The sequence below is a fragment of the Acomys minous genome, assembly GCF_964271855.1.
Source record: "Acomys minous genome assembly, chromosome: 8".
NCBI lineage: Eukaryota > Metazoa > Chordata > Mammalia > Rodentia > Muridae > Acomys > Acomys minous.
Genome location: NC_140489.1, coordinates 14,309,354 through 14,381,261, shown reverse-complemented (window position 1 = coordinate 14,381,261; position 71,908 = coordinate 14,309,354). Strand labels below are relative to the sequence as shown.

General features: G+C 49.1%; 1 protein-coding gene across 1 annotated transcript; it reads left to right on the top strand.

Moving 5' to 3' along the window:
- The first annotated feature begins 14,242 nt into the window (after positions 1–14,242).
- On the top strand, positions 14,243–47,897 carry LOC311603653 (uncharacterized protein C14orf132). Its single transcript, XM_084792659.1, has 2 exons — positions 14,243–14,880; positions 42,368–47,897. The coding sequence occupies exons 1-2, from the start codon at positions 14,854–14,856 to the stop codon at positions 42,590–42,592; spliced, it is 252 nt and encodes an 83-aa protein (XP_084648785.1). The 5' UTR covers positions 14,243–14,853; the 3' UTR covers positions 42,593–47,897.
- Positions 47,898–71,908: the final 24,011 nt, after the last annotated feature.

The following is a 71,908-nucleotide window of genomic DNA, read 5'->3' as shown; positions in this document are numbered from 1 at the left end:
AAAAACCGAAGGGCTAGGAATATAGCTCCCAATGTCAGGGCTTAGCACAAATGAGGCACTAGGTTCAGTTTTAAGCACTGAATAAAATTAGAGACGTCATGGAGCCACTAGTGAAATTTGGGCAACTTCTATAGAAACTGTTACATTATATTATATTAGTGTAAAGTTCTCTAACTTTGATAATTATACTCTAAGAAGGATATTCTAGTTTTTAAAAATATGCAGTAAATTCAGTCCAATGGTGAAGATTTCCATAGTTTAGCAGCTAACTAGGTCTGCATTTCTGTATTGGCCGGAGTTCCCTAGAGGAACAGAACTTATAGAACAAATTCACTTACTATACTGGCTTACAGGCTGTGGTCTAGCTAATCCAACAGTGGCTGTCTACAATGAAACGTCCAAAATTTCAGTAGTTAGTGCCTCAGCTGGCCTTCAGTGTACACCAGAATACTGAAGAAGTAGGCTCCAATACGAGTGAGGAAATGGACTTGCTAGCAAGATCGAGAGCAGGCAGGCAAAGAGGAAGCAAGCACCTGTCTTCCATGTCTGTATACAGAAAGTGTGGCCCAGTCAGAGATTGGGTCCTCCCACCTCAAAAGATCTGGATTAAAGGGGTGTCTTTCCATTTCTAATTAAGCAAAAATCCCTCACAGGTGTGCCCTCCATTTGGGGGTTTTATTTATTTCCAGGTGTAGTCAAGTTGAGGATCAAGAATAGCCACCACAGTCGTGTTTGCACAGCTCTGGCAGCAGCAGTTGGTCATGGTGGTTGTCTGAACCATATTTCAGTCAACTATGGAAGTGCAGATGTAAATCCTAAGAGAAGTTGCCAGTCCCAGACTTCCAGCCACACTACTCTTCAAGATCGACTGGACTTTTTTTCATTTTCCATTTGTGTGTGCGTTAAGTGCATATGTGCCTATATGTGTATGAATACTTTTTTCATGTGTGTGGGCAGGTATGTGAGTGCAGAGGCCCAAGATTGATACCCAGAATCATCATTGATTTCTGTTGGTGGAGGGTCTGATATATCTTGATGCTAATTACTGCTGGCTGTTTGTGTGACCCAACCTTTTGCTTAATAAAAAGCCATCCCACTTGGGCAGGGCAGGAGATAGGTGTGGCTAGGAGAGAGAGGAATCCTGGGAAGGAGAAAGAAGAAAGACCACCACAAGGAGGAGAAACGAGAGAGACATGAAGGGAAGAGAGGAAGGCAGCCATGGGTTAGCTGGAGGAGAAGCACATGGCCGGCATGGATGGAGAATCCAACCCAGATGAAGAACATTAGCAAGTATTTGGGATTATGGATGGGAGGTAACTTGATAGAAGTTATTGGAAGCAGATGGCATGGGACTGAGACAGGGATCCCATGCCTGAGGCCCTACTGTGGGAGGTAGTTTAGAGAACTGATATCTGCCCTGCCCCAGGTTAACTAAGGCTATTTTAAGATATAACAAGTGTCTGTGTCTTCATTGATTGCTAGCCAGGCCTACAGGTAATACGGATAATTTTTAAAAACAATAGATTTCTCTTTTGTCTTGTTCAATGAGACAGGACCTCTCAGTCAAACCCAGGCTTGCAAGGGATCCTGTGTCTCTGCCATTTGAGGCAGAAATTAAAGGCAGGCAGCTCTAGTCTACCCAGCATTTACGTGGTGTCTTAGTTAGGGCTACTATTGCTGTGATGGAACACCAACACCAAAACAACTTGGAGAGGGAAGGGGAGGGTTTATTTGGATTACTCTTCCATGTCTCATTTCATCACAAAGGAAGTCAGGACAGGAACTCTGGCAGGAACCTGCAGGCAGGAGCTGATGCAGAGGCCATGGAAGGGTGCTGCCTACTGGATTGCTCCGCATGGCTTGCTTAGCCTGCTTTCTTACACAATCCAGGACCACCATTCACAATGTGCTGGGCCCTCCCCCATCAATCACTAATTAAGGAAATGTCCCATAGGCCTGAGTCCAGCCCCATTTTATTAAGGCATTTTCTTAATTGTGTTCCTGCCTCTAAGACTTCTTTAGCTTGTATCAAGTTGATATAAAACTACCCAGCAAATGTGAACCTAAACTCTAGTTCTCCCATTTGTATGATAGATGCTGTAAGTGCTAAGGCACCTCCCTCTTCCTCAATTTGACTTCTTATAAGTCAACACTCCTATAGCTACAAATGATGATTCAATGCAGCTTAGCAAAACAGACTTATTGGCTAACTTGGCTCCAAATCTCCAGCGTCCCAAGGGCTCATGTGGTTGTCTCAAACCCATCTTACTGCCCTTGATCTGAATCCCCTCTGTTTTCAGGCTCTTTCCTCCCATAGGAGCCAGACACCCCCCAACCATCCCAGACTTTATTCCTACCAGCTCTGAGGCCTTGGGAGAAAGAGAATCCCTTTTTCCACTCCTTGTCTCTGCAAAGACAGTGTCTGCTGACTCTCCTAGGAAAAGCATGCATGCCCCTGGGAAATCATAAGATAAAATTGCTAGTATCCCAGTTTGGGGCCATGCAGTAACCCCTCAGCTGAGAAGTCAGGAGGTAGAGGTGTGTGTCTGGCCTTCCATTGTGTGGCCATTGTGGGGTCTGCCCCTGAGAAAACAGAGTTCTTAGAGCAGAAAAGGTCAAGCAGCCGTAGACAGGCATGGCACCCATATGGAACTCCTGATACTCCAGCTTCCTCATTCCACGGCCTTCCTGGGTCCTCAGAAGTGCCTCCGGCCAACACAGTGCACCCAAGTCACATAGCCAGTGTCATCTCCTTTCCTCTGCAAGTCAGACTCAAATCCAGATCCTAAGCCAAGATCTCTTGGTGGGTTTCACTCATCTCTGTTGGACCTGGAAGTCCTCACTAGAGGTCTAGTAACATAATCTGAATGTATAACAGCAGAGGGGCAGGGGGAGTTGACAGGAGCACGCCCCATGGGACGAGGCAAACAGCGGGGCCTGTCTCTTCTCAGCGTCTAGCTGAGACCCCTGGCAGCGGGTGAATGGCCCGGTCAGCACAGGTGGCTGTCCTTCACTCTGTTCTATGTGATGCTCTCTCTGACTCTATTGATGACCAGCATCACTCCTAGGTCACAAAACCATCTTTGTGTTTGTTGGTTTCCTGTCACTATTGCAAATACCCAAAGGGCCCAATTTAGAGGCAGAGAGCTCTTCCAGGATTCATAATATTGGAGTTTTTAGTTCAAATCCAAGTAGTCTCGTTGCTTTGGCATATCTTGCTAGACAATGCAATAGAAGGAGAGGAAAGCAGACAGGAGATGAAAGAAGCAAAGGGGACTCTTAGAATGTCCTTTAAGGGCATATCTCCAAAGACCTAAAACTTCCCACAAGGCCCTACCTCTTGCTGTAGTGTAAAGCTGGAGACCAGGCCTTCAATATGCCGGCCCATGTGGATGTTCTAGAAAGCACTATAGCCATTCTTCGAAAGCATGTGTCTTGAGCAATCTGATGCCATGGCTGCCTTTGGCTCTGAGCTACTTGGCTATCAGTTTCCAGGACTGACATTTCTCTGGAGACTAATATCTTAGGCTAGGGAGACAGTTTAGATGGTTTTACCGTCTAAAGCCTGCCATGCCAACAGGAGGGCCTGAGTTTGGATGTCCAGCCCAAGTAAAATCTAGGCATGTTGAACATGGATCTGTCTCAGGCGGGGGAGGGGGGCAAAGGGGAGACAGGCAGATCCTCAGGGTTTGCTAGGCAGCCAGCCTAGGCAACCAGTGAGCTCTGGGTTAAGGGAGAGACCCTGCCTCAAAAAGAAAGATGGAGAGCAATAATAGAAGACACCCCCACGTGCATGCACTAATATCCAAGGTGAATGCAGAATCTGGTCCTGGCTACCACCTGGAAGGCCCCAGGGACCTTACATTGAGGAGTCACATGAAAGGTGGTGACCTCAAATTGCTAGGCCAGGTGCTGGGTTCAACCACTGACTTGACATCCACTCTACAGAAATGTCTGCTCCTCTCTGAATGGCAACTGCCCTGCAGGGAAATTCAGGGGACTGAGGTGGAGCCAATGAAGGGGCCCGAGATACAACATACAGGGAAACAGGGGCAGCCTAGAAACCATATCACTGTCACCACCAACATCAGGTCAGGGTTGCCCGGGGATGGAAGAGAAGCATCTCCCTGCATCACCGTCAGTGCCAGCCACCCACCCCTACTGGACTGTGAGTTCCATGCCATTTCCTCTGAGTGCAATCAGCACTTTAATTAAAATGACTTCATCAGTTCTTCAGAGGAGCAGCCAACAAAGAAAGGGAAAGAGGCTCAGCCTGGAGACTCAGGCGTCTCCTATGAAGATGTGCAGGCGTGGGTGGCATGGAGGCTCTAGCTGGGGAACTGGGGGGGGGCACTTTCTGTGGGTGGGAGACGATGATGGAAAGCGGCACAGGCTTTAGGGAGACCAGACATTTCTGAGGATAAGCACCTCCTGCCCCAGCAGCTGAGGTTCCCAGCCTGAGCCAAGACTCCATGGTGCAGCAAACACTACATTGCCCAGAGAGTGCAAAGCGAGTGTGGCTGAGTTGAAATGGTTGTTTTGCTGACTTGGAAAATGGGGCCTTATTAGGGCTAGAATGTCTCAAATGTGTCCCTTGCTGGAGCTTTTGACCTGCCAGTAGCCACACATCTGCAATCCTTTAAGACTATAGAGCCTGCCCAGACCCCTCCGGCCTTCCGGCATCTACGCCTACATCTGGGACTGTTGGCTGTGAGCTATTCAAGGCAAGAATCTTCATTAGAAATGCAATACCAAGGAGCTAGGGAGACAACTCAGTGGGCAAAGGGTCATTTTGCCAGCACAAAAGGGTGAGTTTGAGCGCCCAGAGCCCACGTGAAACAGCTAGGCATGGTGGCATGCTCTGTGACGCCAGCCCCAGGGAGTGGGCACTGGTGCACCCCTGCAGCTTGCTGGCTACCCAGTGTAGTCTACTTGGCAAGTTCCAACCCCGTCAGACACTTTCTCTCCTGCAGGCCAGTCTCTGAGGTTGAGGCCAGCCTGGTCTACAGAGTGAGTTCCAGGACATCCAGGGCTACATTGAGAAACCCTGTCTTGAGGTGGGGGGAAAGACTTCTGTTTAAAAGAAGGTTCGTGGGCCCTGAGGAACTGTACCTGTGGTTGTCCTCTGACTTCCAAATGAGCCTATCCCCACCACAAAGAATTGACATAGATGATTTAGAATGTTCTGGTAGAGATATTTAAAAAGCTAAAAGAAGCAGTCAATGAAATATTGATTGAGTAATTGATTAACTATTAGGCTTGGTTTTTCTGAAGTATTGCTGTGAGTGTGGTGTTTAAAAACAAGTAATAATAATAATTATTAATAATGATGATGATGATGATCATGATGATGATGGTAATGTTTTGGGTTGATTTTGCTTTTGGTTTTTCAAGGCAGTGTTTCTCTGTGTAGCCTTGGTTGTCCTGGATTTGCTTTGTAGACCAGGCTAGCCTTGAACTCACAGAGATCTGCCTGCCTCTGCTTCCTTAAGTGCTGGGATTAAAAGCGTGCACCACCAAGCCTGGCTCTAATAATATTAAGTATTTACACTTCATCTTCATATTCCTGCCTGGATTGCCACTTCCCATTTTGACTCCTTGAATTTCCAGGGCCGTAGACAGCTCCCATATTGGCCAGCACAGGTCTGCACTGTGAGTTCCCGGTGGGCAGTGGCCACGCCTCCATCCTTCACAGTACAGTCAGACTGTGGTCCAGGAGCCTCCATGACCAAGGAGCCTGGAACAGTGCTTGCCACATGTTGGAGGCTCATACTCATGTAGGGGTGAGTGAATGACGCCTGTGAGGCCCCTCTTCTCCCACAGTGAGGAGATCTGCGAGGTGTTTCTGATGCTCTGGGCATGGCGATGCACAGGACTTTCTCTCCACATTCTCTCTGCTTGGCTGTGTTGGCTTCTTTTCTGTGACTGTGATAAGACACCCTGACTGAAAGCAGCTATGGGAAGAAAGAAGAGAGAGTTAATTTTTTGTTTACAGTTTTGGAGGAATAGATCTGGCAATAGAAACTTGAGGCCAGCCTGGTATTCAGGGGGAGGGGCAGGAACCTCAAAGCCCGCCCCTGGTTGCATACCTCCTTCATGTCCTAAGGTTTCATAACCTCCCCCAAACCGCACCACTTGGGGACCAAATGTTCAAGCACAGGAGCCTATGGGGGACATTTTGCATTCAAACCACTGCATTTGTCGTGCTGTAGGGACCTTTTACCCATAGGGGATGGGATAACCCACAGGTGAGCCACACCTGAACCATCCAGTCCCCATTTGTAAAACTCTGTCCTGGTGTGTGTGTCTGGGCAAAGGACATAGGCAAGGCTGTGGAGAGGCGTAGAGGACAAGGTCTCCTAATTCTTGCATGCACCCCTGTATTCACTTGTGAAACACTCCCAGAGTCCTCTGTTTAAGCCAACTTCCTGCTAGGTGCTGGTGCATTTTGTTGTCTCAAGTTCCCAAGTAAGGAAAGAGCCATCCCTACATAGGCAGTCCTTCAAGAATAGTTGACTTCTGATGATGATGAGATTGAGACGTTGTGGGTCAGGTGCCCAATTATCATGGGTGACTTTTCGTCCCCATAATAGACAGGCACTGCCCACCTCTGTGTGTGACCTAATAGCTTTGACTATCAGGTAAATCCTTTTTGGGATGTACAAACCAACTTCTTGCTTTGGCAAAAATTAAGAATGTGGTCAGACAGCACCTGAAACCATAACCCAAACGTTCCTGCCTACCCAGCATCCCCCGTGTTGTTCAGTAGATGTATTGATTCATCCCTTGCTTTTGTTCTGTGACTATAAATCATTAATATGGCTGCTTCCACGTGGGAGCATGTCATTTAGGACGGCATAAAATGTGTGTTCTTGGGGACATAGTCATTTGTTTGGCAAGGCAGAAAGGACCCCTTATTCCTTTGAGGTGAGAGCTGTGTCCTGTGTCACCAGTTTTGTGACCAAATTAGAAGTGTGCTGCCCTCTGCCACACTCCATCTGGAAGAGCATCGGTGAAAACCAGAAGAAACATGGATGGGAGAGGTGATCCTGTGTAACACACTCACTCCCCTCCTGTGCACTAGAGCAGCATGGGGCCGGTTAATCCTTCGCTTACTCAGTCCTCCACACTCAGAGATAAAAATGCTGTGGCCTGGAAAGCTTCAGTTGCTTCGTGATGACCTCACTGGCAAGTGGCAGACCTTAGACACAGTCCAATTCAGTCCTCACCTTCCCTGAGTGATCTGAAGGAATATGGGCCCCGTAGACTGCAATATCTGAATGCTTGGCCTCCAGTTGGTGGGACTGTTTGGGAAGGATTCAGAGGTGTGGCCTTGCTGGAGGGGGTGTGGCCTTGCTGGAGGAGGTGTGGCCTTGCTGGAGGAGGTGTGGCCTTGCTGGAGGGGGTGTGGCCTTGCTGGAGGGGGTGTGGCCTTGCAGGGGATAGTGTGTCACTGGGGGTGGGTTCTGAGGTTTCAAAAGGCCAAGCCATTCCCAGTTAGGCAGTTAGTGTTCTCTCTCTCTCTCTCTCTCTCTCTCTCTCTCTCTCTCTCTCTCTCTCTCTCTCTCTCCCTCCCTCCCTCCGTGTGTGTGTGTGTGTGTGTGTGTGTGTGTGTGTGTGTGTGTGTGTGTGTGTACATACACCATGGAATGCAAGTAGAGGTCAGAGGGCAACTTTCAGGAGTCAGTTCTCTCCACCCACCAAGTGGATCCCCAGGGATCAAACTCATGTCATCAGGCTTGGTAGCAGGCGCCTTTACCCACTGAGCCATCTCACAGCCCTGGCACATGTTGAGCTAAAGAAAACCGTAGAAGAAGAGTGAGTCCTATCTTCCACGCTTGACCATTATTAGGCTCTTCACATTGGTTTGAATGAGATGTGTATGTTCTTCATAAGCAGGAGTTGCTGGGAGAAAGCAAGGACTTTGGAGTCATCTGCTCTGGGTTCATATGCCAGCACTGCTGATGTATGCTGAGGGAACTCGCAAGGCTGACTGCTCAGTCTGCTCCTGTGCTTTCTACACACTGATATACGATGCATGCTTGGTGGTTCCTGCTGAATGGAGCTAGACTGGGCTGCACTTGTCACCTGGGAGAAGTGGCCTTGAGAATCACCTAGATCTAGATGGCTGAGCCTGGTTCCAGAGCACTAGGCATTTGAACAAGGTTCCCTGATGCCTGATGCCCTGATGAGCAACCTCAGTCTCTCTTTTTTTTTTTAAAGCACTGAGAAAGACTCTGTAGTAAGTATTTTAAACAATGGTATCTCATGTCTCTCTGAGGGAGCTGACAGAGGAGGGAACAGGCCTCCAAGACTATAGTGTTTCTTTTTTGCTGCCGTGATTGTTTTATTTTTGTCTCTTCAACGATAGGTCCTGGGCCATGTCCCCCACCCTCACCCCACCCTATGTGCTTCTTGAGTAATTTATCAAGTCATGAATCCTTAAAGCCTTTCAAGGGCCTTTCCAAAAGGACAGGCCTCCACCTGAGGGCTCTGCAGCCCCTGCCTCCTCATCTGGACCCCAGATGAAAGTCAGCGGTCAGGCCAGGCCCCTGCTGTGGGCTCTGGCTGGAGCCTTTTCAGGGACACACTGTTCCTAGTCTCTGTGTCCAAGTTCTCAGCACACATGAATTATGCATACAGGGCTTGGCTTGGCATGAGCACATTCTCACTGTCCTTGGAACCAGAGGCATGTCCCTTGCCCAGCCTCAGGCCAAGTGGCCAGGACCCAGAGCTTGTGGTGGCCTTTAGCCTCTTGTTCTCATCAGCTCTGCGTAGCAAGGTAGCCACTGAACTGTTGCTGGCCTCAGACAGGAGTGATCAGCCCTCATCCCAGGAACAAGTTAAAGGAAAAATCCACCATCAGGTTGCCAGCAACCCCTTACAGCATTCAAGGGTTCCCAAGACACTGTTAGGATTCAGGCCTGGGACAAGTGGCTGGGGTGCCTATTTAATAAACCAAAGCGGACCTGGCCTCCAGCTTCTCCCAGCATCCCTCAGTCCCTACATCAACTTTCCAGCCCAAGGGCTGGGCTTCCTCTCCCTCAGAGCTCTTCACTATATAATCCAGACATTTTGGCTCTCTCCTCTCCTCCCCTCCCCCACCATAGCAACTTCCCTGACCCTGATCCTTGGGATCGGTGAACCTGCCCAAGAGCTGACCCTAATAAACGTGCCTTTATATTTTTTAAATTTGGCTTGAATTGGCACATTTCAACATCGGAGAATACCCATCACTCCTCAGCCCCCATGTCTCCAAGTCCCAGAGGCATGAATGACCCCAGGCCCATGACAAAGCAGGGTAGACACAGTGGACTGTGTGATGAAAGGACAATGTAGATCCCTGAGGATTTGCTCACTGTTCAGAAGTCAAAAAGACCATCTCACATCCAGAAGAAAAGATGGCCTCACACCGTCTAGATGATACACCGAATCACAACTTTGGGAAACAGCCCGGAAAGAATCCGCCGGGGCCTTGTGTTCTCACCAGCCCGTGGGAGCACTCAGCAGCACTCAGGAGCACTCATGTCATGCCACCTTGTCCGACAGGTAAGCCTGTCTCTAAGACAGAGAAATGCTATGGGAGAAATAAAATAAATTGCAATGACACACACAAGTCAGTATGGACCTGGAGGGCCTCCAATTAGAGGTGGGTTTTTAAAAAACATTTTATTTAAAAAATTTTAATTATCTATACATATTGGTTGATGTTGGTCATAGGTGCCGCAGTAGAGAGAGAAGCCCGGCAAACTGCTAAGCCTTCATTTTCTGAAGGAACACAGGGGTTCAAGGTTTTTTCAAAAAGACTGACCCTGACTAGCTCACTACAGTTATTTTTATTCAATCATTACACAAAATGAACTGGGGCTGGGAAAGGTCCCGACTACCAAAGTTATCTTCCCTTTGCTGCCCACACGAATCTCAGTCCCTCCTGATCATGGCTCGCCATGGCCATAAGTAAGAACTCCAGGCTTGCCAGGAGTATCTTAGGACCAAGGTCTGTGCAGCTGCGAGCTCTCACGTAGCACCAAGTACAGACTTCCCAGGGAGGCAACATTTCTTCAAGGTACAAACAATTTCACAGGCTCTAGTGAGTAACTCAGGCATAGCCAAGGCTTTGCCGAAACACTTCACTCAGAACCAGACACAAAGGCTTCACTAAACATTTCACTTACAGCCGGACATAAAGGCTTTGCTATACATATCACTACATATGTGTGCATGTCGGATGTGTGCATGCAGAGATTGCATATGAAGAGGATAGAGGAAGGCATTGGATTCCCTGGGGTCACAAGAGCTTGTGAACCGCCCGATCGTGGGTATCAGGAATGGAACACCGGGTCCTCTGCAGGAGCAGTATGCAGTCTTAGCTACTGGGCCTGATGAGGTGGCTTTTGAAATGAAACCTGAGCTTCTTGGGGAAAGGTTTGCAGCAGACGGAATCACAAAGTCTGTGTCCCTGAAGGAGGCACACCAGCTGGCATCCTCCTGGGAGAGAAGGAAGGTCCCTGTGTGGTCCGCAACAAGATGTGGGCTGAGAATCAGGGTGAGAGAGAGGGGAGGCTCTGGAGGTCGATGTCCGGTTCCTGCACTAATTCTCCCCCCAAAACTATTTCTGGAGACTCACCAAAGACAGAGGTCTCTGTGCTCAGCGATAAGCACTGGGGGGAAAGTGGAATGCTAAACACACAGGGTTGTCCCTTCAAAGGGGGGAATGCATGACCTGCTATCCACCCAGAAGGCTGGGAGTACACGTGGTTAATTGTTGTCTCTGCGGTGGGGGGAGACCACATCAGATTCCCCCCGCCCCCGCCCCCCCCCGCCTCCAGACCCTTATCATGGGTTTGTTTTTTCTCAATCAAGCTATAGACCCCATCTTTTTAGAAGATATCATGTGGACTTTACAATGACTTTTGATGCAGTCACATTCAATCTCTATTTAGCTTACTTTGTTCCTCAAGGAGATTTATGTGAGCCTAGTTGTGCACACGGGATTGAGTTCATTATCACCAGGATATTTTTCAGCAAATTGTGCTGTGCTTAAACATCCCTAAAATAAACTACTTTGGGCCAGACTCCTGAAGTTTAAACCAACACCAGCTACTGAGTTGTGTTGAACTGAGCTACCCTTTTTGTCTCCCAAGGCTTGTCGCTCTGGTGACTGTGATGGGCTCAGAGACCCCTCTTCCTCTGGGCAGACACAGCCCCTTATACAACCACAGAAGGGGAGTGTGGCTGGACCATAGCCCTCTGCCCTTGCACAGTGTACATACTCAGAGGACCTGGATAGCACCATCTTCTGATTCAGGCAGAATCAGATAGAAGGGGGAAGTCAGAGTCTAAGGGCTGGCCGGACTGGGGACCCAGGAGACACCACTGCGTGAACAGTCCACAGAGTTCGAGGTGGACCTCCAAGGTTCATGTGACAGGCCTAATGGGCATTCCTTGCAGACCATTTAAAGAGGAGAGTGACCCTAGAGAGGAGAGTGATCCTCTAATAAGCCACTCTATCCAGGAGAGGGTTAAGGTGGAAACAAGAAAACCCAGCTTAAGAAGAAATGTGGGCTGATCTTCAGAGTGGGTGCTTCCTTAAACATTGTATCTCTTTAGCACAGCCTCCTCTTCTAGGTAATTTATGGTGGCAGAACAGTCTTTGTAGCAAATGGCTCTGGGACATCTGGATATTGTTTTAGAAAAGAAAGTAAAACCAACCTTTATTTCATATTTCCTATAAAAATAAAAACAGTTGACAGTTTGAAGCATAAAGAGAAGGAAGGTGAAATATGCAGGCTTTTAGGTTGGATTTTAAAAGGCATTAGATTTTATTAAAGCTAAAAATGCCACAGAGAGTTGGAAAATGCTTGTGTGTGTCTGACATAAAACTTGTTTCCAGAATATATAAAGAGCCCCCTCAACTCAATAACAAAATGGCAAGTGATCTAAGCTTTCAAAAATGAGCTTAAAAAGATACACAGACCATTTGCAGAGGAAACAAGACCCATAGCCCCTGAACCCATGACCTCACAGCATCATCTGCTATCACAGAAATACACATCTGAGACCTAAGGAAATGCTACTTCCCACCCAGTAGGGTGGCTACCTGAAAAGCAAATGAAAGTGTCGTGTGTTAGCAAAAAGGTGAGTCAAATAAGACTCCTATGTTCTGCTGAGAATGCAGGATGCACAGCACAAACAGAATGTCTCTAAAGAGATTTAGACACCAGTGCTCCTAGGAATTATATTTATAAAAGCCAGGGGCTCGGCACAGCCCCAGTCCGTCAGAAGGTCACTCCACAGTAAAATGTGACTATTGACACACATGGCACAAAAAGGGAGAAAAATCCTATTGGTGTGTCAAGACTTAAAAGTTGAATTTTTAAAAAGGTCCATTTGAGTGACCAGAAACACCCCAAAAAATTACCCTCTGTGGACAGCGGAGGGGTTCTCAGGCATCACAGGAAAGCACCCGTTTCCTCCTTGGCTGTGTGATGAGCTAGTGTTTCCCACTGAGAGGCACTGAGCACTGGAAATGAACTCCTTGTCCACAGGCCACCACTGCCTCTTCTTTCGAAGGTGAAAGGCCCACAGCCCAGGGACGAGGAGGGCAGATGAGCCTTGCCCAAGGACACGGGGCTGGACTTAGGACTAGCCACAGGGTTATCGGGGAGCTATGGGTTTGCAAAACAGAAATAAAGCAACTGGTTTCCCTCCACCCTATCCCTCTCTTCCTCCAGATCCCAGCTGGGAGAGTCCGGGTTTCTAGTGGACAAGGCCAGACCTGCAGAGCCCTGGAGAAGCCACAGGAGGCCCTGATCTATGGGATGTACTGTAGAAGTGGCATTGCTCCAGGACCACTGCCATGAGAACGGGTGAGGGACGTGTTCATATAAAACCTCAGACATGAATAAGCACCAAAGAACAGAAACGTCACAGATGTCCTTTGACAGATGAGTGGTACATCAATCAAATAAAATACTATCCAGCCATGAAAAAAGAACCAACTGTTGTTACCACAATAGCCTGGGTGAAACGCCAGGTAACTAGGGTGACACTGACTCCAGGGCGTTATTAGTTACGGTTCCATTTGTAGAATTTTCTTGAGATGATAAAATTACAGAGATAGGGAGCAGATCAGTGGAGAGGTCTAAAGTACCCGTAGAAGAAACATTGTTCATGTTAGGAGAGAGCCTGGGAAACATAGAAATACCAGCAGATAATTCCTGGCATCGATTATCATCGACGCAGGCACAGTGTGGCTGAAATGGGGATGCCAGCAAGAGTGCATCTCAAAGGGTTCCATGTTCCCACAACGGGTTCAAGCAGGTATACAAGAAGAGGAGGACAAAGACAATGAACATTTAGGTGACAGGAGGCTGGGTGGTGGGGCAGGCAAGAGAGCTTTGGAGAGATGCCCTTGAGGTTTAAAGATCTTCACTTATTCTTTTTAAGTGTGAGCCTGGGCCTTTAGTGGCTAGACTATCTCTCCAGCTTCGTTTATTCTTTCTGTTAGACTGCAGGGGTTGGGAGGGGGGAGGTTTTATCATTCTTTAAATTGTACAACACACACACACACACACACACACACACACAGAGACACACAAACACACCTCCACAGGTGTAAAACTTCTTGGTGAACGCTCAGAGAAGCAGTGGGGGGAGAGGGGGTGGCGGTGTAACAGTTCTGGGTAGGCTGAGGAAACGCCAGGTCATAGTGCAGTGGTTCTGAACCTGTGGATCTCAGCCCCTTTGGGGTCAAATGACCCTTTTATAAGAATTATTGGGGCTTAGAGGGTGCAGAGGTGATGGGTCGCAGCCGTAGGGAAATGAGGAAGAGCTGAGCCCGCAAGAGTTAGAGACCCTTGAAGCAAAAGCAGAAAGAAGCCAGAAGAGAAAGGCGGGCGGTGGGAGAGGAGAAAAAGAAAGGGGGTGGGGCGGGGGGGGGGGAGAAAGAGGTGGAGGCATGGACACACACCCCAGAAAGCAGTAGACCCCTCTTGGTACCTCTGTGGCTCCCTTCACTACACCTATGACCATGGCTTGGGCATCTTAACAGAGTCACAGGCACTGTCTGCAGGTTGTGTATGCCATCCTGGAAAGCCGTTCGCTCCATGGTCTCCACTAAAGGACGTTGGTCATGCTACAGCTCACCCTGTGGTGACACATGTCACATCTTATTTTATTCCTAGGTTCTGTCACTCCCACTCTACAAATGAGGATACCCAGGCGCAAACAAACACTTATTTGCCCAAACCACACAATACAGATTTTCCGCTTTGTTCTGACCAGTTCAAGAGCAAGCACTCAGGAATCTCTGAGCAGAACTGACACTGAAAGCCAGGTTTATCTATTCAAACAACCCCCAGGAAAGCACTGTTCGAGGACTCTGGAGGGCTGGAGTCAGGTGCTCCTGGGAAGAGCACCCACCACTCTGGATTTGGGTTGGAGGTTGGCTCACCAATCCAGCTGGCCCACCCCAGGCCTCAGTTTCCCCAATTTAATCAAGGCAGAGAGAGGATTGCTAATCAGGGGTCCAGCTGGGCCCGCCCTCCGAGGGTGGGGCTGGGAGTGGTCACGTGGAGGGGCGCCGCGCCCGGGGTCTCCCGCCCTCTCGGCGCCGTCTGGAGCCTGAGCCTGGAGCCAGCTAGGGCGCAGTGAGGGCTAGGGAAGCACCGCTACTCCGGGGCTGCTGAGGTCACCGTCGCCCGGGGCCGAGGGCACCTGCTGTTCCTCCTGCTCCCCGATAGCTGTGAAGGAGACTGGACCCGCAGCGCCGATAGCGACGACGACAGCAGCAGCAGCGAGATCTGGAGCGCAGGCGGCAGCAGCAGCAGCAGCCACGCCAGCAGCGATACCATGGATCTGTCTTTCATGGCCGCGCAGGTAACCTGGAATCCTCCCCATATGCCCGGGGGTCGGCAAGTTTGCAGGACCCCAGCCTCGCTGTCCTCTCCGGGGCAGCTCTAGCATCCGTGGCGGCGAGGTCCTTTGTCCTAAGCCGGGCAGCTCCAACTGGTGCGCGTACCCGGGACCGGGAGCTTGGTTGTCCTGGGTAGAGTGGCCGATGCCCCGCTAACACCGAAGGGTTCAGGAGAGCAGTCTCCATTGAGTACCACACACTTGAGCAAGACAGCTCCGAGGAACCTGAGCAGCTGGTGTAGCCTCTCCCAGCCCAACCCCCACCCGCTGTTTGCTCTGGAGCCCCAGGACTGAATGCAGGGAAGCTGCTTTCCCCCACTCTGGTTTTGCTTGGCGCTGGCACTCTGTCACTTGTTGGTGCCCTCGGGGCACCCCACTTCTTCCTCTCCACCATGGGTGGGACTTTAAGTCCCTGCCGCGACAGGGCTTTGTGACAGAGATGGATGATTCAATCCGGTTTTTGCTTTGTCCTGGCTTTGAACAGGGGACCACACCCCCCCGCCCCTCCCTCGCCCCACCACACAAAACAGGGTCCTCCTGGCAGACAAGTGACCCCCCCTTGGTGCTCCGCCTGCTCTCTGCCACAGGAGGATAGCTGGAGTTGTGATCTGAGGTGTTCTCTTGAGCCAGAACAAAACCTTTTTCTTGGGGGGGGGGGGTCGGGGAGCGGGCGGGGTATGTGGCCCCTGGAAAGACCCGAGCTCACCATAGTGTGACCGTGAGGACGCTACATTTGACTGGACATAAATCCCGATCCACAAGTGAGACATTTCACCTTCTGTGGTTGTGTTGGGAGCAGAGTGACAGGAAAGCTACCCTATTGTCTCCTGGGTGTGTGTCAAGGGCCCCCCAATCACTGCTGCTTGTTTTCGGGAGTGATATCCAAAGGGACACTTTCCTTTCTCCAAACTTCACCGGTGTGGTGGAAGTCTGTTTAAAATGTAACTTCAAAAGCCAGACTGGATGTTGGGGGGCGGGGGTTGTTCCCAAAGGGAAACATCCAAAGTACATCAAGTCCCCAGGTTGGCTCTAAGGAATCGGGACCCAGCTTTGGGCTAGCTCTTAAGCAAGTGAGCCATAACGGCTCTTACTACGAGCTGCTCTGCTTTGCCGATGACCCGGCTCATTGCATTCTACTTGTGTGTGTCAAGTGGAAAACAGTCACTACCATTATAGATGGAGGCAGGTTTGGTGGAGCTGCGGGGCTCAGGATGTCTTTGGCCGCCTTCCTTTCTGTATCCCACAGAAGCTGGCGTTCCCATGGTTACAAAATAAATTGATCATTACTAACTAACCTTGGGGCTGGCTAGAGCTTCCACAGTTGCTATGGTGACTTGACAAAATCAACAGTGTTTTCCCAGCACCTGTGGGCAGAGAGCCTCCTGGAGTCTGGATTTAGTGGTGGCAGCAGAGGAGCCTGGGGTTGGTTTTGTTTTGGTTTTTGTTTTAGAATTCACATTTCACTTGGTCAGTTTGCCCTGTACAACACTCAGCACCATACGAGCTGAAAGGAAGAAAAATGTGAACGGGAACAGCAATGGAAGACACACTAAGGTTTGTTGAGGACCTATTCTGTGTGCGGTCTTGCAAGTCCTGTTAGCCTGGGGTTATACAGATGGGGATGCCACGTGTCAGGGACAGGGAATAATTTACCCAAGGGCGTGCAGTTCGTGAGGAAGGAATCTGGTTTTGAACCTAGACCCTAGGATCTGCAGAGATTCTGCATTTTCCCCTTCTGCCTTCACCCTAGGGACACATTCCAAGATGGCTCATGTCTTCCTGTCCTCTGGAGGTGCCTCCTGCACAGCACAGGCTTCGGTGTGCTCAGTATTGCTTCCTGCTCTATCCTGCTGTAGATCTGTCTCCCTGTCCCCAGGGGACGAGTGCTGCTGTTTTTTTAATCTGCAGGACCTAACAGTGTGTGGGAGTGAGCCTGTGTACACTTGGGAGTGTGTGAGAATATGTGTATGTGCCTGTGTGGGGTGTGTGTGTGTGTGTGTGTGTGTGTGTCCTTGTTTCCTCTGCCCTGTCTTGTCTGGCATTGAGCACCTGCAGAGCAATGTTGGCACACAATTACTTCTTTAGCACCTTGTATGAAGTACCCGGTCGCGCACTAGGACAGGAGTGCTGAGGGACAGAGTTGGATGGGACCTAGATCCTCTTTTTGGATGGGTATAAGGTATTGGTTAGACTAGGACCCAGCAAGAGAACCGGATGAGTGCTGGGCTCAGCACCAAACTGGCCCATAGTAGGTCTTCAGAAAGTATCTTTTAGATGATTGGACGAGGGTGGGATGAGATGCGCGCTCACGGAAGACACGCATGCGGTCAAAGAGTGCATGTGAGATGTCAGATGTGGACGCCACCACCAGGACTTCGAGAAGGATGAAGACAGGCAGATAGCCCTGAACAAGCCTGGGAATGAGCCTTCTCGGGGAAGCAGTGTGGAGGTAGAGAGGCTAACGACAGTTCAGGGCCCTTCAGAGAGGACAAGGAGACACAGCGCATGTGAAGGTGGAGGGGGCGTGGTCAGGATCAGGTCATGGAAGGCGCTGACTGACGGATGAGAAGTTTGTTCGGGTTGAATCAGACAGCTCTGGGAGCTTTTATGGCTTCTTCGGGACAAAAAATGACATACAATTAATGCAGTGCCTGGGAAACCCCTCTGTGTGTCCTGTCCCACTCCCCCCAGCCCTCCCTGCTCCCCATGGAGAATGGCCCCACCTTGCCCACCACAAAATCCCTCGCAGTCCCTGGATCCCGGAAGCTTTGGGGATTGTGGACATGCAGGACATCCATTTCCCTATAGCTGGAGGTGACCAGATGGGCTTAGCCACCAAGATCCAGGGGCTGGGGAAAGAGGGAGGGTCACAGATCTTTAGGACTGAGCCCAAATTGTTGCCCTCAAAGATGGCAACACCGTTCTTTCTCCTCAGGCGCTGGGATCTGCTTTCCTTCTCCTTCAACCTGGGCTGCCCATAGAGAATTTTCTAGACCCTGAGTGTGTTGTATCGGTGACACTTAGGAACTTCTCAGATTGGGTCCTGAGAAGCCCACCTTGTGTACTCTAGAGGAAGCAGGTGACATTTCCAGCACAGAAATGTGATGCGGCTGGGACCTTTGACAGTACTCGTTCCCATGGGCTGTGTGATGCACCCTCTCCTGCCCTTTGGGTCAAGCATGGACAAGAACTCAGCCATGCTCCTAACTTGGACTGTCTCTAAAGTGACTGGTCAGTAATAACCAATTTTTCCTGACCTTAGGATCCCCCGGGGGCTTAAAAAGTTCCCTCCCCTTTGCCCCTTCCTCCCCTGGCATCCACATCACAGTAGTGCTTCCAGTGTCCCATCAAGACAGAGCCCTGGAGTACACACCCAGCCAGCAGGGTCCCCTCCCTGCTCTTGGTTGAAGCAGGCCTTGAAGGCTCTCAAGCCAGTCTTAAGTCACAAAGAGACATGAGGCCCTGTAAAGTCCCAAACACAATACCGATACCACAGTTTAAAATATTTAAGCCAAGAACTTCCTCCAAATGTGAGAGTCTCCCGCCTGTAGACTGTACCCGGTCACCTGTAGTCCAGTGGGTGACTCTGTTCTTCTCGTTGTTCAGACAGGGAGGAAACCATAGCCTGGAATGCAGCCCCCACCCCATCCTCCACCAGCAGGAGAGTGGAGCGCCCTCTGCTGGTTCAAGACCATCTTACGGTGTCCCCCCTCCTCCAGAGCCCACCAAGAAGTGGGGGTGCAACTGACCCTTCTAGAATCAGCCTCAGGGAGTCCCCCATTTATCCAAAGCATTTTGTTTCTGCCCAAGTTTAATTTAAGCAAGTTCCTAAAGGAGCAAATGAGCAGATAACCTGTTAAAACACAAGACTTTGTCTTTGCCTTCGGCTTTGAGGCCAGAGGTCCACACACACAGGTATCCACCTGTCCTGGCCACCAGTGGCCTGGAAAGAGGTCTGTTCCCTGCCAACTGAGCATCATCAGAGTGTCCCCTGCCATCGCCGCTGTCCCTTCACCACTACACGCCTCACTTTGGTTTCTGCTTCCATGACTTCCTTGTTTGGGCTGTGTTCTCACATGGGTCCCCTAGTTTCATGGGCTGAAGGCCAGTCACCCTAGAAGCTTATCTTGACCCCATCTGCACATACACAGAGACTCTTTCAAAAATAAAGGTGCTGCGTGAGGACTTGAGTGCAGCATCTCCTGAGGGGACACAGTCCAACTGACAATGGGATCTGGAGACCCTCCCCTTAGAGTGAGGGAGCAGATTCCTTTCCGAGTCTCAAATTCTTCGCCTTTGAAGTGGGGGCCAAACACTGCTCATTTTGCCTGTGGAGCGGGGATTTTCCCACACGTCAAGCCCACGATGGGTTGTGGGACAAGACAAGGTATGGCCTAGGACCACCAGGGCTGCCTTTGATGGAGCTTTAGCTTGAAGGTTATGTAGCTATCACACACACGCAGGAGAGAGGGCAGTCAGGCAGAGGAGCCAGCCTGTGCATGGTCAGCATCCATTCAACATCCGTTCAACACAGTGTGACTTTTTCCAGCAGGAATTCTACAAGCCATTCATAGGGATGGAGCGGAGAGGAAGGTGATGAAGGACTGGGAGACCGGACTAGGGAGCCTGGGGCCAGCTGCATGGCTTATGGAGAGGAGCAGGGTGGTGAGGGGGCCTGATACGGAAGTGTGACAGATACAAGACCCTGTACTGCAGTTCTCACTTATGCCAGGCACACACATGTGTGCATCTGTGTTTTAGAGAAAGTAGAAATGGTGATATTCACAGGCATTGTGTGCGCATGTGCGCACCTGAAGGCCAGAGGTCATTCAGTGGGTGTTTTCCTCAATTGCTTTCTACCTTAGCCTCTAATACAAGTCTTTCGTTGAGCTTAGGGCTCACCAACTCACTAAGAGGACTCTGTGGCTTGTGATCCTCGGAGTCCTTCTATCTCTGCCTCCCCCTCACCAAGACTGCTAGCATGTGTCGCCATGCCTGGCTTTTTAATGTGGGTTCTGGGTCTCAAACTCGGGTCCTCATGCTTGCTATAGGAGCTCTTTACTTACTAAGCCATCTCTATGGCCTCCAGATTGGATTTTTTAAATGCTAACAGGGCTGGAGAGATGGCTCGGGGTTAAGAGCACTAACTGTGCTCTTCCAAAGGTTCTGAGTTCAATTCCCAGCAACCACATGGTGGCTCATGACCATCTATAATGTGATCTGATTCCCTCATCTGGCCTGTAGGTGTACATGCAGGCAGAGCAGTGTATACATAATAATAAATAAATAGATCTTTAAAAAATAAAATAAATGCTAACATTAATTCAAAATCCGTAGCAAACCGAACAGCCACAGCACAGACTGCTTGGTTAGTGGTGATTACTGGGGTTGCTAAGAGATCAAAAGGAGTCATCTGAGCTGCACTGTGAGGAAGTGGGAAGGCATGGACGGACCATGGCATCCTTGGAGATTGGTGCCTGCATTGAACCACATAGAACAAGAGTGTGGAGCTGGCTCCATTCTGAAGCTCCAGTGGATTCTCACTGCCCTGCACGGAGCCTGGAGAAGCTTTGCATCTCTCCACACCCAGAAAGGAAGATTCCATTAGGTGAGCCATGTGCAACTGCAAATACTTGACCATTTCAAACATAACAATTTATATGACTTAATCTCATGCTAGGGGAGTCTGAGAAGGCTTTCGGTGTCTGGGGAGCTGAGACTACCCCCTCGCCTTCCCTCAGCCCACCGTGGCAGATGGGACGGCACCTGTAACAGGTGCCCCTGAGCCTGTCTCTGGGCTCTAACAACTGCTGGGTATTTCCTATCTGCCCCTTTGCTGCCCCTGTCTGACCTGAGAGCCTTAGGAGTCTCGCAGTAACTTTTCTTTTTAATTCTTTTTTTTTTCACAGAGAGGGAGAAGCACAAAAGAGTTTTAGTCATATTGGACGTATGATTCTGTTGTCTCTTGAATGGGTCTTCTTTGTACTATACAAAGGAGCCTATGAGATCATTCCAACAGACCTGTAAGAAATTAGCAGGCATTTCTTATCCATAGAAATATCACTGCCCAGAAAAACAGAATTCTGGGGAGCCAGGCAATTCGCTAGTTAGCCCATTGAAGGGTAGGCGGGACTCTGCAGGTGTCAGGCAAAGAAACTGACTTCAAAGAGGTGAGAAGGAAAATTCAGTTCAGATTGACTTTGTCAACCGGGACCAAACCTTATGGAGTCTGATGCCAGGCGACGCTCTCAGCATATTTAAAATGCTGTACAATTTGGGGGAAAATTTTCCAGGCAACAGTCATTCCCATTCCAGGTGGTCAGGGTGTGACTCCATAGAAACTCCCAGGCAAAAGCCATGTGGCCTTGAGGGTGAGTCTATAGCTAACGGCCTAGAGTCTAGTGTGCTTCCCACTGAGATAGCATAGAGGTCAGCAGCACATAAAATATATGTGACATTCCCCATTAAGGATGGGCTCTGTTAACTGAGAGCTAAAGATGAAGGTCTAGGCATACATATTCTGGGGGATCTGAGTGAGGTCTGCCTCTGTAGCAAGAGGTCATCTGATTGTTAACAATATCCACTCCAGTCTTCTGGGCAGAGAACAGGTAGGTCTTCCTTTGAGGAGAAGCCTCTTGAGTGTTCAATGCCCCTGGCCCCCTAGTGCTCTGTGGGCACAAGGACCTTTGTGCCCCCAAAAGCTCATGTTTTCTTAAAGCAAGAATTATCATTAAAGTACAAAGTGTTGGTTATCTCAGATGCTTCTAGCCAGAGGGCCTGTCTCCTTCAAATTCTCACTGAAAAGATCCAGTAAATATTTGGGTATTCTCATCAGACCAGCCTCAGGAGAAACTGCAGCACCATTTCTGCAGGAGTTTAATGAACAGTTAACAAAGGCATCAGAATCACAGGCACTTTTCTGGGTCAGATTTCTAGATAGTATTTTAAAGCCTAGGACATCATGGATCATAGATAACAGGTGTGGGTGGGGCAGTGTTCCCTGATAAATACTGCTCATATATCAGTGTCTGTGTGCTCTGCCTTGCTATTGTGCCAAACTATAGCTTCTTTGGTCCTGAGAATTGGAGACCCATAGTTGCACCTTCCCTGTCCATTTTTTTTCCTAAGATGTTCCTGACCCTTCCCATCATGGCTCCTACTTATCTCATATTTACATGGTACCAGGCAGGATACCTAACCACACAGGGAGTCCCAACAGATGCGCCCTATGGCGACTATTGTATAAATCAAGAATTTGTGTTGGCGTCTCATCTTTAACCAAAGCACATAGTTTGCAGTGTTCTTAGTGTTGTACATTCCATGTGTTTGGACACATGTATGGTGACATGCATCCTTCATGACAGCATCATGCAGAGTATTTTCACTGCCCCAAAACATCCTCAGTGCTCTCTTGCGTCTCTCCTGCCCTCAGTTCCTGGCAAGGGATCCCAGTCATCTGTTTGCTGTCTCTATAGTTTGCTTACATCTGTATGCTCTGTATGCTCTCACCCCAAAATGTCCATGCCTTTTCGTGGTGTGGTAGCTCACTCTTTTTTAGCACTGACTAACATTCATGTTGGATGAACCATTTGCTTACCCATCTTGGTTGATGGCAAATTATATTCTTGCTAAATGAAGCTGCTATAAATAATGTTTGTAGGTTGGAGGGAGGCCAAGTTATCTGCCCTTTAATTAAAGTATTTAAGCCAGTTACATTTAATGTATTTGTTGATATGGTGAGGCTTAAGTATACTATCTATTTCACTGTTTTCTATTTTTCATCTGTTCTTTGTTCCTTCTTTTGAAATGAGAAATTTTATTTTCCTATGTTATCTCCTTAGACAGAATTCTTTTTATTTTAATAGTTACATAGAATTTGCATTAAAGATCTTTAGCTCTCAGCCTATTTGTCTGGAATGAATGTTTGTAGCAGTATGCTTTTATTTCACCACTTCCAGTTTTTGCATTGTGGTGGTTACACGTTTACTTGTATGTAAGTTATAAACAATAATTATTATTTTATAATTATTATATAATAAATATAATAAACCAGCATTATTACTATCTTTGTTAAAAAGTCAGTTTTCTTCTATTTATTTAAATAATAAGGGGAAATCTTATGTATTTCCCCATGGAGTCTTTTCCCCACTGAGGTCTTTTGTTTCTTTTATGTAGTCTCATTTCTTTGGGGCATCCTTTCTTTCTGCTTGGAAGGGCTGTGACATATATAGTGTTACTGGATTTCTAGGCAAATTCTTTTAGCTTTTATATATCTGCCCAGATATGGGGCATTCTAAGTTGGCAGTTTATTTAAAAATATGGCTTTACCTCTTGCCTCTGTTTGTTCCAGAAAAAAAAAAATCTTCTGCTATCTGTATTCTGTTTCTCTGAGTACAGTGTCTCTTTTCCCCTCTGGCTGCTTTTAAGATTTTATCTTTTTCTCTGGTTTTGAGCAATTTGGTGAAGACTGTACTTTTGTGCAGTTCTCTTCATATTTTCTGGTGCTTGGGATTTCCAAATGTGTGTGCAGGGAACTGGAGAAGTGCTCAGCAGTTAAGAGTTTGTGTTGCTCTTCCAGAGGACTCCAGTTTGATTCCTAGCACCCACATCTGGCCACACATAACTCCCTGTAACTCCAGATTGTATGTTTTCTCTGTGGGAACTGCAATTATATGTGTATATATTATATGTGTATATATCAGCCCCCACATAAATGTAAACAAACCTGAAAGGCATGCGTGGAGTGTAGTTTTGTCACATTTTGGGAACTTTTCTGGCACCAACTCTTTGTGTAATTTTTTCTTCAGTTCTCTCTTCTTGCCTTTCTGCTTTAGAAACTCTTTATGCCTATATTAGGCCACCTCGAATTTTCCAAAGCACATTGGTGCTCTCTTCTTTTTCTCTTTGTTTCATTTGACTATCTGTAATCAATACATCTTCAGGATCCTCACCATTTGATTCTGCAATCTTTAAACTAATGGCAATGTCACCCAGAATATTACTATCTCAGAGATTGTGAGTACTGTGTCTAGACACCCAATTTGTGTCTTTTAGAAATTATCTTGCACTTTCTTAACATGTTCAGTGCTTACTTAAGCCTCTCGAAACAAGTGAAACACAAATGTAACACCTGATCATTCTTGGTCAGATGCCAAGTGCTCGGTGCTCTCCCCCCACCCCCACCCCCACCCCCACCCCCACCCCCACCCTTTCTCTCTCTGTCCTTTTTTCTTTTTCTTTAACATTTATTTATTTATTATGTATACAATATTCTGCCTGCATGCCAGAAAAGAGCACCAGATTGCATTATAGATGTTTGTGAGCCACCATATGGTTGCTGGGAATTGAACTCAGGACCTTTGGAAGAGCATCCAGTGCTCTTAACCTCTGAGCCATCTCTCCAGCCCTCTCTCTGTCCTCTTTAAGACAGGATTTCCATGTGTGTGGCCCCAGGCGTCCTGGAACTCTCTCTGCAGACCAGGCTGGCCTTGAACTCTGAGATTCACCTGCCCCTGCCTCTCCTAGTGCTGGGATTAAAGGTGTGCACCCCACAGCTGCCTAAGCACTGTGGATTTCATTCCATGCTAGTATTTCTATCTTCTCTAAATACTCTTTATTTCACTCTGGATGAAGACCACTCATTTGAAAACAGCTTTTATTCTTCGGGGGTTGCTTTAAGATTTGCTTAGGCATTGCCAGTGCCACGTTTAGTCTGATGGTAACTATTGTCACTAGCAAGGCCAGCCCATTCTCGCTGCTGCCCTGTGGGTTATAAGATCCACGAGGTGGATGATGGCAAGAAACAGGAGCGGAGGTTTTGTGTGGGCGCCAGGCACTGCTCACTGCTACCCATTTGGTTGACTTGCTTTCACCAGTGTGCTCAAAGGCACGACTCACCAGCCACAGTCTGTGGGGACCAGGAGCGCCCTCTGCAGGCCTCAAGAGCTCACTGTGCCTCTGTCTCTCCATACTCAAGCCTTTCTTGTTTGACATCAAAGTCCTGAAAACTATTTTCATAGGCTGATATTGTTTTTTTCCAATTGAGTGAGTGAACTTAGTCTCGGTGACCACATCTGGGCTGGAAGCAGAATTTCTTTTTTTTTTTTTTAAAGATTTATTTATTTATTATTATGTATACAGAGCTCTGCCTGCATGTACACCTGCAGGCCAGAGGAGGGCATCAGATCACATTATATAGATGGTTGTGAGCCACCATGTGGTTGCTAGGAATTGAACTCATGACCTCTGGAAGAGCAGTCAGTGCTCTTAACCACTGAGCCATCTCTCCAGCCCCGAAACAGAATTTCTTATACATTTGTTTTTAGCGTTTGTATTTCCACCCATCTTTTCTCTCGTTGTGGTAAAGAAATGTTCACTGGATACACTGTGGAACCCAGGACATGAAATTCTCTTTCTGAAGGCCACCTAGCTCAGGAAGCTCAGGTCATTATATTGGACACAAGAGTCGGACACCCGAGTTAGAGATCTAAACCCCCCTGCACACTGCTTGCCTTGGTTGGCCACTTGGGTTCTTTTGTGTGTGCCTGTCCTGTGACAGGACATTCCAGAAGAGGCTGAGGTGGCTGATGTCTGATCCAGATGTTGAGGTTATACCAGGAAGCCACCAGGGGTGCATCTCAGTGATGGGGCTGGGTCTAGATCTGGTTTTGGAGTGGGTGTTCTCAGTTTAGGAGGGCCAGACTGCCCTACAACTTGCAATCCTGCCTGCCCCCACCTGGCAAAACCTGGGCTTCTTCCGGCTTCTGTCCCAACATCAGGACCCGGGAAGCCCCTTGGAAAGAAGAAGGTCAGGAAAGGGAGTAGACGCTCTTTACTGAGATTGCCTCGGCTCGGCTGCTCCCCGCTCGGCCTGCCCCTGCAGCTCCCATGAGGAGCCCCCGTCTGTAGCCTCAATGCTCGGCGCAGCTCTGGAAGCCGATTAGAAATGCATTAAGACCAGGCTTCCGTGCCAAGGGAGGCCTGAGGGGTGACTAATGTGCTCTGCCGTCCCCCGCACTCCACTGTTGGCCCTGCCAACAGTCACAGCGGCACCACTTCAGCCACCGCCCCCTCCTTCCCTTCCTTCTCCCCCCCGGTGGAAGTTCATCTGGCCCTGCTGTGCCAATTGGCATGCCGAGTTGTGAGCCACGGAGATGGGCAGGAGATGGGCAGTCGGGGGAGTTGAGGAGCCTGGAGCAGCTTCTCTCTAGTCCTCACCCCCTTTGCTGTCACTCACCCCCATCTTGTAGCACAAGTGACCTAAAGAACATCATCCGGGAGGCAGGAAGCACAGATGTCTCAGGATCAGGCTGCCGCCAAATGGTAATCAAGGGAGCACACTCATCTAAGAGGAAAAGATACATAGCCTTAAAGGCCTTGAGATAGGACCCAAAGCCGTGCACGCAGGGAGAGAGCTAAGCTATGGCCAAGGGCAGGGACCAGGAAAGCTAATCAATTGCAGAGCGCTGGTGGAAGGAGATCTGAGGTTCAAATACATGGTTTTGCTTTTTTTTTTTTTCTTCCTGTCATAATCCTCTTTAGACCCAGATTCTATGTGAACAGAAAGGACAGTGGCCGAGGGAGTTGTCAAAGCTTGAGTGAACTGGTGTCAAAACCGGAAGGAAGGAATGCCACGCCCTTCTACACAACCCTCCCCGCTGCTGTACCCCATAGCTCTGTTCAGCCTTCAGAGCAATTCTATCTGATGTTCCCTGACAGCAAAGACCTTCGTTTTATATCCACCAAGCTTGCTGTGGCCTTGCCTGGGGCTGGGCCCGGTAGATATTTAATGAATGGAGTAAGGTGAAGCACAAAGGTCAACGAGAGCAGATGACGCCAGGAAACAGGGCGTGTCCTAGTGGGCCTAGGAGGCCAGTGCTTCCTGACAGCACGCCGTGTCCCACTCTGTTCCTCAAACTTCACCCTCTGAGTGCCCATCATCCCCTGCAGTGTGTCTGCCATGTACCAGGCTGTCCGTTTGGCATTTTGTTACCTCGGGTGTGTCTTGTGGTGTACACCTCGGCTGCCTCTTAGCTTACTAGGGAGAAAAGAGCCGGAAGGATGGAGACACCATGGTGTCATGCAGCACATGGGCTCTTGGGGGCATATTTGAAGAAAGGGCTGACCCTCAGAACCTGCATACTTTCCTGTCAGGATGGTCACTCAAGTGCGCCATGACCAACCATCACAGCTCACCAAGGACTGGAGCAGCGTTGCAGTTCTGAAACCAGGGTGGTCTCAGGTAAAGAAGGATGCTCTGCTGCCTGCAGGGGCCACCTGAGAGACCTCAAGGAAGACAGCTCTGCTGCCCCAGAGTTCCATGCACCTGACCGTGTTCCCTCGTGCGCTTGCTCTTTGCCAGTGAGAGGGAAAGGCGGGAGCTGTTGGCTGAGTTGGTACATCCCGCCTACCTCATTAATTCTGCAAGTGTCTGCCGTTTGTCCAGTAGGGGCTACAAACTTGGGCAAAAACTATGAAGAACACGCCCTGGTGGCTTCATTCCCTGAGACTTGGTTATCTTCTGTGAGATGTGGCCAAGGATGAGAGCTGTCTGCTCAGCCCCGTAGGCTGGCAGCTTGTAAAAGATGTCGGGAAAGCAGGAGCCAGTAGCAGAATGCAGGCACATCACTGGTCCCAGAAAGCCAATGATGCACCAGTATGAAGCAGGGTCCATTTCCCCTGTAGGGTTGCATCATGCCACCTTCCTTCAGAGCCCTAGGACACCCCAACCCCAGGCAAGCCCGCAACAGCCATAGTTGGCTTCACAGAGAGCAGAATGTCACTGACTCCCCTCTCTTCGGCCTCTCGTGGACCATCTGCCACCCAATGTTAGGGAGCACAGCTGTGGGAGCACCACCACCCCCCGCCAGGCCATGCAGCTTCACCCCCACAGTCATGGTGAGGACGTCTGACGAGTAGGACGTCTGACGAGATTCAGAGGGAACGTGCCAGATGACCTGAGCACGGCCCCACAGAACAAATGTGGTGCTTTCCTTTCCTGCACATGTCCGCCTTTCTCTATGAGACCCTCAGGCCTGGGCACAGTGAACACGGAGTTAGAGACCTCGGTGTGAATTCTAACAAACCATTTCATCATCATAGAGTCCTAGCCAAATCTCCCAGGCACAGTCAGGTTTGACGTCATCCAGGGCAAGTAGCCCACTGTGTCAGCAGCTCCAGTGGTGGGGTGGGGTAGGGGGGCAGGTGGCTCGCTACCTCTCAAAGCAGCGACTTCAGCTGGAGGCAGGGAGCCATGTTCTTCCTTCTGCTGTGCTGACAGGAAGCCACCGCGGCCCCTCCTCCCCCAGCCCCATCAGCTCCAAGCTCTGGCAGCACTCCCTGCTCAGTGCAGTGAGGGGGATCTGTGCTCAGTTACCAGAAGCCTTAGGATTCTGCAGCCTAAATATAGCAGTGACACCCGTAAGTGTCAGACAAATTGGATGATTCACTGTGACCTCCCTGTCTTGAGCCAGCGATCGGCTTCCTTTTCCCACCACATGGCAGCCTGTCCCCCACCCCCACCCCAGAGCCAGGGAGAGTGCCTGAGATGGGAAACAGGTCGGGGCCCCATCCCAGCCTGACTCTGCATCTCATCACTTGGACCCAAGTGCCAGACTTCTCTGAGCCTCAGTTTCTCCATTCGGAGAGCACAGTAGCACCTAGCACAAGGCAGGACAAAAGAAGTAAATGAGAAGTGAAAGCACAGGGCCTCGCCCAGCAAGCTCAGGGATCTGCTCTCCAGCCCTAGCATAAAACAAAACGGCAACAACAACAACAACAAACAACGAACAAACAAAAACCTAGATGAAAAACCCAGCTACACAGGGCCATGCAAATGCCGGTGAGTATGATGCCTGAGGAGTCATCCTGTACCCTTCTGTGTCACCTCCTTATGTGGCTTCATGAGTTAACATTGGGATTGGACCCAGGGCCCTGAGCTTGCAGGACCTGCATTCTACATGTGAGCTATATTCCCCGGCTTTATTAAAAAAAAAACTAAAACTAAAACAAAAAACAGGTGTTCAGATAAAGCAGTTTTCCTAGAACATGATTCTCTCAGAAAACCCATCTCCTCTTTGGGGTTGGCTCCTCTGATAGCCTCATTGATGTGGCCTGGGGGAGCCAGAGTTTACCTTGTGGAGTGCCTAGCCTCTGGCTTACTCCGAGACACTCTTATTCCTTCCTGGGTGCCTCTGTTCAGGCAGGTGTTCCCTGCAGCATTTGTGCGGCAGATAGTTTTGAACCTTAACACAAATATGTCAAGAGCCGAGACAGGCCTGAGAGTTTCCCCTGCCTTGTGTAACTTCAGAGATGCTAAGCAGAGATGCTAGGCTCTGGCTTGGAGTCAAAGGCCTCTCTTAGCTACTGGAGCCAGTGGCTGGGGCTCATGTTCACACCCGAAAGCCCCCCCCCCCCCGGGGTGTGCAGAATGGTTCAAGGGCTCTGCATAGCAACTCAAGCTTAAGGAGTCTGCCCACAGCTGCAAACCTGCCCTTGACCAATCTTCCATCTAATTCACTGAGGAAGGGCTGTCAATCACACCTAGGCAGAATTTACCAGTATGGTTAATTTTGCTAGATAGCTCAACCCGAGGATGCCCTCTCTCCATCTTCTGAGGTGGCATTGCAGATGTGTTGCCATTCCCACTTGGCATTCATGGGGGTTCAAGGGATTTGGACTCAAGGCTCATACTTGCATGACAAGTGCTTTAACCTCTGAGCCACCTCCCCAGCCACACTGCATCTCTTTTAAGTGGCACACATTACTCACTGCATGATCAGTGTGGGACAGGCAATGCCCTTAGGACACCAACACTTAAAGAGATCATCACTCGAATGGAAATCCACAGTTTTCTCATATCCTCTTCTCCTGGGTCAGCACACACCACCGCACTGAGGCTTTAATCAGATCCAATGCTCCTACCTTCAAGGCTCAGTCCTCTGCTGGTCTGGACCTTCAGCACATTCAAATATCCGTAGCAAAGCTGCTTAGACTATAGGTGTGAGTCTTACATGGGGACACATAACTGTATGTGGGACCTGAGAAAAATTTGGTAAAAGTGAAAGTTTGAAAATGCACAACAACCAAAAACTAATTAAAAATCAAGAGCAAAAAGAGCCTTAAAGAGGAATTGTCTAGATCAGGTTGGCCTGTGGGCAAGTCTTTGTGGGATTATCTGGTTAATTGATGTAAGACTCATTCCACTGTGGGCAGCACCATTCCCTAGGCAAGCGGTCCTGAACAGTGTGAGAGAGGAGAAAGCTAGCCAAGAGCAAGCAAGAATCCAGGCCTCTATTCTTTCTCTCTCTCTGCTCTTGAGAGTGGATCGGATGCTTTAAGTTCCTGCCTTGACTTTCTCACACTGATCCACTGTGACCTGGATGCAAGCCAAATAAACTCTTTACTCCCCAAGTTGATTTGAGCCAAGGTGTTTTAGCACAGTAACCAAAATGAAAGGTGATGTGGGTGGAGTTTCTCACTGTGCTGTTACTGGCTAAGTGGGTCAGGCTGGCTGGCCTGAGAGTCCCAGCACCTGCCTGTCTCAGCCTCCTCTTCGCTGGGATGACAGGTACATGGCTCACACCCACCTCTTTACACACAGCTTCTGGGATTGAACTCAGTTTTTCTTGTTTGTGAGGCAAGCACATTGGCCCCTACACCTCCTCTATGACTTCTTCTGTTGGTTGATATAGCCATCTACATGTTGCAAATGTTGTGTCTGGGAAATCCTGCTAAGCTCTGCAAAAAGACAGAAGTTACAAGGTTACTCCAGTTCCCTCTAACACTGATGTGACTCCCCACCCCCAAACTCTGATGTTATAGTGGGTTTTATGGGTTTTGTCTTTAAACTTGCTGTAGCCACGTTAGCAATTATAACCAATTGTGATATCAAACATTGTCCTTTTCAATTAATTCTTATTGGTTGAACCATGTAAAATATTGATTTTTGAGATTAATGTGGTTAATATTGAAAAAAGAAACTGCTGTGCCCCTGAGCTTCAGCACCAGGAGGTGTTTTGGAGGAGTTAGCCTACTCTTGCTCTGGCCATTATTAAAAAGACTTGTACTCTTAATTGGCTTAATTAGCATGGTGGTTGCTGTCTCTCCTGGATCATTTCACAAAGATTCAGAGAGCACAGCTGCCCACAGCTGTCTGCACCCAGATTGTCTGAAACATCCTCACTAGCTTTTTCAGCTGGAGACGAAGCGTGTTCTGTGTGAGCAGGGTAAATCCGACTAGCTCCCTGAAGGCTGCTGGGATTGCACACCTACCCACAGTTCCAAGCCAGTGGCCATAACACACACTCTGGGCCTAGGCAGATGGAAGTAGCCCTGGGCTTTTCAAGTGAGGGTCTGTGTGACATCTTCACTCTTGGGGCGCTCTGTGCCCCCAGGAGTCCTAGATGCCCTAAACACTCTTGGGAACAGTACAGTTTGGCTTCTATGATGATTTTCTTTCTTCATCATGGAAAATATCCAGTGGAGCACAATACAGGTGTGATGTTGCCTACACAATGCAGTGAGCTTTTATTGAGGACCATGGTGAACCAAAAAAGTCAGGATCAATGGCATCCATCTCTCCTGTCAGGATTGTCCTAGGGGTAGCTGTCAGTGTGCAAAAACAGGACCTCTTCCCCAAGACACACAAATTATTTAGCCTGAGGTTTGCCGAACATCTGGAAGCTGGGCAAGATGGGGACCAACCCATCTGTTTGACAGTTTGCAACCATGGGACAAAGTCACAGTTCCCCTTGTTCCTGGCTGCATGCTTTGCCCCAGCCACGCTCACTGCTCAGACTCTCCCTACAGTGGACAGCCTGGGCTTAGGAACTTATTTCTTACAAGCCCTCTCTGCTAGGGGACAGGTTGGTGGCATGCTCTGAGGGGTGACTGTGTTTGCTTTTCTGGAAGGTTCCTTTGACACCCTCATGTTATGGTGAGGCCCACTGTGTGGAGCAGCCACTGGCCAACAGAGATTTAACCCACACACCCACATCCACACCCACACATCCTCATTTTCATGACACCGTGGCTTCTTCCCTGTCCTCAGTCAGGGTTTCCCAATGCCACTGGAGACAGGCGACTCTCCGCTGGCTTCTGACCTAGTTGGACGTTCAAAAATAACCACAAGTGAGCCAGGTGGGGTCAGCAAGGCACAGCTGCTTCTGTGTGTCTCCTGCTCACCCAGGTGTCCCTGTGACAGAGGTTCACACAGAAGCCGCAGTGCGGCCTGGAGGAGGCTGGAGTTGTTTTCCTTTGACTCACCAGCCTCCCAAGCGTAGACTCTGAAGTGTGTCGGTGGCTCAAGCTGAGAAGAACTTTCCCAGGCAGAGGGAGAATGAAAATCTCGAAGGATTGAATCAGCAAGGCAGACTCTGGATACAACATTACCCCCAGCCCACCACCGCCACACGCTCCAGGATGTCCCCTTTCGCTGGCGTGGGCCGTCCCTGTCATTTCTGCCCTTGCTACACCCTCCTTCCTGCCGTCCTTCAAAACAGAGGTCTGTTTCTCTCTTTATACATCTGGCAACCCGCCTGTTCTTGGCATATAATAGATGCTCAACAAAATATCTGTACAGTTTACAAATGAATGAACAGTCGATCAAGTTTGCCACCCTTCGTCCTGCAGCCCGGAGACCCTGTTCTGTTCAGGGAGAGGGAGTATACATTTGGTTCTGTGCCACTGCACCACTCCAGAGGAGTGCTGGAACCCTCTGAGGTAGAATAGGTTTGGTTTGCAGCGGCCCCTGCCGGCTGTTCCTGCCCCCACCCCCACGAGAAGAAAGCCTTAAAACCCTCATTGTCTTGCATCTGCTAACTTCGAGTGACTGTCCGGAAACTTGCTGACCTTCAGAAGGACCGACCATAGCCAGTCCTGGGAGACCAGGCGTGGCCCAGAGGAGGAGCCATCCAGCCTGTCCTTGGCCATTTTTTCTTGATGTCCCCAACCACTGTCTTCTAAGACAAGCTTCAGCCGGGCCTCCTCCATGGCCCCCGAGTTTTCACCGTAGCCGTGGGTCACACCACGGAAGACGGATCCCAAGTAGTGGCCAGCCACATCCAACATGTCTGTCCCCAGGGCTAATGTCCCTTTCACTATCAGTAATCAAAGATGATGGCTCCACGGAGACAGCATTTTCCGGCTGTGTGCTGAGTTACTATGGCAACAACCTCAAAAGGCACCTATTTGGGTTTTACTCTTAATTCTACAATGTTTTCAGGTTTTCCAAAAATACCTTTATTTTCCTGGGCCCCTGGCTGGGCTGAGTGGTAGAGCAGGCAGCTGTCTGCATGCCATGCTGGAAAGCTCTGCTTACGGCTGTCAGTTGAGCACGCAGTTTTTACTGTAGTGTGTTCTCAGCATCTACTTTATGTGAGCAGCTGTGCCAGGCACTGGGATTCAATGAGAAATTTAACTCCAAGCTGTCTGTCTTTAAAGAGCTCCCAGTCCAGGGAAGCATAGACGTGCCTATAATGTAAGTGCAAGGCTAATCATAGTAGCAGGCAAGATAATATAATACGTGAATGCATGGGTAATGTAATCAATACTGTGTCTACTGTGGGGGTTCATTACTGTTAGGCTCTGGCAGAGAAAGCTGTCAACTCAAAGTGGGTGGCAAAGGTTAGAAATTGGCAGATTTTGTGCATTCTCAGGAAAGTGACTGCTCCTCTCTGAGTCCCAGGCTCTGCCTCATGCGGGGCTGTTGTGAACAGACAATACAGCGCCCAGGTGCAGGGTAGCTCTTCTTGGGAGACCCTGCTCAACCCACTCCAAGCTCCTGGAACCGTCGGGAGAATTTCCAGAGGGTTATGCATGTTAGCAGAGGGCCGTGGGCAACGATGGGGCAAATGAGCTATCAGCTAAGTACATGGAGAGGCCCGGGTACAGTGGGTTCAGGAGGGGTAAGAGAGCAGAGTGTCCCGTGCAGAAGCTAGGACCTGGCCTCCTTGCTAGAACCCAGGCCCACCCATCTCCAGGCTCCGATGAGACCCCGTGAAAGTCACTGCTGAACAGCATTCATAGCTCAAGAGATAGGTGCTGCTGAGGGAGGCAAGAAAGCAAACACAGGTACCACCAACCATGCCCTCACTATAGGTGAAACCCAGGTCCCCATGTCGCCATGCCTGGCCGCATTTAGGTACTGCTGCCCGACTTGTAAATTCCTCACCAGCTGAGATTCCCTTTGAGGGAGGAAGCATCTCTGTCACTTGGTGATAGGACATTGAGGTGACGGAATGTTCACAGTGGCCCTGGAGAGGATGGTGGTGTTTGTGTGTTACAACACCTGGAGTTTAGTTCTGGGTCAGTTACTGACGAGCTATGCAAGCTCAGAGACGTTGTTGTGCCTCCCTGAGCCTTGTCTCGGGAACTTTCCATTTGTGCCTTAGTTTCCCCACCTGGAAAACAAGGATGTCAGCCCTATCTCATGGGTGGTCCGTGACAAAAAATACCTTCAAGTTATAAAGGTCCCAGTCCATACCTGGTTCAGGAGCAAATACTGCGTAAATGTTACTGGTACTTTATTGCACCCGCTTTGTTTTTTACAAGGGAAACCGGGTGCTAGGCAACGAGGACGGCAGGTTCTGGTAGGTGGCAGATATTTCCATCAGCTGCAGTCTCCGTGGAAGAACTACGCGGGAGGGGTCAGCCACCGTCCCTGGGGAGCCTTCAGATCTGCAGCTGTTAGCATTTCTTCAGTACCTTCCACAGTTTGGTGCGGAGGGAGTTAACAGAGCAGAATACCATGCCACTGCTGAAGTAGTCCAGGCTGCACACAGGGAGTCCTGCTCCAGGAAGGGAGCTGTCCTTGGTGCTGAGCTAGATGGCGTCCCAAACCCCATTGCCCCGGCCACCGCCTAGGATGCCAGCCTGTGGCACCTGGAGCTGGTCCAAGGATCCTGCAGGTGGATTTCCCAGGGCACGTACTTTTTGTTGTCTTTTCTGGGAGACCCGGTTTCTTCACCATCAACGCTGGGTAGGTTGAACCTGCAGAATGGCCCACACACCTGGAGACTCCCCAAGCCTAGCCTGGGCATCCTGTTCTTGTTATCACCCAGCTCTCCTTCTGGACCACTGGACACCATGTGAAGCACACAAGACCTCGGGGACAGGGGACAGGGAGATGGGCCAGAAGTAGACCCTGCATGAGCTCTCTGTGTGTCATGAAGTGTTGTTCTCGTGCTCACAAATGAATCCATTCTGATCATGTGAAAATTCCCAGTCCATACATGAGGCTGAGGGAGGGAAAGAGAGCTTAAGGCGTTTCTAGCCTATGACCGCACGCTTGTGCGTGTGCATGCCTGTGTGTGTGCAGTACAATCAGGTGTTAGAAAGATAGCTAAAACTAATGCTCTGTCTCCTGACCCTGTGTCAGTGAGAGTGTGTAAGGAGCCATTCTGTGACTGTGTTTAACGCCACCATTTTTATCCAGTAGTGTCAAGCTGGAGACCAAGCCTTTAACACACACACCTTTGAGGGATTCTCGGGGTCCAGCCCACGGCAGCATCCCTGACACCTTTCCAGCCCTCCTGGGGCATTTGCTGAGTGATAAGGATGGATGAAATCACCAAGCCACACAAACCTCTGAGTCTAGGCCATTGGAACTGCAAGGTTTTATCAGTGAGAGAGATTCTCTGTATAATATTTACACTGTCTGGATGTTTGCCTGGAATCCTCTGGCGAACTAGGTCACCCAAGAGGCTGAGCCACAGATGGTGTGCTCTGAGGAGGCACGGCTGAGGGTGTGGTCCTTCCTGGTACTGTCTGTCAGTGTCAGTAAGCTTAGGCCTGTCAAGAAGGAGCAGAGAGAAACACAAAGCTGACTTCCTGTTGAAGCTGAGCATCAGATAAACAATAAGGTTTAAATATGCACAATGTGGTGTCTGAGTTACAAAATAGAATTATTCTTTAATCTTTTATTATTGCATTTATTGAGGGAGAGCATGGCGGGTGTGTATGCCATGGCCTGCCTGCAGAGGCCAGAGGACAATGTGTGGGAGGTGGTTCCCGCCTTCCACCATGTGGACTCTGGGGATCCAATTAAAGCCGTCAGGTGCCTTGGCCCACCCACTGCTTCATCTCACTGGCCCTAGTTACCCCTCCCCCACTTTGAGGTCTATATTGCTGATCTGACTTCCATGATCAGCTGAGTATCACAAGTCTCACCTGGCAGTCCTGCCACGTGGCTCTCACAGCTCACTGATGCCTCACTCTGGTCTTCTCGGTGTCTGCCTGGGACTTCTTAGACATCACCTGTGGAAGCTGTCACAGGTCTCCTGGCCCAGAGGCTCCTGGGAGCACCAGAGCCTACCATAGGCACAAGATGTCAGAACATTTCTGTCTTTGTGTGGATTTGAAGTCCACATCCCAAGAATGTTACATTCTATTTGCTATGAGTCGTGACCCTTTTCACATGAGGTCACCTAAGACCATCAGAAAACACAGATGTTTACATTACAGTTCATAACAGTAGCAGGATTACAGATATGAAGTAGCAAGGAAAATAATTTTATGGTTGGAGGTGGCCACAACATGAGGACCTGTATTAAAAGGCTGTAGCATTAGGAAAGTTGAGAACCACTGGTCTAGGTGATGTTGAGGAATGCCTACAGGCTGCTGTTACGATTTTCAGTCAATATGCTGATGGTGTTAATTTAATTAAGCATAGCAATATGGTATAACAGGCGTATCAGAGACAGATACGTAAAAATGTCTTGCTGAGAGATTTTCATATATATGTTTCATATATATATGTTTCATATATGTATTTCATATATATGCCTAATATATATATTAAGCATATATTAAGGATATATATATCCTTAGTTAACTTGGGGCAGTGCAGATATCAATCCTCTAAACTACCTCCCATAGTGAGTCCTCAGGCATGGGATCCCTGCCTCAATCCCATGCCATCTGCTTCTAATAACTTCTATCAAGTTACCTCCCATCCATAATCCCAAATACTTGCTAATGTTCTTCATCTGGGCCGGATTCTCCATCCATGCCGGCCATGTGCTTCTCCTCCATCTAACCCATGGCGGCCTCCTCTCTTCCCTTCAGGTCTCTCTCCTTTCTCCTAGTGGCCGTCTCTCTTGTAAGTCTTACCTATTGGTTTTTATAATTTTTCATAATTGTACTTACTGTATATTAAAAATGGCCTTTTTTATTTAGACAGAAAAGGGGAGATGTTGGGGGATGGTCTGATGTATTTTGATGCTAATTACTGCTTACTGTCTCTGTGACTTACCTTTTGCTTAATAAAAAGCCATTCCACCTGGGCAGGGCAAAAGAGAGAGGTGGGGCTAGGAGAGAGAGGAATTCTGGGAAGAAGAAAAGAGACCAACACAAGGAGGAAGAAGAGAGATTTTCATCAAACAGCTCTCAAGATATACATCCTGCTCTGAGCTCCCCCTAGTGGCCTCTTTCAGTTATCCACCCCAGGGTCTGTTCCTGTGTTGTTACACAACTCTGGTATCCCGGCACTCAGGTGGTAGAGGCAGGAGGGAGCATCATGAGGATCATGAATTCAAGACATACCTGGAGCCACACAGTAGGATTATCTAAAACAAACAAACAAACAAACAAACAAACCACCTTCCAGTAGCCAGGCGCTTGCAAAGCCCTGGAGTCCATCTCCAATACAACAAAAGAGAAAAACACACAAGATAGCCTCCCCCTGAATGCCAGCCTCTCAGAAGGTGCTCTTCACTGAAGCAGGCAGTTGGGAACCACTTATGGACTCTATGATGACTTCTCTTTACAAAGTGGCACTGAGATGCAGTGTAGGCACAGCATGGAGCAACCAGGTTTCTTTTTATGTATCAAGGTCAAGCTGCCCCTGTGTCAGGGAGTAACCCTGCCATAGGCTCTGGTCACAGCAGGACTGCATGCTGACTGTCCACCTGGGAGGTGAAGGAGACATGCTTCCTAGCCACCCTAGTCACCTAGGTTCTACTCAAAAGAACCGTCAGCTGCGCCCTATCCAGAGACCAGAGCCATCCCTGAGCCTTAATGTGTGTCCACGCTGCCTCTAGGGAGGGACCTCCAAGGCCCAGGACAGCCTAGAGCAAGGAGAGCCTTGGTAGTAATGTGTTCAGGCTTATTTCTTCTCTCAGAGAATAACCCACCTCCTCTATCCTGAAGCTGGAGGCTGAGCGAGCAACAAGGACCATTTTTAAAAATCAAGATGGGGCTACTGATCTCCAGGAACAAACATACTAGCATTCGTATGGGTGTAGTGGGCAACTCGGGTGGTAGGAATTCAAATCAGTCTCCTGAAGGGGGAGGCAAGGGCAGTTTGTCTCTAAGCATCAGAAACTGACATCCCATAGTTGTTAAGCAAGAAATTATGTATATGGGGGATGGAGAGATGGCCCAGTGGTTAAAAGCATTGACTGCTCCCAGGTTCCATTCCCAGACCTTGCATGGCAGCTCACAAATGTCACCAGTTCCGGATGATCCAAGGCCCTCTTCTGGCCTCTGTCCCTTTTTCTGTCCCTACTTCTAACCTTATCTGAGGCAGAAATCTAGAGACAGCCGAGGGTCGTTGTCTTAGCTACTTCTCTAGTGCCGTGACAAAATACCAAGGCAACTTATAAAAGAAAACCTTTAATTTGGGGCTCACCACTTCAGAGGGTTAGAGTCTATGACTGTCATGGTGAGGAGCACGGCGACAGGCAGGCTGGCATGATACTGGAGCAGTAGGTGAGCGCATACAGCTGTCCCTGCAAGTAGGAGGCAGAGAGGGCTAATTAGAAATGGCATGAGTTTTTTTTTTAAACCTTAAGGTCCGCCTCCAGTGACACACCTCCAATGAGGCCACGCCTCCTAATCCTTCCCAAACAGTTCCACCAACTGAGGAATAAGGCACTTCAAACAGATGAGCCTGTCATGGGCATTGTCATTAAAACCACCCCAGCTACCAATATCTCCTCCTCCAAAGCCAAAGCCAAGTGGTCCTGTGGGAAATCCTCACTCCTAGGTGTAGGTGTTTGAAGGAACCATGTACAGGGAGAGCCCTGGTGACAGTGGCCAAACTGCACAAGTTCCTAAAGTAGATGGTTTCAGTGCTGTCAAATGCTGCTGTTTGCTCTCACAAGCATGCCCTGTAAAAACTTCGTGGCTCTTTACAAAGTGCACATCTGGAAATTCTTGGGTGATCTCACGGGCCTGTGTTGTAAGAGCCATGCCTTTCCTGAGTGCAAGGAGCAGCCGGATGATGAGAGCCGAAAATGAGACTTGGGGCATGCTGATGCAGGGTGGGCACAGAGGTCTTCCTCACATCCCATTGGCTTCTCCTCTGCAAACATTGGGAGGCATTTCCCACTGGGAAACTCTTCTGACCTAAAGGAAAGTCTACCACACAAAGTGCAATCATCTCCTCAGGCCAGTGAGCCTTTCCTCTCCCCCTTGTGTGTGACAGTGCAATGCAACAGGAGTCCTGGAACACTAAGAGTGGTGCCAGAGATGTCACACCAATACTCACCTGTGCACACTCTTTCTGGGATGGTTGCTCACACAGGGCTTCCTTCTTCCTTGTCAGCAGGGGACAACTTGACTCTCTTTGCCTTTGATCCTAGTTCATACAGCATCAAGGGTGGTGGTGGTTAAGAATCTGTACTCAACTTAGTCACCCTACTTTGACATTTAATAATAGGGACACGAGAGCTATAGGGGTTGATCCATGAACCATGACAATGCCACATCTTTTGCGGATCCCTCCAAAGAAGATGTGGTGTACACACACACACACACACACACACACACACACACACACACACACACACACACACATGTGCCTCACCTGCTGCTCTTTCTTTCTTCTCTTGAGCCAAGTTTATAAAAACCTTGCAAGATCTGGAAGTATTTTTTTTTTCAGATTTATTTATTTTATGTATATGAGTGCTGCATGTACACCTGCATGACAGGAGAGGGCACCAGATCCCATTATAGATGGTTTTGAGCCACCACGTGGTTGCTGGGACTTGAACTCAGGACCTCTAGAAAAACAACCAGTGCTTTTAAACACTGAACCATATCTCCAGCCCGATTTTTTTTTCATTATGCAAAGGATCCTGCTGTAATGCCCAAAGTGAAGACAAACCAAGTGGCAATCTTCCTGCCAGAAGTGGAACCGCCAAGGAACAACCATGCCACTGGTCTGTAGCTGAGTCCTCTTCCTCACAGTGAGATGGTTGTCTCCAGTCACTTCTCTTGCCAAATGTCTGTAACTTCGAATGAACACAGGCAATCAGAGCTGAAGGTGTCATTAAAAAGGACTTTCTCTGTCTCTATTCCAGCCAAATAATCTTATCAAGATGGGGCTGAGTTTTCCCCCAACTTAGCAGCAACTTGGACGCTCGTTTGACAGACATTGGATCCAGGAGTCACAATGAAAGCCATGTTCCTTGCCCCTGAATGCAGAACCAGCAGTGTGAGGGGGAAGGGTCTCTAAATGGAAGCTGGCATGCTCTTGCAGGAGCCCCATTGGGAAGTGAAAGGAGCTGTTTCTTCAGAGCCTGGGCCAGCAGGGATATGCTTAACTGGTTGTCCGTGATCTCAGCTGCAGGAGCTTGCAAGCAATTCACAGCTTACTATACTCAGGAAAGATAATGTACCTGCCACTCACTCCTCTGTGATTCTCCAGAGTGTATAAACAAAATCTAGTTCTCCAAACCGTATAATCTGACTCTGAAAGCTTTGGGGTACAGCCGTACTCAGATGAATCATGTTCCATCAGCCCCCCCCCAAATCATACTGAGATTATCAGCCTCTCTGGCCCACCCAGTGGAAGAGAGTGACAGGCTGGTGACAATGCCAGTTTGGGAGGAGATGCAGAAGGTGGTTTGGTCAGAGGCCACTAAGGGCTGTGGGGCCGGCCTGCAGCTCCTGGCCCAGGCTGGAGCTCAAAGGCTATTGTCTGATGCATAGGTTGCAACACATGGGTTTTAAGTGGAAGCTTACCTTGTCTGTGCTGAGGAACAGGAAGACGTGGGAGGGGACGTGGTCAGACTCCCAGCAGCCTCACGTGCAGTTCAGATCTGGAATCCGCAGCATCCTTGTCACAGACCCAGAACATAGCGACCTCTGTATTGTAACTCAGGAGCTGTCCTGTGTCTGTCCTGAGACACGCTGTGCATTGGGTCCATTTTTTTGAATCCAACAGATTCCTCTGGATACTTACAAACTTCTCTCAAGCGCCCATCAGAACATTCTGGAAGCCCCCAGGGTACACACAGCATGTTGGGTAGCCCCAGCCCAGAAGCTGTGATGTTTGCGGAGGGGGATCTCTAAACTGGGGATGGGATGGACTTTTTCATTCATGACTAGAAAGTTGCATGTTTAAACCTCTATCCATGCTGTTTCCCCCCTTCTCTCTCTCACACACACACAGAAAAAAATAAAATAAAACATTAACAAAATATTAACTGGCTAAATACAAGGTGGTTTGCAGTTTTCCCTCGCGTATGTTATTACTGCTTTTTATTTATTTGTTTATTTATATATTTATATCTTTTTGGTATTAGGAGACAGCTATATTGCTCATTATTCTTTTCCTTCAGCCACTTGAGGGCTGGCATTACAAGTGAGAGCCACCGCCATTAGCCTAACATGTGTTCCCTTTTAAAATTAGAGTAGGAGCTGGGCAGTGGTTCCTTTAATGCCAGCACTGGGAAGCAGAGGCAGGCGAGCTCTGTGAGTTTGAGGCCAGCCTGGTTTGAGGCAGAGTTAGTTCCAAGACCAGTCAAAGCTACACAGAAACACTTTCTTGTAGAAAACAAATAAGCAAACAAAAACATTAGAATGGGAGGGAAGGGGCTGGAGAGATGGCTCAGAGGTTAAGAGTACCGGCTCCTCTTCCAAAGGTCTTGAGTTCAATTCCCAGTAACCACATGGTGGATCACAACCATCTGTAATGAGATCTGGTGCCCTCTTCTGGTGTGCAGATGTAAATGCAGACAGAACATCATATACATAATAAATAAATAAATCTTAAAAAAAAAAAAAAACAATGGGAGGAAAGGTGTTTTGCAGCCCGTGTGAGTGTGGAAGAGCCTGACATGGGATTGGTGGGATGCAGAAGCTTGAGACTGAGATCCATCAAGCCTTGTGTGTAAAAATGGCCTCAGGAGTGTCTGCCATTAGGTTTGGTGTGTATGCTTGACGTTGTTGTGGGGTTGGGTTGGGTTGGGTTTAGGTTAGCTCAGAACTCACTATGTAGCCCACGCTGGTCTTAAGCTTGTGATCTTATTGTTGTGGCCTCCCAACTATCAAGATTAAGGCATGCACCATAGCCAACTTGAAAGACTCATTTTTATGTGTGCAGCATCTCCTATGAATTGCCCTTCCTTGCAGGCTTGTTGGGCTAGTCCCCTCTAGGAGTGTGTCTTCGCTGCCGGGCAGTCCCAGTTCATTCTGCCTCTTCTTCTTCTTCTTCTTCTTGCAGTTGCCCATGATGGGAGGAGCGTTCATGGACTCACCCAACGAGGACTTCAGTACCGAATACTCCCTGTTCAACTCCCCCGCTAACGTCCACGCAACCTCCAATGGCCACAGCCAGCCAGAGGAGCCGCCTCGCTCCTCCAACGATGCTGTTCTGCTATGGATTGCCATCATAGCGACGCTGGGGAACATAGTGGTGGTGGGGGTGGTGTATGCCTTCACCTTCTGAGGGCACAGGGATGCAGAAGCTGTGGGGAAGCCCCTTCGTCTCCGGACTCACCTGGCAAGGTTTTCCCTGGGGCTCCATCTTGCTCCCAGCTGCTGGAGACACCTATGTTCCAGACCTAGGCTTGAGTGGCCTAGGTCTGCAGGGGCAGCCACCAGGCATCTGTAATTTCCTCTAGGCGGCTCTAACTGAATAGTTCGTGGTGTGGTTGAGCTGATTCAGACACCCTGAAGTTGGTGCTTCCGGCTCCCACAAGCTTGAATGGGTCAAGTCCTTCAAACAACAGGCTGAGAAATTCTTGATGCTTCGGGCAGTCCCAGAACACATGACGGGGTTAAACATCCTATTGGCTTAAGAAAATGTAGGCCTGATTGGGTGACACGTTACTAGCAGTAAATTGTCACTCGTGTGTCTTTTTTTTTTTTTTTCAGACTTATTGAACCTAGTGTGTGCGTGCTGGGACAAGAAGAAGAAGAACTTTCACAAGTTATAATTCCCACCTTTTAATTTTATGTCCCACACCTTGGAATATGATGGTGATGCTGTAGGGTCACAGAATATTGTGGAGTTGACTTATAAGTGGGTAGTTTTTCCCCCAGGCACTTGGTCCCTTGCAGGATCCAAGTCCATCAGAAACTGCATCCCCCCCACCCCCCCAACCCCCACCAGACTAGGATGAACTTTCTGATCTTTGTAAGAAGAGCAGAGGCTGTATGCGAATGCCACATCCTCCAGGCGGTTAACCATTCGTTGCCCAAGTGAAGTGACCGCCTCTTCCCAAGGATTCATGGACGTGAAAGATGAGTTAGTCATGTCCCTTCATGGGTGGACAGATGTCATGGAGAGGGGCATGGCCATGCTGCGGTTAGAGGAGGAATCCAGAGTGGCAAGGCCTTTCCTAACCCGGCCGGATCTGGGCTCCACCCTTGCCAAGGTCTCTAGTGAGCACGCCCCCACCTCAGCAGCTGAGGCAGAGAGGGGGTCCCCAGGAGGCCTTCATCTGGTTTCTGTGCTGTAAATTGGTTTAGAACTTGTCCCCTCTCTCTCAGGTCTGTCTACCCGCACTTATCACTGTATGCAGCATACTTGCAAATGCTTTGGCCCAGGGTGGGAGGGAGGGCGGAGGAGGGGGATGGGGGGAGCGGGGGATGCTCTTAGTACGGAGAACTGGTCCAACCCTTTGTTGCCAAGAAGTAGGGGTGTAGAACTTCTGCTAAGACACCTAAAAATCATCAGGAGGGCAGAATGCTAGGCTGGCAGTGAGTGGCTGCATGCTGGAGGTGGAAGTTTCTAGATGTTTGCTCAGGCTTCCCGCCTCACCAACAGGACACTCCTTATCACACACACCCAGAGTCTTTCCCTAGAGCCAACGGAGGGACATCCTCATGAGAGAATCCAGGCCAGGGATGGGATTCCCAGTGTGCTGTGACCTCTGGCCCAGTACTGGCTGATTTACTACAGGGAAGCTACAACCGGTGGTCCATCCCCAACTTTGTCTTTAGAGAGGAAGGGGCAGGAAAGCTAAGGATAGTGTCTAGCCTTGTAAACTATTGATGTCTCAGTGCTTTCACACACACATATGCACGCACAGTCAGTTGACCCATGTTGATATATCTCCCCGCTGTCCTGGGTTGGTGCTACAGGTGATCCAGAGCATGCAAAGCCCATTTGCCCACACAGCATCTGCTGGTCCCATTCTGTCCTCCTGTCTCCTGCAGTCTCCTATCTGAACTTTCTCACCACAAATAACAATGAGATGTAAATGACAGATTCCAGCCAGAGTGAACCTCACCGTCCTCCCTGCCTCTGCTGGCCTCTGGCTTGGTCATCAGGTCAGGGACAAACAGGCCTGAGCTCAGTGCTTGAGTACTCTGAGGTGGCACAGTGCTAGCCTCCATGTGCAGCCTTCATCCTTTTCTCGCCTCAGAGGCACAGAGTAACTCTCCCGAGGCCACACTGCACGGAAGCGAGGACCTGAGATTGGAACCCGGGAAGCTAGGCGCCACCGCTGGCTCCCTCTCTGTGGTCCTGTACAGCCTTTTTGAGTCTGATGGCACTGCTGAGGTATGTTTGAACTGGACTTGGATCTTTAGAAAGTGTTTCCCAAGGTGCCACAGCTTGGGATGGCCTGGGCTACCCAGAGGTCTCAGACGATCAGGGGCAGCCTCGGCTTTGCCTAGACTCCAGGGGTGGAGCCTTCTTCCACTATTTAAGGTGGACCTGGAGTCTCCATGTAAGCCTCCAAGGAGCGTCTCAGAGGTAGGGCTTCTGGGGTGTATGTATAAGGGGTCTCAGGAAGGTCTACAGGCCCCCCAAGGAGCTGCACATTAGGCGGGTCCCAATGGCGAGCACTGAGGTCAGAGTATGGGGCCTCACCTGTGTGGCAAATTGACTCAAGCTGGGGCCACAGTCTTTCTGTGAGTCCGAATGCTCTCCATAGCAGGGGTGTCACCTTCTTACGGACCCTATCCAGAACCCCATGGGCTTCTGCCTGAGTAAGATGGGCACCATAGCCTCCTTATTTTGACAGGAAGGACCTTGCCTTTCATGTGGCTGGCCCTTGAAGAAGCACTGCATTTGCTGGAATGTTCCCTGTGGTCCATGGAATCCAACTAGAGAGACACAAGAGTCCCTTTCCTACCCTGCCCAGAGAGAGAGAGAGCACTGTCCCTCCTCACCCTCCATGAGTTTCTAGTGTCCCAGGGAGCAGGAAATGGGGCAAACCAGTGCCACACAGCCGGAGAGGCAGCAGGCTGGCTTCCAGGCCTGTCCATTGATCTGGGTCTCCCTGGGAGCCAAGGCCATTTGGCTGCCATGCGTGCTCTTGGCGCTCTGGTGGCCTCTCCTGAGGGAGCATGGCCTTCCCTTGAGATCAGTGGGTAGTGAAGTTGTTTATCTCTTTTGCTGCCCATCCTGCAAGCTCATATACTTCCCAAGTCATGGCCAGGGAGGAGCAGCCAGAGACACAATGGCACACATGCACCTGTACCAAGCCCTCCTACACCCTAGCCCCTATGACCACTCGGTGCAGGGTATGGGGGAGAGGGTGCTGAGCTGGGACTAAGAGCCCGGAAATTATGAGCCCTGCATAATCCCTGTGCAACTTCCTGAGATCAGAGCTTGGGCAAGAGATGTCACAGGGGAGGGGGGAGCTACACAAACCCCGGCTAAAGGGCAATGCACATTATGACCAGAGTGACAAAACCCTGCCATCAGTCAGGACAGATGGAGACTACACATGGCATGCAACTGCATCATTTGCCCTGACTCCCTGTGGCTGTCATTTGTGTTTTACTGATAGGGAATAAAACCAGAGGAGATTGCTTGGTGAGGAAAGCATAGATCCAAGTTCAGATCCCCAGAATCCACATTACAATAAAAGGTCTGGGCACAGCGGGGTGAACCTGTAATCCCAGCGCTGGAGGAGTGGAGATAGGCAGGTTCATGGGGTTTGCTGGACAGCCATTCTAATGAAAAAAGGTGAGCTCGGGTTCAATGAGAGGCACTGTTTTGGGGGTTTGTTTTTTTAAATGGTGGGTGCATACGTGATTGAGGAGGATACCTGATGTCAACCTCTGGCTTCTACATGCAACCACATAGACAAGTGCATATGCTTGTATGTGTGGACACACAGGACACACAGACAGGGCCAGGGGTGTGGACAGAGGACTCAGACCCTGCCCAGGACGGCCTGAGCACAGTGTTGTTCTTGTGCCTGCCTATGCCACAGCATCAGGAAGGCACGGTCTCCGCCTCTGGCTTTCCTTTGAGCCAACTTCTGCCTCAGAAGCTTTCAGACCTGCTTTTCCATGGGGCTAAATCCCAGACAGTGTGTGTTCAGAGTGCAAGGAATGTGTGTGCTTTGCCCACAGGGTACTTCAGAGCCCTGGTTCTACATGGAGCCCTCTCTCTGGTGGAGTAACCTGAGCTACCATGTCTGCCTCCTGCCTTCTTTGTCCATTTTGTAGACTCCTAGGCTATATGCAGCCGTGTGTGACTGAGGATAGTTATGTATTCCCCCACCCTAGACAAAATCATACACTTAAAATGAAAGGTTTTTTTCCTTTTGTGTTTTTGTAACTGAATGACCCTGTTTTGGGGTGAAAACTTTGCAGATGGTATCAAAGTGCTGGTTGGACCTGAGAACCCTTGCATTTGTAGTTCAGCGTACTGTAGTGACGTCACCAATGGTTCTGTGTGCAGGCTTGCAGCCAGGGCATGAAATCCCAACCTGTGTGCAGGCTTTGGGGCATTGCCAGGTGGGGACCAGCAGAAGCTCAGGGTCTTGTCCCCAGATCGCCCAGCCACAGAATTCCTGTGCTTCTTCATTGAGGGCACCTTGGTTCCCCAGGGGACCTTTGGCAATGCCTGGAGACCGTGTTTGTCACAATTGACAGAGGAGTGGGGACCTGCTGGCATCTGGTGAGTGGGGGCCAGAGGTGGTGCTCATTGGAAACACAAGACAGACCCCGTGGGTGAGCACTGTCCAGCCCTCAAATCCCAACAGTTCCGAAGATGGGTGACCCCATTAGACAGACCTAAGGGTCCAAAGTGATGGTGGAGTTTTCAAAAGCCACATTGGTCATGCATGAGTCACTGTGTGGATCAGAGCAAATCGAAGCAGTGATTTGATCACAGAGGCTGCCCCAAGATGAGAAAACTTCAGTAGTGGGACTAGACGTTGGCAACCCACGTGACTGTTTTCTTGTGGGAAGACCCCGTGTGGAGACAGCCCTACAATGTAGCCATGATGCTGAAGCTGAACTTGTCTTCCACAAGCAATCATGCGTCCAGGACGGATGGGGTCTGACTCTTGCCAGCACACGGTTGGTGGAGAGAGCCTGACAGGGACAGGAAGGCTGAGGAACAAGACCAGCTGTCGGACAAGCCCAGTCTCCTCTCTAACCCTCTCCCTGTCTCCCAGCCCTGCTTCCCAACGCTGCAGACATACTAACTCGACTGTCTAAGATTTTTCCAGAATTCTTTTTCGTCACCTGCCACCCACGGATTCCAGTTCTTCACAAGGAGAACATCGGCCAAGCTTCTGTGTTTTGTAATGTTTTCTTAGCCAGCTTGTAAACAAGTGTGTGTGACATGAAGGAATTTCAGCTACCGTTCCAGGTCCTTGCTGCCCAGGTAGCAGGTTCTCCCATGTATTGCTATCTTCTACTTGCAGTGGGAAGACTCTTTGCTGATGTAGGATTTCAGTGTGCTCTTTTGAAAGTGTGATGGGGACGCCTCCCTGTGTTAGCTTTCTTGCTGCGGTTGTCATTTTCTATTACACTAATTAAACAGAAGGGAAGTTAAACTCCGTGTCTGGCTCCCCATTTGCTTGTCTTTGAGAGCCACTGCTGCAGGGTCACTGAGCCCAGCAGATATTCAAGGGGTGAATGGATGGGTGTTGTGGCAGGAACACCAAGTATGCAACCACAGTGGCATTCATTTATTCACTAGTGACAGAAAAAAGTGCCAGGTGGGGTGAACGCCGGAAAAAATGTAGACGGTAGGAAGAGTTAGTATGCCTGCAGCTTTGTGGAGCAGGGCTGGGAGATATGGAGAGGGTTAGAAAGGAACAGTACATAGTCTGAGGCAGGAGGATCACCATGAGTCTAAGGCCAATCTGAGCTACTGAGACTGTCTCAGGAAAAAAAAAATGAGGTAGCAATAGGGTGCCTGGTGGCTTGCTGAGCTATTGGCCTACATGTCAGCTGTCAGGCATGGGTACTACAGGCATCTCCACTGCACAAATGAGGAAGCTGATGCTCAGAGAGTGTTTTTTTTTTTTAACCCAAGGCTTGTAACTGGTGTCCAGGACTGGACATTTGACTCTGGGATCACATCTCAAGAAGGCTTGCAGCTTCTTTTCAGGTTGTCTGTGAAGCTATCCTGCAAGGTGACAGACCAGAGCTTGGCCACCACAGTCCACTTTCTGGCTTAGGTTAGTAAGCCCGGTCACTCTGAGGTGTTAAACACCCACCTGAGGAGCAAGGAAAGGCTAGGGCCCACTGAGGACTCGGGGAGGACTCTCCCTTACACATCTGGAGGATGAGGGTCTAGCAGGGCATGCTTCCAATAACAGGGCTGCTGGATCCTAAAGGTCAGATAGACATGGGGGTGGGGAGGATAAGAGGCACAGCTGGCTGAAAGGGACCTGGAGCATCCATCAGTGAGGAGCCCGAGAGGTCAATAGCAACCATCAGTGTGTCTCTGAGAAGGCAGGTGTCCCAGCAGTACCAGTAGAGGCAGGCGGTCTCTGGAGGTGAGGAGACGGGTATGCCAAGGCAACAAGAGAACCAAAAAGTGACTCCAGCACTCCAGTTCTGTCTCTGGTACCTGCTCCAAGCCCTGCCAGCTCCTCTGTTCTATAAAAAGCACTGTCATCTCAAGACTTACCAGTGCCTCAGGCCTCCCCACCATCTTGTCTCTGGTGAAGATGGCCAGGCCCTTCCTGCTGTGGAGTGGACTCTGTTCTCAAGACCCAGACCCAGCATTCAAAAATGCATTTTAAAAAGGCCGTTCATGAGATCTTTTCCTTTAAAGGCAGTGCCTACAGCCCAGCACTGCTAACTTTGTACTGTTAAGAGCTACAGCTGGTCCAGCCCAGGCCATTTTCCACTTCCACGGAACACTGTCCACTTCGCAGCTCCACCTTGGCTGCCAGCACTGTACTGTATTTGGAGATTTACAAACTTGGCATGTAAACACAAGCATTCCATGCTGTGTCCTGTCCCTTGATCCTCTGGGCTTGTGTGGTACAAAACGGGCTTATTAGGATAGGAGCCACATGGGCATGAGACCTGCCGCGATGTATGTGTGAGCAGACGTAGCTGCCCCTGTCCAGGACCCTGCTATACTGTGGGTTGCTAGGCAGCTATCTTTCCTGGGGGTGGGCCTGTCCTCCCTTTTGGGTGCACTTCCTGAGGGTACACTCCTCTTGCTCTCTCTTGGGCCCTCACAATGCCCTGTGTAAGCATGGCATGCTGGCGACTTCTGCCTACATGGTAAACCGACAAGTAGCAGGAATCAGCTAATGGGCCAGGGAAGGGGGGAGATGAAGCCGCACACCCACCCCATCCTGGCACCTGTTGGGTTAAGGCATCCTTTATCAGCTTACCAAGGCAGCTGAACCTCTGGAGTTGAGGAGGGGCAGGGAGAAAAGGGACAGGACCCCAGAACCGTGATGGGCTCCTTAGTGATTCCCACCAGATTGGTCTGTTAATTAGCCGCTAGTTCTCCCTAATGCACCTTCTCTGGGAGTTTCCACTTGGCTTCTAATTTCTCTGTCTCCTAAAGAGCCCCCGCCCCCAGCTAATATGTATATGAGCCAGGATGCTGAAGCCATCTGTGCAAGGGCACAAGTAGTGTCACACACCATGTAATCAGGACTTGCACTGACGTTGCCCAAGGGTTTGCAAAAAACATTCCAGTCCTGCCCTCCAACTTCCGGACCAGAGCTCCAGGCATTTATTTGCCTCTGCATGGCAGCCAGGAAAGCTGTCCTTTTCCTTCCGGGAGAAAACAAATGACCAGTTGAGAATCACGGAATGAAAGGCGCAGCATGGAGAAGCCTGGAGTTGGTTAAGAGGAAGCCAGAAAAGGCTTTGCACCGGGCTAGCACATCCCGGTGTTCGAGAAGAAATAAATCTGTTTACCTGCTCAACAGCAGCCAGTGGTTTGATGAGCCAGGCTCTGTTCTAGGTAGTGAGAAAACAAAGCCCCATCCTTTGGATGGAAAGGACAGAGAGGCAAATAGAGGAGTTTGTTTGAGAGAATGGGAGAGCGGGGGGGGGGGGTTGGGGGGGTTGGCTCAGTTGGTAAAGTGTTTGCCTTGCAAGCACAAGTACCTGAGTTCAATCCTTGGGACCCATGTTTTAAAAAAAAGCCACATGTAGCAGTACACACTTGAGTGCTCTGCCCAGAGCCCCTGGGAGGGTACATTAGTCATCAGGTCCCAGGTGACCTGGTTCCTTGAACTGCCTGACACAGCTAACTTACAAAGAGAATACGGTGGCGTTGGGGAGATGGCTCAGTGGGTAAAGTCACTCAGTGCAAAAACGTGCTGAATTCAATTGCCTGCATCCCCACATAAGAGAACCAACTCCAGAGTTGCCCTCTGACCTTCCCCACAAGTGCTGTGGTATGCATGCTCCGCACCGACATATCACGCATTTATATAGCATAAGCAAAGAGAAAGCATTTGTGCCCTTAAGGTTCTGAAGGTCCCAGCTCAAGATCAGGTGTCACTCTTGCCTCAGCTTGTGAGAGAAGTGACACTCCAAGGCAGGAGTACGTGACTAGAAGCCAGAAACTTCAGCAGCAGCCCTAGCTTGTGGTCAGGCCCTGCGGGAGCACACTGTGACTGTTAGCCAGGCTTTTTTAAAGGAGCTGATCTCAAAGGACAAATAAAGTGGGATTCTTAGATTTGCTTACAAGCTGTGGTCCATGTCCTTCAACAGTGGCTGTCCCACACTGGAGAGACAGAAAACCCAGTTAAGTTGGTGCTGAAGGCCCGGAGCAGCAGCCTCAGTTTGTGGGTCCCAACCCCCAAAGGACCCTCGCAAAACACAGATGTTTATATTACAATTCATAACTGGTAAACTCACAGTTATGAAGTAGCAATGAAACCAATTTTATGGTTGGGGGTCACCGAAGCATGAGGAGCTGTATTTAAGGGTCGCAGCGTGAGGAAGGTTGAGAAACAGAGCTAGGGGACTCCTAGAGAGCTACTGTTCTGTGTCCTTTCATACAGATTTAGGGTAGGTCTTCCTGCCTCAGATAATCTGATCATGGAAACTCTTCGAAAGCCAGGACTAGCCGGCAGGGCGACCGGAAGTCACTGCAGGAAACACCCAACTGCAGTCGTGGCCTGCATCTCCTCACAGTTTCAGCGGGATCTTGTCAATCCTGTTTCTTGCTTTGCAAATCGACTGTGTGGAATTTAGGATGGAGGTGGTCCTCTCCATCCAGAAAAGTCGAAGAACAACCACTTAATGCCAGACCCAGGTGCCTGGGAGCTGGCACTGTAGGGATTGCTCCCACACAAAGCTGCTCTTTGCAAAGCCCCTCAACAAGGCTCCCCCACGTCTGCTCAAGCCCCCTCCCCACATCCCCTGTGCTCAGAGTAAGATTCATTTTGAGAGGGCAGGCCAGCGCGTTGCCTGGTGAAGAAGATACTGCGAACACCATGGAACCCACAACAGACCTGTCACAGTCCATCCCACTGGTGGGTGCCAGGTGCTTCTGCTGGCAGGGTTAGAGAAGGGAACCTTGAGGGGCTGCCTGAATCCATGAACGCCTGCCCCGTACCCCTGTAGTCATGCCTGGAGGACCCAAGCACCATGTGGAGCTGGGACAGCTGTCAGAGACTACGTGTGATGCCCCACCCCCCACACCCCTGGTTTCCTCCTGCTGTGAGGGCATGAGACCTGTGTTCATGTTCCATCTTGTCCTCCTAGGGAGTCCATAAGAGACACTGGCAGGGCATGAAAATCCAGAAAGTCAATTCATTCCTCTAAATGGCTCCCAGAGCACAAGGCTAAGGGGAGCACCCACAAAGACCTACACTGTGAAAGAACCCACCCTGGAAGGGTAGCGTGTGAGCCCTCCCAGCAGGGGGCAGTGTGGCACTAGAAACAATAGAAAGAGCCTCAGAACCCTCCTCTCCCCACCACCCCGCCACATCTGGACTTTGTGAGGCCAGGGCCCTCGCCCAGCCTGCTCCAATGAAAACAACAGAAACCATGAGGCAGCCTTTATACCTTGCTGTAGTTTACATGGCCTCACAAGGAGAAGCTGCTAATCCAAAGGGCCCCCACAGAGCAGCTGCAGAGCTGGGGCCCTAACTGGAGACCATAGGCTGAACCAGGTCCCCAGGCATTTTCGGATTATGACACAGAGACAGAAAAATGCCCAAATCCCTGTGTATGGTTCAATGTTACACCCATAGACCAGGAATCGGGACAGGAAGCCAAGTCCTCTCAGGATGATGGCCCAAGCCTTCAGCCTACATTGTCATGAAATCCATTTGGAACCAGCTGCCCACAAGGGAGTTCTGGTTTCTGATTTGCCTTGACCAAATGGAAAGATCTGCTCAGTGGCTACTGGCCGTGGGAGTGGGGACAGAAGGGGTTCTGGGCCAGGCATAGCCTGCTGTGAAGGCCCTCCACACTCCGCAGATTACGCCAGACCCCCTGGCCCAGTCGAAATGCTCTGCCAGAACCGCTTCCCTGTCTCCTTGCCTGACATGTGCAATCCTTTCCCATAAGGCAAGGGCCTCAAGGGCCAGGATAATATGGCCACCTACTGTGTAGGTTTAGTGCTCAGGGCTAATTTGACCATGCACACTTACACCAGCCTCTTTGTCTCAGCTGCTATAAAGCTGTGGTTCTCCATCTTCCTAATGCTGCAACCCTTCCCCACCCCACCCCCACATCCCCCACCCTCGCCAATGGACTACCCAAGTGCTGGCATTAGATAGCAGATGCCATGGTTCTCACGCCGGAAAAGTCTGCAGGCCCAGGCTACCAGACAGGGAGACGTCTCGAGGCTGCTATGGCAACATACTCCCTAGCTGTATAATGGTACACCTTTACTAAAAGTGTGCCTCCTCCCTGACATCTTCAGGATCATACATTCTCCCCAACCCTAGCTCCCACCTAGTCCACCCGCATCCCAATGCAGGGTGGCCTCTCTTTGCCCTAATCCCTGGGAATCGGAGACAGCGTGTCTGCAAGCCCATGCTGTGAACTGCTCATCAATTGCATGGCATGAAATCTCCCTTTTCCTCTGAAATCTATAAGAAGAAGGCAGCTGCGCCCCGCCCCCCATACACACTCTGCCATGCGGGTGCGAACCCTCCTCCAAGTTCCTGCCGTACTGTTGTCTCCAAGTTAATAATTCTCGAATTAATCTCATACCCAAAGGATGTTCCATCTGGGCGTTCCCTTGGTCCCCAATCCCAAGACCCTTCCTTGCTCTGTCTTCATCTCTCTCAACCACTCTATGGTATTTGGGACTCTGGAATTCTGTGACTGTCCTGAGTGGGTCACTGCCACAAGGGGCTACACCCTTAAGTCCCAGGGCAGAGCCAACAACTGTCATAAGAGAAAGAGGACACTAGTGGAGTCAGAGGTACATCATGAGTGGCTGTCCTGGGGAGCTCAGGAGAAGGCATGGGGAGGCAGCCCCATCCGTCTGCCCATCATCTCACGCTTTCCTCCAGACATCCCACTGCCTGTCCTGAGACAGGACAGACCACAGATAAGAGGCTTCTGTGGTCACTTAGGTTGTGCAGGGTTCACTGCATGGAGGCATCCAGGCCAACCAAGGTCAGCCAGGACGGATGTCCAGCTGTACCTCTTACCAACCACGTGCCTGCCATGGACTACTTCTGCACAGAGTCAGGACAGTGTCCTCGCCTTGTCCTCCAGTGCCTGGGTTTTGCCTGACCCTGACCCTGACCCTGGGCAGGAGACTAAACTCTCCCAGCCTTGGTCTTTATCTACAACATGAACACAGGAGTGGTATCATGACAGAATACTACAGACTATCTAAGGGCCCAGGCCTTAATCCTTCAGGCTTGGCAATACATCACCATCCACTGAAAGGAGCACACAGATTGATTCCATTAAGGACCTAGGGATGGGAGGTGACCCTAGACTCTCCAGGTGGCCAAGAGCTCAAGAGAATGACAAAAGATATGATCCCAAGCAGAGGACAGAGGCTGCAAGGAGGGGGCAGAGGCAGAGGACTGAGGGTTGGCTACGGGCTACAGAAGACAAGGAGCCTCCCCGAGAGCTTCAGGGGAGCCCAGGTTTGCCTCGCCTTGAGCTGGGCACTTTCTCATCTCCTGCTCCTAGAACTGCGATATTGATGTTGATCTAAGATGCTCAGCAGGCACCGACAGGTTACAGCATCAGCCTGGACCCATGCTGGCTGTGAGGGGTCACTAGCTGCTTCCCTGCAAGTGCCAGGCAGAGCTCAGTCACTCTTCCACAAAGTCCCTCAAAGAGGATCCCCCACCTCCACATCCCTGCCTCTCCCTCTGGCCCCAAGATGACTACAGTGCAGGAAGGTTGGGGAAAGAGTAAGGGTGACCTGTGGCCACTCAGAAGGGACTGAAGCCAAGGGAAGCCATGTGGTAGAGATCAGAGTAATTACATCCTGGCCCCTTTCCGGCCTTGCCCCACCTAGGAGGAGCCAGTGTGGCGGTGAATACATTAACTATAGCTTTGGCTCCTGGCCCTAGACTCCAGAGCAGAAACTGCTGGAAGCAAGAGTTAATCCCAGACAACCTGTCCATAGCCCACAAACCAGGAGCACACAAGGGCAGTCAGTCACCCTCCACACACGACCCTCTGTCTGGCCCAGCCCCTGTCCCCCTTGCCTCATTCCTCTGGGACCCTGTACAGTTCATCTTTCAGCCAGCAGGCCTGACTTCAGGTCACACCACAATCTTAAGGACCGCCATTGCACTTTTCTGAGCTTCTACCAGATCGTGTACACTGGCTGGCACACGCAACCTGCCTGGCCTTGGATGACGGAGGTGGAATCAGGGGTAAATGCTGTCATTCCTCCTTTGGCTAAAACAGCACATTTCCAGAAAGAGGCTTTGGGAAAATGGTTGATTTCCTACCGGGTTCTTTACTGAGTTTCAATGACACTTGTGACAAGGCAAAGTTTACCGCTGCAAGGCACTATAGAGGGCCCTCAAGACAGGTAGGAGGAAGCTGGGTGGTGGTGCATGCCTTGTATCCCAGCACTCGGGAAGCAAAGGCAGGTGGGTCTCAGAATTTGAGGCTAGCCTCACCTACACAAAGAAACCCTGCCTCAAAAAACCAGAGAGAGAGAGAGAGAGAGAGAGAGAGAGAGAGAGAGAGAGAGAGAGAGAGAGACAGAGAGAGACAGAGAGAGACAGAGAGAGACAGACAGACAGACAGACAGACAGACAGACAGACAGAAAGACAGACCGACCGCATGTTCTAGACATTGGCCCTTTGTGTGTGATTAGAAAGCTGCTGAAGTTTTACTGAAAGCTACTGCTTTCCTCAGGGGAGCCACTGCCATTATTAATTCAAGAACATGATGGGAAAATAACACCCGAGCAAGAAGGTTGGGGCTCAGGGAAGGTATCCCCCTCTCTAGCATACTGTGAGTCTCTTCCCAGTTGTGGATGAATAAGCCTTAAGGCAGTGTAGCCCTAATTTTGGTACCAATCTAGGTGGCTTCTGGCTTGAACAACACGAACAGGGGATCCTCTGGGCCTCAAGCCCCATTGCAAATGCTCTGTAGATGCCAGGAGAGCCTTGAAGAATGCCGTGGTCGACTCCTTACTCAGGACTTAAAAGAGAAAAAAGGCAGTGGGGAGTAGGAGCACACCACACCATGAGGAGTCCATCTGTTTAGACTGTGGAGTGCTCCGATGTGAGCCTGTCATGGAGCCCCAACCAGGCAAATTGCCAACAGAAGCTGAGAATACAAACGGGGGAAGTGGGAAGAGGACACAACGATGTGACCCCAGTAACCACAGAGTGCTATCACACCCAGGAAAACTGCTAGCTGGAAGCTTATGCCCTGGTGTCTTGACCCAGGAAAGAGAGAAGAGAGAGAGAGTTCCAGAGATTGGGGAAGGGTGAAATCCCCAAAGGCACAGCCCAGAAGAACGTGGGGTTCACTAAGAGCAAACAGTGGCAGTACTGAAGTGGCTCACACAAGGTGGCTTCTAGACGGGACTTGCGAGCCACCTGCTTTTCTGGCTACCTGGCCACCAACTTATAAGTGAACTAAAGCAATGAGGACATGGACAGTGACACCTGTGGGACTCAGTGCCACTCGGGAGAGCGACAGGAATCCATGTGGTGTCCCCGCTTCGTTTCTGACTCTGTGATAAACACCCTGACAAACCAACTCGAGGGTTGTTTGGCTTACAGCCCAAGCTTACAGTATACCACGTCAGAAAGTCAAGGCAGAAACTGGGGTGTCGACACCACATCCCAGAGTACATTCTAGAGGAATAATTGTGTGCATGCCTACTGCTCACCTCGGCTTCTCCACTCCCATATACAGTAGTGCCGGGCCTGAGCCTAGGGGATGCTACCGCCCACATTCAGGGTACCCAATTAAGAAAACATCTAGGGCTGGAGAGATGGCTCAGGGGTTAAGGGCACTGACTGCTCTTCCAGAGGTCCTGAGTTCAATTCCCAGCAACCACATGGTGGCTCACAGCCATCTATAATGTGATCTGATGCTTTCTTCTGGCCTGCAGGTGTACGTGCAGGCAGAGCACTGTATACATACTAATAGATAAATAAATCTTTAAAAAAGAAAAGAAAACATCTCACAGACACATCCACGGGCCGACCACTCCAGACAGTCCCTCACTGAGACTTCCTGTTCAGATGATTCTAGATTGGGTCAATTTGACAACTAAAACCAAGCATCACACGTGGTGTGTTGGCAGGTATTGAGATCAGCATGTAGGGATAAAGAGGCAAGCTCAAGACTGACCTCCTGAAAGACGTAAGGAGTGCTCTTTGCTGATAGTCAGGTCAGGGACACCAAGACAAATATGATGTGGAGACTGGAGAGATAACTCATGGGTAGACTGCTTGCCTAGCAAGCATGGGGCCCTGGGCTCAGTCTTTAGCACTGGATAAGCCTCCTGTGGGGATGTATGTCTGACATCCCAGCAGTCAGAGCTGGAAGTAGAAACCAAGAGTTCAAAGTCATCCTCAGCTACATAGCAGGCTCAAAGCTAGCCTGAGATACACAAGACCCTGAATAATAATAATAATAATAATAATAATAATAATAATAATAATAACAACAACAACAACAACAACAACAACAACAACAGCAGCAGTAAAACTGCTCAATGGTTAGAAAAACATATTGTTCTTATAGAGGACCAGAATGTAGTTCCCAGCACCCATAACAGGCAGTTCACAATCACCTATAACTCCAGCATCAGGAGATCTGATGCCCTCTTCTGGCCTCTGTAAATATCCACACAGAGGCCTATACACATAATAAAAATTAAAAGGTAGATTTTTTTAAAAAGACAGCTGAGCATAGTGGCTCACCCATGCCTGTAATCCCAGCCCTCTGGGAGGCAGAGGCAGGTGGATCTCTGAGAGTTTGAGGCCAGCCTGGTTTACAAACTGAGTCCAAGACAGCCAAGGCTATACAAAGAAACCCTGTCTCAAAAAAACCAAACACCAAAAAAAATTTTTTAAAGATATATTTTTAGGAATGTTTTCAAAAGTCCAAATTAGTACCAAAAAAAAAAACCCTCCATGATGGATAACAATTTTAAATATTACAGAGACTCATTTGGCAGCAGGCCCAGGGTCCAGTAGGCTATCGCTGTGTGGCTGTTCTGGAACAGTGAGTGCTGCCCTCTCCTACCAACCCACTCACCAGCTGGGAGGACCCAGTGCATGAGACACTTGCCTCCCAGGATTAAGGAAAGTTTGTTTCAAGAAAAACAGTAAATAAAAAATTTTTAAACTTGTCAGAATATTTAAATCCACATGAGAATTAATAACCCATAAAAAGCATCCAAATAAAGATGAACCTCGGTAGAAATAGTTAAAAGTGTAAAAATATTCAAAAACAGAACCTCACAACATTTTCAGTAGCATTACTGAGAGGGGGAGAAAAATCTGGAATTTTTTTTTTCTGTTTTTGTTTATTGAGACAGGGTTTCTCTGTGTAGCCCTGGCTGTCCTAAAACTCACTCTGTAGACCAGGCTGGCTCAAAACTCAGAGATCCGTCTGTTTCTGCCTCCCAAGTGCTGGGATTAAAGGAGTGTGCCACCAGTGCCTGGATCTGATTTTTTAAATTACTTATTTATTTATTTATATTTTATATGTATTGGTGTTTTTGACTGCATGTATGTCTGTGTGAGGGTGTTGGATCCTCTGGAACTGCAGTTCAAGACAGTTGTGATCTGCCATGTGGTGGCTGGGAATTGAACTCTAGTTCTCTGGAAGAGCAGCCAGGGCTCTTAACCACTGAGCCATCTCTCCAGACCCCTGAAAAGCAATTCTTCTTCTTTTTTTTTTTTTCTGAAAAGCAATTCTTAACAGAACACAAGCAGAAATTTAAACTCTCTTATAAATGGTCGGACACCATAACAACCAAACTTTCAGGTTTTAAATATAGCAAAGATAACGTTTACTGAGATTGAATCACAACATAATTATCTTCTTCTCTCGTGGGCCCTGTTCTACTTTTCTGGCATTCTCTCTCCCTCTCTCTCTCTCTCTCTCTCTCTCTCTCTCTCTCTCTCTCTCTCTCTCTCTCTCTCGTGCACATATAAAACTAAGAAGCTCAAATCCGAACAGGAGAGAGATGTGATGCATATCTTTCTGAGCTGGGGTTACCTCGCTTACTATAATATTTTCCCATTTTATTCATTTTGCTCGTTTTTCACTCAGACCCTCATTTGGTCCTGCTGTCTTCCAGATGCCAAAGTGGATTTACTGAAACAGGAAGCTGGAGTGAAGCAGATGTCAACAGACAGTGTGACAGAGATGAGCAGGGTGGACAGACACACCGGGTGAACACACGGGATGGCCCACTGTCCAGGACACCTCTCTGTGGAGTCCGTGCTTTGCTTGGGCTTTTGCTGGGCTGACTGTTGTTGTTAGTATTAGTTTTGTTTTGCTTTTTTGTGGGTTGTTGTAATGTTCAAAAATACAAGTTAAGTATCCCTTACCTGAAAGGCTTGAGCCAGAAGATTCCAGAAATGTTTGCCTCTGAGATGCCTTCAGGAGTTTAAACACCTGCGGCTCAGTTACTGTACCCACCCAGCCAGGAATTCTAAACAATATCCGCCGCATGCCTGTGTTTTGCCTGCAACACATCCTGGGAGGTCAAGTGTGGATTTTTTTTTTTTACTAAGTGAGTGCTCAAAACGCTTCAGGTTAGGGCTAGAGAGATGGCTCAGCCATTAGTAACTAGTTTGAGCCTTCAAAAGATATGACTTCCAAACAACAAAAATGTCAAAAAAAATTGTCACGTGCAATAAAGTAAAAAGTGGTCTCTAAATATGTTTGCTTACACATATCTAAAGCCCCCAAACTGGGGGCTGGGATGATGGCTCAGTCAATAATGCCCAAGAACTTGAGTTCAACCCTCAAACCCATGTCCAAAAGTCAGGCATAGTGGCAAGTGCTTGCAATCCCAGCACTGGCGAGGTGGCATCAGCAGGTCGCTGGCACTTCCTGGCCAGCTAGACTAGCCTTCCTTACAAGTTCCAGACAGAGTGAGAGACCCTGTCGCAGGGGGAAAATGGGGGGATGGGGGGATGGAGTTGGGGAGATATGGCTCAACAGTTAAGAGCACTGGCTGGGTTTGATTCCCAGCACTCCCATGGAAGCTCACAACTGTCTGTAACTCCAGGTCCATAGGTTTAACGCCCTCTTCTGGCCTCCTTGGGCACTGCCTGCATGTGGTGCGGATGCAGGCAGGCAAACCATCCATACTACAGTAGAAAAGAGAAAGCAAAACAACAACAAACTCTCAGAAAATAAAGAAAGCAAACCCAGCCAGATGGCTGTGAGTTCAAGGCCAGCATGGGCTACATGAAGGTCCTGTCTCAAAATACGATATAGAAATTAAGACACACAGATATCCCCAGAATATATACTACATAAAAAAGCCTTGGGAATGTGACCACACGCAACTCAAGGAGAGAGGCCTTGGAGGAAGCAGCCTTATCTCCAGGCTTCCATCCTCCAAGGCTAGGTGCAGACGAATGTCGGGTTTTTTTTTTTAATACTACCCAGCCCATGGTATTTCCAGATGACACCCCAGCAAAGCAACACACATCTCTACGCTAAAAAATAAAAACCTCAAATCCAGGCCCCCAGCCTCCACCATCATTTTGAGTACCCCTGCTACAATAGTCACTGGCCAGCCCCGGAGCTGCAAACAGACCCCACCCCTCTTAAGTCTGAACAGAGAAGCTGGGTGGGGGGACACTACTGGTGTGGGGGATCTGTCCGCCTGCTAGAGGAGGAAACTCTACCAGGGAGGCTGCACCATTCTGCGGATCGGTAGCCTTCTTAAGGCTGCAGGGGCCTTCAGAGAGCCACTAGGCGAGGATTAATCACCCAATTGCTACCTTGCCTTATTAGGAGCGTCTGCATGCCTTAAGAATGCTCTGTTGCAATATCCCAACCCCAAATCTGGCCAAGCAAACAGAGCAGACCGCAATAAACATTTGTGAGTTCAACGGGCTTGAATCAACCACATCCTAACCAAACAGCAAAAAACCCCGCACTAGCTCCAATAGTGTTGGCAGGTCATCTCATTGCTAAGGCCCGGGAGGCAGGGTGGTGGTGGCAAGGCTTAGGTTTTGACCCATGTCACAGTGAGCATGTGGTATACAATTCACTCGTGAATAAAATGGGAAAAAAATAGCCTACTATCTCATGCCAGTGGCTTCCTAGTTTTATTAGAGTCTTTAGGGTAAGAAATCTGGTGGTAGCTGGATCAAAGAAACTCTATGGTTGCTTGAGGCCCTCGCTGTCTCTGTAATCAGGTCATGATCTTTGATGTCATCAATAGACAAGAGTTGGCCAGCACTCAGGAAGCAAGGGCAGGTAGATCTCTTTGAGTTTGAGGTCTGTTATGGTCTACATAACAAGTTCCAGTTCAGCCAAGCCTGTAAGGCTTATAGGTCTTAAAAAGAAGAAAAGAGATGGGGCTGGAGAGATAGCTCAGAGGTTAAGAGCACTGTCTGTTCTTCCAAACGTCCTGTCCTGAGTTCAATTCCCAGCAACCATATGGAGGCCCACAACCATCTACAATGAGATCTGGTGCCCTCTTCTGGGGGGCAGGAGTACATACATGCAGGCAAAATACTGTATATGTAATAAATAAATAAATCTTTTTTAAAAGAAGAAGAAAAAGAGAAGGAGGCAGGAGAGGAGGAGTGAAGCTGGGTTCAGTAGCTTGGCCATTAAAGTGAGAGAGGCATAAGACTGAGGACCTGACTTTAGATCTCAAGCCACATGAACCAGTCTTGGCTGCCAGAGCCTATAGTGCCAACACAGGGGAGGTGGAGACCAAAGGTTCTCTAGGGCTTGCTGGATAGCTAGTCTAACAGACTAGGATGAACAGACTAGGATGTTCAGTGAGAAGCCCTGCCTCCAAATACAAGATAGAGAGCAATGGGCCAAGGCACCAAAGGCAGCCCTCCAGCTTCCACGAGCACACATATGTATGTGCACCTGCATACACATCACACACATGCACACACACATACACACACATATACACACATCACATACACACACACACAGACACACACACACAGACACACACACATCACATACACACACATCACACACACAGACATACACACACAGACATACACACAGAGACACACACATATCACACACACAGGCACACACACATCACACACATCACACACACACACACATCACACACACACACACACACACACACACACACACCAAACAATTATAAGTGAACTTTCTACTCAGATGTTCATGTGACTAGGTAGAAGCAACAAGAAAAAAAAATGTTACAGAGACCAAAAGAGTGAAAAAATAAGTCAGAACCAAACAAAACTCAAATTTACTATTGTAACAGCCAGGCAGAAATGAAGCTGTTCTAAAGAGATTCCTGCGTCCTTGGTCTGACTATCAGACTATTGAAACAGTGAACCCCAGAGAAATAGGACTGTCTCCAAGAATCTCATACCAGGAAAAGAAAAGGCCCCAACCAGAGGAGGAGTCTATCTTCTGCAGGGAGATTGCACACAGTCTGAGAACGTGTCAGATCAACTCCCAGGGTGAGACCAGCTCGGTGGTGGTGGGGTAGGACCACACCTTGGAAGGAGCTGGTGAGGTGTGCATAGCCCAGCCCCCTATGTAAACACCAGTCTCACTCCAGGACCCCAAAGATGCGCTTGATGATTCTCTGGGTCTCCGTTCCTCTTCCCACTGTGGCCACATTGGACAAATCTGCCCTCTGGTTTTCTCTATTCATGTGACTTTTGACTGGCTTATTGAGGATTGGGGGGACAGACTTGAATTGGGGCATAGGTTGTGAGTTCCAAGTCTGATGATACAATGGTTTTTTTTTTAATGGCAGGCTTCTTTAGCACACACACCCTGCCCCACAAGGCTCAGAGAACATTAAGGAAGGACAGAAACATTGTAAGAGCCAGAGGTCAAAAAGGACATCTGAAAACCAGTGTCTTCTGGACACCACAGGATGACTGCACTCCGTAACTCATAGCTGCGGTTGACTGCACAGACCTGCAAGAGGTCAACCAGTTGGCACTACGGCTCAGGCGGGGGAGGGGCACAGGTTCCCCACCCCGAGGTGAGGACCTGCTGGAAGTTGATGGCCCTCTGGTATGCCAGCCACACTGCAGTAGATGGCCCCACGCTCATTCACATACAAACACACCTCACTAGACTCTTGGATCTTCTTTTTAAAGAAATGAAAGTAGGAAGGAGCCATGGGAGGATCCCAGAAGAGTTGGAGGGTAAGTGGAAGCAAATATGATCAAAATTCTGTGTATGTGTGTGTGTGTATATGTATGTATGTATGTATGTATGTATGTATGTATGTATATGATTTTCAAATAATTAATAAAGTGTAATAAATAAGTTCCAGCTACGAAAAATCAAAACAACATAAAAATTAATACTAAGTAAGTTGACAAATACACTAAGTGATAAGACTCTCTTCACTCTGGGTGGAGAAAAAATTATATGGTGTATGGAATCTCACAAAATTATGAAATAAACACGCTTCAGATGCTCAGAGGGGTCAAATAAGGCATCATACTTGCTCAGGGAAGATACAAGAAATGGAGGCAGAGACTAAATAAAGTTGGTATATAAAAGAAGTGTAGGGAACCCCTCAGTTTCCCCAATAATGAAGAATGAGATCTTGTCATTTGCAGGAGAATGTGCAGAACAGGAGACCACAACCTTAAGGAAAACAACCCAGGATCAGAAGCCCAAGTGTTCCATGTTGTCTTTCACACATAGAAGCTAACATTAAAAATCATAATATCCTGAGGCTGGAGAGATCAGTAGTTAAGAGCACAGGCTGCACCCTTATGGCAGCTAACAACTGTAACAACAGCAACAACAACAACATGGGAGAGAGACAGCCATGGGAGAGAGACATACATGGGAGAGAGACAGCCATGGGAGAGAGACAGCCATGGGAGAGAGACAGACATGGGAGAGAGACAGCCATGGGAGAGAGACAGCTATGGGAGAGAGACAGCCATGGGAGAGAGACAGACATGGGAGAGAGACAGACATGGGAGAGAGACAGCCATGGGAGAGAGACAGACATGGGAGAGAGACAGACATGGGAGAGAGACAGCCATGGGAGAGAGACAGCCATGGGAGAGAGAGACAGACATGGGAAGCCTGAGGCTAACTGGAGTGACGTGGTTACAAGCTCAGGAAAGCCTGGGGCCACCAGACGACAAGACAGAGAGGAAGGATTCTCCCCAGGAGATTTTAGAGGGGGCAAAGATGGCCCTCTCCTGGCATGGGGAGAATGTGAGTTAACAGTCTTCATGGTCTTCAGCTGCCCAGATCATGGTGACTTGCTGGAGTAAAGTCTTCAGCTTCTTCACTTGTGACCTCTTCATACCTGGGAACGCTCTACATGGCCCTTGGTATGTAGGTGAATAAAATAGATACAAAAATCAAGAACTTAAGGAATGGGTCATGAAGGAATTTAGTTGACAGTGATTGTTTTATATACATATAACTTTGCCATCTATTGATGCTCAGAGCACTCTCCACAGTAATGAGATGGAGTTTCCATTGATTTTTACATAAAGAATTAAACCTTGGCTGAAGATTTGGTACTGCAGGGTGCAGAGGATCTTCAACACTGTCCAGCAATGAGTCATACTTTACTTTTATAAGCATCAATGCGAAGAGCATCTCTTCCCATAAATACGTTGTACAAAATGGCAGAAGAATAGTTTTGGGATGCATTGGAAACTTGCTGTTGTTGTTGTTTTAAATAAAATTCAAGTTAGCAACTCAAATAGTTATTTTTAAAGCCAAACACTTTGGCACCAAACAGTCTAAAGATAGACTTAATATGTCACCTTCGTGCTGAGTCATAGTGGTAGGGAAAGCTCGGAAGTCTCCGGTTTCTGTAATTAAGCCATTAATTTTCCATAAGAGCAGAAAACAATGCAGTTCCCAGCATACAGTAACCTCAATAAAGATCAAAAGTGTTGCAAATGGAGTTTGCTGGCCTTTCACAGTGCGATACAAGTCCCAGTGTAAAGTGTGCGTGTCGTGTGCTCAGCACCAAGGCTGCAGTGACATCACATCATGCCACGCACTGCCCTGATTCGCTACATGTTCAGTAATACCAAATCAATATTGGGTCACTTGGTATTCATAAGCCTCTTACTGTTGCCAGAATCTGTGAAGCGCCCACATTCAGTTATATGACACTCATAAGGGGTCATGCACAGCCCGTAGTTTAAGAAGCAGAGTGACAAAGAACGAAAGTAGAATCATTCCATAGTCACCTGCATTTCAACAGAGTCCTACATGCCACTCCACAAGTGGCACTTCACAACCTCGGTGAAGCGACTTACTACCTAAGGCACGAAAACGACCTCTTGGTCATCTGTGGCGTAAATGCATTCATTTTAAATGAATCATAGAGCTGGGAGCTAAGACCATAAAACTTCAGAAGAGATCAGGAGATAACATTTTATATGCCTGCATAGGCAAAAATGTAAGACAAAAAAAAAAGCACTAAACATCAAAGAAAAAAATGAATTGGATTTCATACAAATCCAGAATTTCAGCTCTCCAAAAGATGCCATTAAGATCTGAAGATGTGGCTCAGCAGATAAAGGAGCCTGCTGCCAAGCCTGGTGACCTGAGTTCAATTCCCGGGATCTGCACAGTGGAAGGAGAGAACTGACTTTCAAGAGCTATCCTCTGATGTCCACTACATGCCATCACACACGCGCGTGTGCACACACATGCACACACGTATACATGCACACACGCCCACATGTGCCACCTCACAAAATAAACATAAAAATGTTAAAGATACCCTTAAGGAAAAGGAAGCTGCAGATCAAATATTAACTGTACATATATCTAATGAAATATTTGTGTCCAAACTATACTGAAAGCTGAAGTGTACTTAATACTCAACAGTGACAGGGCTGGAGAAATGGCCTCAGCAGCTAAAAGCCTGTGTGGCTCTTGCAGAAGACTCAAGTTTGGTTCCCAGGACCTCCTTTGGGCATCTCACATCCATTGTAACTTCCGCTCCAGGGATACTTGATGGCTCTGGCTTCAGTGGACACACACACATACACACACACACACACACACACATACACACACATATACATACACATACATACACATATACACGCACACATACACACACATATACACACACATACATACACACACATATACACACATACACACACAATACACATACATATACACATACACACACATACACACACATATACACATATGCATACACATACACATATACAGCTAAAGACAAAACAAACCTTGAAAAGGTCAGCAGTGAAATGTATACTTAGGCAACTCCATAGGATGTAAGTGGCGGGCTCTAAGTCTACAGTGAGACTTTCCTGCTGCCGTCTCATCCCAGGAACCTGCATCTACCTTTTAAGGCAGGCTTCAGACTGCAGGCTGCAGCTGCCCTATTCCACGCAGGAGGTCTGCAAACGCTGCTACACAAGCAGTCCACGGCACAGTTCTGTCTGCGGTTGTGTGCTGACCCGATTTTTGATGGGAGGTAGCTGACCCCAAATTCTGGAAGGGAGGGAAACTGAGTATCACTTTTTGGTGGGCAGGACAGTGAAGGCCATGGCAAATGATGAGTGTTTGAACAGAGGGAGAGGACTGGGAACATTTTTGCAATCTACTCTTTATCCCCCTCTATGCACGCCCCCCCTTCTATGTCGAGGTCCAGAGAAGTCTTCTAAGACTACTGTGGTGGCTTGCCTAGGACTGACTTCCATAGACTCGTGTTTGAATTCTTGACCCACAGGGAGTGGCACTATTAGGAGGCGTGGCCTTGTTGGGGGAAGTGCGTCACTGTGGGGGTGGGCTTTGAGATCTGAGGTTTTATGTGCTCAGTCTCACAGTTGCTTCTGCTGTCTGTGGCTCGATGGGTAGAACCCTCAGCTCCTTCTCCCGCACCATGTCGCCGGCATGCCACCATACCAGCCCCAATTACGATAACAGGCTAAACCTCTGAAACAGTAAGCCAGCCCCAATGAGATGTTTTCCTTTATAAGAGTTGCCCCTGTCATGGCGTCTCTTCGCAGCAATAAGACAGGCCGACTCCAGTTTCAAATCTCACCCATAACAGAACCTCCGCTCTAATCTTCAGGCATTTCCAACATCTTAGGATGCGTAATTCACTCTTCCCCTACAATTTTATAGCCTGAGAAGATGAGAGCCTGATGAAACAGGAAGTCCTCACGCAGTGGATACTTCTGAGGCAATTCCAGATATGGCATCATTTCTAAACAGAATAGAAACCCGTGTCCATTGGGCAGTGTGAGAGGCCGAGAATGTTTCCAGGATACATTTCTCTCTGATGCTTAGTAGCTCAGCCTCCAGAAAACAAGGAGCGCAAAAACGCCCATGCAGGCTGTTCCCCAAGAGCTGAGGGCTCTCTTTCCTGGACTCGTCCAGGACATATGTGGTGGCCATGGCATTTTCGAGAGAGAGAGAGGAGGGGAGAAGCCTTCTCTAGACAAGAGACCAGTTCCTATAATCTAATCCCAAGACTCGGCAAGCCAAAACATGGAAACCCTCTCTTCCCTGTTTAGAAACTATCAGACTGCTGCCTGCCAAAACAAGTCAACTTGGAGCTGTGACAGGTGTCAGATGCATGAGGCCGCCACCAAGGGAGCTTTACTGTTTCTGAGTTCTCAACAGAGGGTAGGTGAAACAGTGGGACCACGTTCACTCAAGGCTGAGCAGACAGGCCAGTGCAGGGCGTGGGTAAGGTGTGGGCGTGGGAAATGAGGACCCTGGAAACGTTCACATATACATTGACAAAGGGAGGAAGTGAAGGGCAGAGGCCTGGAAATAGCTGCTGCAGGGAGCGCTTGTCTGTAACTAATGCTATACAACATTGCACCTGCAAATCTGAAGGAGTCCGGACCTCTTTCTGAAGGAAATGGAGTGGGTCTCATACTTGCCCAATCACAGCACTCATCTGCAGGGCTTGGGCACCCTCCACCTGCCTGTGGGGAAAGCCTGATGCTAGCTAGCATAGACCTCGGGTCAGGTGTTTGAACAAGAGTACCAGGAAACAGTGGCACTCAGGAACAATCACCCTGGGCATGCAGGTGCTCAGGGCTTCCCAGCTTCTCCCGATTGCACAGGCTGGGAGAGTATTTGGAAACAAGGGCATGTAGGCTCAGTTTTCTTAACCAATATATTGTATTAACAACTTATTAACCGAGCATACATCACTTATAACCCGACTAACCAAAACAATAGTAAAAGAGGTTTAACGAACACAATGAGAAAACCGTAAGGACATCAGTTCCGAGGAATGATTCTCCTGACGTGATTAGCAGGATTTCTTCTGCTGGAACCTGGAGTAACCAGAACCCGGAACCTCAGCAGGAGCCGGAGCCCTGAAGCCTTCTCTCAAGTGGTTCTCTCTAGGAGCGCCTCAACGTGGAGCGATGAACAGCCAAAAACTATCCAAAGTCTCCAAAGGCCCCGCCTCCAGTTTTCAGAGGTATGTATGTATGTGTGTGTGTGTATATATATATTTGTAGAATCTGTTTACGGGATCTTTTCAGCTGACAACAATCAAGCTCCCTCACGAGGTGGTTGGTCTTCTAGTGGAGTAACATCACCTGTTCTCTCACAAGACTGTTCCGATCCCACACTTATGATCCTAAAAAATAGCAAGGCACACACACACAAGGGCACACTCTTCCTAGTAAGTGTGGTGACTGGTTTCTTAGTGGCAGCTCCAAGCCAGCAGTCTCTGACCCGCAGGACTGGATACAGCTCCTGTTCCAGTTAGCTTCACTGTCACTGTGATATAACATAGACCAGAAACAATGTCAAAAGAAGTGTTTATGTTTCACCTTACAGCTCCAAGTGACAGTCCATCACGGGAGGAAGCCAGGACAGGAATCTGGAGGCAGGAACTGAAGCAGAGACCATGGAGGAACACACTTACTGGCCTGCTAGCTTTCTTGTGCAGTCTGGGCCCATCTGCCTAGGGATGGTACCACCTACTGTAACCTGGGCCCTCCCAATCAATTAACAATTAAGACAATATGTCTTGGACTCGGCCACAGGCCAAACTGATCCTGGCAATTGTTCGGTTGAGGTCGCCATTTCTCTGGGTGACAAGTTGGACACAGACTAAGCAGAATATTCCTGAGGCCCTGTTGTGCCAGGTTGTCAGTGTGGACAAGACTGGTGTCTGGTACCAGGGGAGAAGATGGGGCAGCCTTAGAGTCTTGGTTGCACACCACCATATGAGGAAAGGTCTCAGGCCAGAGCATCATGCTGTAGTGATGTGTATGTACCAGGCTCCCGGGTTACACAGAAAGCTTGCTGTTGGAATGCAGACCCTCGGTTTCCACAAAGGCGTGCTGCCTTTGGTACTAGACATACACCAGCCTCAGTTTCCTCTCGCACAGGAGGGTAGGGGAATGAATCAAGTGTGTCCCTCGGGTCCAGGCCATAGCACCGCTGCTGTAGCTCCTTACAGATTATGGAACTTAAGATACCCCAATTCCACACATTGTCGGAGACTTCCTTTTCTCAAGTCAGTGTGGTGCTATGAGAACACACAGCCTGGCCCAATCCCTTCTCCGCAACAGCCACATCCAAAACTGGAATTCCCAGAGATGCAGCGCACGGAGCAGGACGGTTCGCCCTGCCCCAAGTGTGGTTCCCCATAAAATCTGACATGAACACCGAGTCCCTGGCAGATTTTGTTTATAAGCAGCCTATGATCTCCTTCAGGAATACAAATAAGCCCCTGCTGTCGGGGGTGGATGGAGTGGGGTCACATAATTGGTGGGACATACGCAGTAACTTCTCCCTGTAATCAGGGAAGTTCTGACTGCTGGGATAGTCTCTGAGGGAATTTTTAGAGAAGGAACATGTCTTCCCATAATGAAAAGGTTTGGAATTATTAGCCCTAAACAGCATCTTCGAGATTGTTTACGACCTTGGCCCTCCTGATCAATTGGCACTTGAGAGAGCCCCTTCTGATGTCTCTCCCTGATAGGCATCTTCCAACCAACTCTTGGAACCTTCTAGAACCAGGACCACATTGATTAAATCCCAGACATTCTTTCAGCTGAAATGAGCTGGTCCAAGGAGGCATTGTATCTGCACCAGATCTGTCTCCTTTGACCCTACCTTTCCGGTCCCCATTCGGCCCTGTGGAGCCAGAGAGAGCCTGGCAGCCAGATCCATCCGTGAGCTGCTGCAGGATGTGCGGGGTGAAAATGGGAGGCTCTGATTCAGAACAAAATGCAAAATGGCCCAGCCGAAGGATGCCATTGAAGGGTATCTTCTCTCTGCCTGTGTTTGTACTCACTGTTTAATAAGTACAGGGCAGAGCGGGTGGGGGTGGGGGATCAACATGTTAAGTCATTCGCAAGGTTTTTATTAAATATACCAGGATAGTGCTTCTGCATCTGGCCAGTGCTAGAAAGTGAACCGTGAGTCTCGTGCATCCTAAGTGCGTGTTCACTAAGCTGCACCCCCCCCCCCCACTTAAATGGAATGGCTGAAGCTGTGCAATTTGTCACTCAAGATGGCAACATCCTTAAGGCTCTTCACTTGAGTCTCCTGGTGTTCAGACAGCAGCACCCTGCACATCCCTACGCATAAACACCGGTCATCTGTGCCCACTCCCTGTGACCCCCCTGTCCACTCTGGGCATCACCTTCCTACAGTGCAGGAGGTGGAGGTGAGCCCTAGCCTGGCCCCCAGCTTGCCTCTTTGCCATCTTACCAGTTAGTAGCCACCCTCAGACTTCAGGTCGGCCCAGATCTGTCGCCAGAGCTTGGATGAGCAGAGCGTATGCCTTTCTCCAAAGCCAGCACATGAAATCACATACAACCCAAGCTCAGCACGAGTCGTCCATGCCACCCCACCCTCAGGCGGCTGACACTCTTGCTGGGAAGTCCTGACCACCACAACTGCTACAGTCCAGGCTTCGGGTTCCCTGGAAACAAATCAAGATGAGGCTGGAATTCAGATGGGCAGCTCTCTGGGGGAGACGACACTTCAGTAAGGGAGGGAGCTGGAACCGAGTGGGTAGAATGCCGACCCCAAGACAGAGTCACTGAGCCTTCTCACCGTTTCCCTCTGATGCTAGGACAGATCTTGGAGGTGTTCCCAGTTGAGAAAAAGGGGTCTTAGATCTGTAATTAGCTCGTCCCCAGCTGTGGCTTCTCCTGGAAGGGAAGCAGAATAAAGAGAATGGAAGAGGAAAGACGCTTCCCAGAGAAGGGTGCTGTCAACACGCACTTCCAGTCCACCAATGTGGTTCTGACGGGAAGGACAGTTGATGCCTTTAATTTATGTTAACGAACAAGATAAAAGGGATTTTTCTTACCTGCAGGGAACCTCGGGGAGGCACCATAATATCTACATAAGCTGATCTGACCACATGGTTCACACACAAGCTGAAGCAGTTTTGGGGGACTAGGGGAACATTACTAGCAATCGTTAGTGTAGTAAGTTCCAGTGTCGGTTCACAGATGGGGAAACGGAAGTGCAGAAACGGTAGCTTACCTGCTTGTGAAACCGCAGTTGCTATATGGCTGGGCCAGACTTCACACAGACCAAGTTTCAAGGCATCATGGAGGTTGACTCGGCAGAGTGGAAACGGGTTGGTTATGAGATGCAGAGCACGGAGTCAGAAGGCACCCAAGGTTAGGCCGGAGCGCTGGGAAGGGCGCTGGGTGAGGTGAGACGAGGAAAGGAAGCAGGTGTCTCCTGTTGTTTTCTGCTACTCTAACAGAATCCTTGAGACTGGCTAGTTTATAAAGAAAAGAGGTCGCTAATGGTTTGACTGTGACCTCTCCCCCTCTGAAAACTCCTCTTGACGTCTCATCTCCATCGTGGATGAGAGAGAGCGGGGCCTGGGGAGGTGGTTGAGGTGATCTGAGGACACCGGGGAAGGGAGCCATCAAGATTGGACCTGGTGGCTTTCTAGAGGAGAGAACCCTTGTGACACTGTGTGAGGCCTTGGGACTCTGCCAG

What these genes read in the sequence shown, in the direction of transcription:
- LOC311603653 (XM_084792659.1), top strand. Translation starts at nt 14,854, where the DNA reads ATGGATCTGTCTTTCATGGCCGCGCAG. An exon ending in TGTCTTTCATGGCCGCGCAG is followed by an intron (nt 14,881 to 42,367) that starts GTAACCTGGAAT and finishes TTCTTCTTGCAG; the next exon opens with TTGCCCATGATGGGAGGAGC.